This window comes from Rana temporaria, chromosome 7 (genome assembly GCF_905171775.1).
Source record: "Rana temporaria chromosome 7, aRanTem1.1, whole genome shotgun sequence".
NCBI lineage: Eukaryota > Metazoa > Chordata > Amphibia > Anura > Ranidae > Rana > Rana temporaria.
In genome coordinates, this window is record NC_053495.1 from 108,940,529 (window position 1) to 109,012,617 (window position 72,089).

Consider the following 72,089-nt stretch of genomic DNA (forward strand, 5'->3'; position numbering starts at 1 on the left):
AATTTTGGGGTAACATATTATTTAATGAAAAGTGTCTTTCGTGCTGGTGCTCACTGTCCTGTTGAAATCTGAAATCCTCTACCAACCCCTCCTTATACCCCCCCAGCCAGATCGATCTACATCTTGGAACATTGTTTATTATTTTTTACTGTCTTAATTAAATTTGTAGACATTTTTGCAGAATCTCCGAATAACCAAAACCAAAACAAATTGCACATGTCTAAAAAAGAAAATTTAACCCTTGCAACGAAGGGAAGCCCCACTGCAATGGTAGATTTGAATTTTTCCTGGAGTTAAAAAAATTACTTTGGATTCAATGATCACTTTCAGTCCAGTGCTATGTCCCACAGAAAGACCTTTATTACCAGTATTCCAGGTTGAATCATGGCCAGCAACATTTTATCCACTTTCTGTGAGGAAAGGGAAGAAAACATGACTTGGTAGGACAAGCAAGAAGACCACTAGAAAAAAGGTATGTATAGTTTGTTTTTTCTTTAAGTGCAGGAGGGCTCAGAGTGCAGATTTTCCTGAAAGGTCAAACCATACAGCATCTAATGTTCCATACAATTTACATCAGTATAATATGCCCTCCTACCTAATAGCAAAACAGTACTTCTCTAGTGATTCTTACTAGTATACCGGACAAACTTTATGGTTACATATTTTTCAGACTGAGTCGACATTCCTATGCTTAGTTGACCTGTTTGAATTAGTGGAATAAGTTATCATATTTAGCACTCTAAAGAGGGTGTAAACCAGATAGAAAAAAAACCTGTGAGGCCCCGTACACACGACCGAACATGTCTGCTGAAACTGGTCCGCAGACCAGTTTCAGCGGACATGTTCGGTCGTCTGTACGTCCGACCGGACAATTTTCCGGCGGATCGAACAGGTTTCCAGCGGACAAATGTTTCTTAGCATGCTAAGAGACATGTCCGCTGGAAGCCTGTCTGTCGGACATGTCCGGTCGTCTGTACAGACTCACCGTACATGTCCGCTCGGCCGAAAGCTTTCGCATGCGTCAAAGTGATTTGACGTATGCGTGGAAGCATTGACCTTCCAGGGCCGCGCACGTCGCCGCGTCATCGTCGCTGCGACGGCCCGGCCACGTCACCGCGTATCGTGTCCACGCAGATTTCTGTCTGATGGTGTGTACAACCATCAGACAGAAATCTCTGAGCGGACATGTCTGCTGAAAACGGTCCGGCGGACCGTTTTGAGCGGACAGTCCGTCCGTGTGTACGAGGCCTTAGACAAAGACATAATGAGCTAGTGTGCATCGCATACTAGCTCATTATGAAATATATACCCTAGAACGAAGCCCCCGCAAGTGGCGCCCGCACACATCTAAGATGGCTGACATCTTTCACTGTATTTCTTCAGGGTTTCCGGGCTCCGGCACTGTGATTAGCTGGATGCGAGGACGCATGCACGTATCCACGGCACAGGCAGCCGTTCCTTCAGAGCGCGTGCGCCAATGACATTGGCGGTGGAGTATATGGTAAATATCCCCTAAACAGTGCAAGTTTAGGAGGTATTTACAGTACCTACAGGTAAGCTTTATTATAGGCTTACCTGTAGGTACAATTAAAAAGAAAGGGCCAGATTTACAAAGAGATACGACGGTGTATCTACAGATACACCATCGTATCTCTGACGTAAACTGGTCCTATCTATGCGCCTGATTCATAGAATCAGTTACGCATAGATAGGGCTAGATCCGACAGTGTTACAATGTGTTACACTGTCGGATCTTTTTTTCAATTTAAAAATGCCGCCGGGGGCGTTCCCGCTGATTTACGATAAATAATATGTAAATCAGCGAGATACGCAAATTCACGAACGTACGTGGACCCGTCGCAGTGTTCTTACATCGTTTCTGTAGCGGTTTTCCGTCGTATACTTACCCCTTCTTTTATCAGGCGCAGCCAATGTTAAGTATAGCCGGCGTTCCCGCGTCAAATTTGAATTTTCCTACGTCGTTTGCGTACGCCGATTCACGAACACGCGCGTCGCAAGTCCCGCTCACGTCGCAACCACTGACGTCCTAGTGACGTCAGTAGGAGCAATGCACACCGGGAAATTCCCCGGACGACGCATGCGCATTTAAATCGGCGCGGGAACACGCCTGATTTAAATATGGCACTCCCCTAGCCGCGGAATTTGAATTCCGCTGGGGGATTTAGGATCCGCCGTCGCAAGTTTGGAGGTAAGTGGTTTGTGAATTAGCCACTTGCCTCCTAAACTTGCGGGAGCAGATCTTAATTCACGTAGAACGAGCGGATCTATAGATCCACTGCGCTACGTGAATCTGGCCCGAAGACTTTACTTTCTCTTTAACTTACAGTAAGATAGTGATCTAAACAATTAGTAGGGATGAGCCCATATACTGAACTTTATAATAGCAATATTTCTGCCACTACTATAAATGACAGCTATCTGCCAATGGTTGCTAAAAAAATCTCAGGAGCCAGCACCCTCCACCTGCTTAGAAACCAATAACTTTACCTCATTAATTTGCTGGCTGGGAACCCCTGACCATTTAAACAAAGATGTGGGGATAGTGTGATTGGCCAAATATTTCTGTACATTTATTTATGGGAGTTCTTAACAAGAACATTAGGGATATTAGGTTAACATATGAATACACATATATGTTGTAATTGTCAAGTGAATAATTTTTTGGTCTGTATATTAGTTAGAGATGGTAATATTGTCCCTTGTCACTAAAACATTTTTTATAAGCACTGACAGAAATTGATGTTTTCCATCTAGTAGTTCCTAAGGGACAATTTGCTTGCATTAGATGTAATTGCATTGATGTGAAGTACTATCAAGAACAGGCAGACGTGCTCAAAGATTTCTTGAAAAGGGTTATGGGAGCAGGATTTGACAAAAAGGATTGACAATGTGCAGTCTTAAGCCTCGTACACACGATCAGTCCATCCGATGAGAACGGTTTGATGGACCGTTGTCGTCGGTTAACCGATGAAGCTGAATGATGGTCCGTCACGCCTACACACCATCGGTTAAATAACCGATCGTGTCAGAACGCGATCACGTAAACCATGTACGACGGCACTATAAAGGAGAAGGTCATATCCAATGGCGCGCGCCACCCTTGGGGCTGCTCTTGCTGATTCCGTGTTACCGCGTGTTTGTAAAAGTTTGGTTCGAGCCGGTTCGCGCTTTTCAGTCTCCGTGCTTTGCAGATCGTTTTCTCGGGTTCAGTTTGTGCTTGTGGATTCGTATCTGTTTTTCAGTGCTTGCAGTCAGGTCGTATCTGTTTTGCAGTGCGTTCCTGTCTGCTCGATTTCTGTTTTTCAGTTCGTTCTTTTCAGGCCTTGCTGTACTTGTTTGCTTTCTGCTTTAAGTGTTCTTCCATCATACAAGTGATACAGAAGGTCTATATTAAGGTAAGTTGTCACCTTTCATATCACAATCTATATATGTCTTAAATGTATGCTAATGTCTTGTATTTCTTGCATCATTTCCTAATTACCATGATTGTAATATGCTGTGAATGTCCCCTTTGTCCCCATGCATGTTATAAGTTTTGAATGCTCCTTTTTTGGCCTACATGCATATTTCCATTCACTAACCTGTCCAGCATGCTATCCTAGGCCCAAACACACGTAGCCTAGTGTGTTCCCTACTTTTTTTTGTCTGCTCCATTGTAGTTCTGCCCCCACCCCCCCTTAAAATGTGTCCCAATGTTTTTTTTTCCTCTTTCCATTTTGGCAGAGTGCTAGAGGGTTTATTTTTCTGGGCCCAAACTCAGCTAGAAACACCCCCCATTAAAATGTTTAATGACCCATCAGAGGAGTGAGGAGTTTGATAAGTGGACCTATTTTAGTTCTGGCATGAAATTAGCACTCCACTAATAAATGGTATACTGATGTTGGACAATGATGTCTTTTGTATTGTGATTGCATTGTTTTTGTGCCAAAGTAATAATTTTTATTTTTGTTTGACTCCACAGTTTCCTTCCACGCCACAGGAATGGCAGACTGTGGCTTCCCAATTGGCCCAGTGCTAGGACTTCTCTAACTGTGGAGAGGCAATAGATGGCAAACACGTCCGCATAGTGCCGCCACCCCGTCGGGTCATACTATTTCAACTACAAAGGTTTTCATAGTATTGTGTTGATGGTTTCGGCACAGTGCGATTTTTTGTATGTGGACGTGGGGAAGAACGTCCGGATGTCCGACGGTGGAGTCTTTGCGCAGATGGAGTTTGCCCACCGTCTCCAGACTGGTGGCCTGGCCCTGCCACGGGATGAAGACAATGTGGAGGCACTCCCTTTTGTGTTTTTTGTCATGGATGTAGCTTTCGGGCTAGGACCACACCTCATGATGCCGTTTCCCCAGAGTACTCTCACCCCGGAGAGGAGGGTTTTGAATTACCGGCTGGCCAGAGCCCGGAGGGTTGTCAAGAATGCCTTCGGGATAATGGCCAGACTATTCCGCCTGTTCCAGACAGCCATCCACATGGAGGACTATAAACTGAACACTGTCATTTTTCCTGCTGCATTTTTCATACTTTTTTGCGCAGGCATTCAGTGACCTACCTTTCAAACATTTGGCCTGAGGCCAGACAATCATCCGAGAACCTGACTGGCCTGGACACTGGCCTTACTGGATTGGCCCCCCGAACTGCTCGAGATGCCCGTGATCTATGCTTGGAGTACTTCACTGGTAGGGGGGCCATTGCTATGCCAGACCATATTTAGTTGTAAACAAACCCAAAAAAAGACCAAGGCGCATGTCCCAGCTGGAGGAAGAGTCTCTGCAGGTCAATAGGGAGGCAGCTTCCATCATGAGGGCCCCCTTAACCCTGTTGAGGGCTACAGCACCTACCTTGCTGGCCAGCTGCAAAAAATGGATGAGCGACAACGGGCCCTGGCAGAGGATTTTTTACCCCGAGAATATGATGCGATTCATCAACAAATATTGAACTTTTAAGAACCAGTGAGAAAGCAGAAATCCATCCTATTCTAACAAGAATGTTCAAAGGGCAACAATTGACCACTTATATGCAGACCTGGATACAAGAGCTAACTTCCACCATGATAAGCAATAAAATCCATAACATGAGGAATGCTTACAAGAAGCGTTTGATATAGGTCCGTGCTTCTCGGAGGTCAGGAGCATCAGCAGATGAAGTACAGGAGCCCAAGCTGTGGTACTATAAACACCTCCATTTTCTGGACGATCAGATCGAGGACAGATAATCACCTTCCAGTCTTCCTTCCACCCTTCCCTCCACCGCTCCCTCCAGTGTTCCTTCCACTGTTCCTCCCACCCCTGCAGAGATTGTCGCGGAGCTGGCTGAGATTGAGTAGCCAGATCTGTACATCTTCAGTCAGGTATAGTAGTTTACAACATATTTCTTGGCCTCAAAAAACATTTTTGGTTAACGAGATGTTTTTTGAACCAAAATGAAAGCTTGAAAACCCAAACAAAAGTCATGGGCAGAAAATATAGTGACAGGGATGCCAACTGCAGGGGTAAGAATGAGAGTCTGTTCAATTTACCAAGAAAAAAAATGCAACAGTCATGAGCTATGAAATGTGTGTGCTTGATGAAGCCAAAAAAAAACATGTCCTTTTTTTAGACACAGGAAGAGATCAGCCAAGAGGAGGAGGAGGCTCTGGAATGTGTCAGCCAGGAGGAGGAAGGGGTGAGTGGCAGCCAGGAGGAGGCTGGGCCGAGTGGCAGTCAGCAGGTGCCCAGGCCCAGTGGCAGCACTGTATCACAGGTGCCTCCCCATGACCCAGCTGGAGAAGGAGTCACTGCGGGTCATAAAGGAGGCAGCAGAAATCATGAGGGCCCCCTTTAACCCTGTTGAGAGCTTCGGCTCATACATTTCACACGAACTGCAAGAAATGGAGCAGCAACAACGCAGCCCGGCCCAGTCTCCTCCTCCTGCTGCCACATTTTCACCACCTGCAAGGGGCCGTGGAGGGAAGGCTGTAAGGAAGACCAGAAAGTGATTCCCTGGCTTAAAGCTGATTTGGCATAAAACTGAGGTTGTTGTAGTACCACAGCTTGGGGTCATGTATGACATCTGCTGCTGCTTCTGATTTCTGGGATTTGGGGAGCACATTGTGACCCAAATTAGAGGGACTCCTGATGTTATTGATTTTGTTGTTGATTATGGTGGAATGTGCCTTTGGGGGTAGATTCACGTAGATCTGCGTAACTTTGCGGCGGCGTAACGTATCCGATTTACGTTACGCCTCCGCAACTTAGACGGGCAAGTGCTATATTCTCAAAGCACTTGCTCCGTAAGTTGCGGCGGCGTAGCGTAAATCGGCCGGCGTAAGCCCGCCTAATTCAAATGTGGAACAGGGGGGCGTGTTTTATGTCAATGTTCTGTGACCCGACGTGATTGACGTTTTTCCCGAACGGCCATGGAATTTCCCAGTGTGCATTACTCCTAATACGCCGCAAAGACGTCATTGGTTTCGACGTGAACGTAAATGACGTCCAGCCCCATTCACGGACGACTTACACAAACGACGTAACTTTTTAAAATTTCGACGCGGGGGAACGACGGCCATACTTAACATTGGTACGCCGCACTTGCGCCACCATATAGCAGGGGTAACTATATGCCGGGAAAAGCCTAACGTAAACAGCATAAATGTTTTGCGTCGGCCGGGCGTACATTTGTGAATTTGCGTATCTAGCTGATTTACATTTTTCGCCGCGTAAATCAGCGTACACGCCCCTAGCGGCCAGCGTAAATATGCAGTTACGATCCGACGGCGTAAGAGACTTATGCCTGTCGGATCTAAGGGAAATCTATGCGTAACTGATTCTATGAATCAGGCGCATAGATACGACGGCGCAACTCAGAGATACGACGGCGTATCTTGAGATATGCCGTCGTATCTCCACTGAGAATCTGGCCCTTGGTGTCCAAAGTCTGCATATATTTGGCTAATTGTGCAATTGTTGCCCTTCATGTTTTTTTTTTATCCAGAATAAATGGGGATTTAATTTAAGTTAAATACTTGTCTATTGTGTTTTTCTGGTGAATAGCCATCAAACATTTCCGAAATACAATGTGTAATTAACAAAGGACACAACCTCCTTGAGGGGGGAGGGGGGGGGGTTAAAAAAAACTTGATAACTTGAGAAAAAAATAAAATAAATACATTTCTCCACAAAAAAAAAAAATTATGTGGAGTACAAAAAATTATTTTGGAGATCTGGCTTTATAAAAACCAAAACCAAAGAAAATGAGATCACAGGCAAAAAATAAAATAAGTCTGTATGGGAGAACTCTGTCTAAATAGCATCAGCAAAACAATGTGTTTATTCTAGCAATAGAACGAAGAAAAAAATGCGCTGCAATAAACGAGGCACTAGTTTTAAAAATGTAGAATGTGCCATCTCCAAAACGAACGCAAGTTTTACAAGAATGAGCGCTCCCGTCCACTAATTTAGTCTGAGCATGCATGGATTTTTTACCGATGGTTCGTGCCTACTAACGATCGGTTTGGACCTATCGGTTAGGAATCCATCGGTTAAAGTTTAAAGCAAGTTGGCTTTTTTTTAACCGACGGTTAAATAACCTATGGGGCCCACACACGATAGGTTTTGACCGATGAAAACGGTCTAACAGCCCGTTGTCCTCTGGTTAACCGATCGTGTGTACGAGGCCTAATGCCGCGTACACACGGTCGTTTTTTGTGATGAAATAAAACAACATTTTAAATCATGAAATAAAACAACGTTTTTGAAACTTCATTTTAAAAAACGACGTTGCCTACACACCATCGTTTTTTCAAAATGCTCTAGCAAAGCGTGGTTACGTTCAGCACTCTTTTCCGTTGAAGCTCGCTTCATAACTTGCTTCTGAGCATGCGCGGGTTTAAAAACGTCATTTTAAACGTCGTTTTAGCTACACACAGTGATTTTTTATGACACAAAAAACGACTTTTTTTGGCATCCAGCCCCATTCACGGACGACTTACGCAAACGACGTAACTTTTCAAATTTCGACACGGGAACGACGGCCATACTTAACATTGGTTGCGCCTCATACACCCAGGGGCAACTTTACGCCTGGAAAAGCCTAACGTAAACGTTGTAACTTTACTGCGTCGGCCGTGCGTACGTTCGGAAATTCGCGTATCTAGCTAATTTGCATACTCGACGGGGAAATCAACGGAAGCGCCACCTAGCGGGCCAAAAAAAAATTGCAGTTAAGATCCGACGGCATAAGAGACTTATGCCATGTACGCCGTCGTAAGTCCTAATCTGGCTCGTCGTATCTATGCGACTGATTCTTAGAATCAGTTACGCATAGATATCCTTTGGATCCAACAGGCATAAGTCTCTTACGCCGTCAGATCTAAACTGCAATTTTTTTTCCCCGCTAGGTGGCGCTTCCGTCGATTTCCGCTTCGAGTATGCAAATTAGCTAGATACGTGAATTCCCAAACGTACGCGCGGCCGACGCAGTAAAGTTACGACGTTTACGTTAGGCTTTTCCCGGCGTATAGTTGCCCCTGCCATATGAGGTGCAGCCAATGTTAAGTATGGCCGTCGTTGCCGCGTCAAAATTTTTAAAAGTTACGTAGTTTGCATAAGTTGTTCGTGAATGGGGCTGGACGTCATTTACGTTCACGTCGAAACCAATGACGTCCTTGCGACGTCATTTGGAGCAATGCACACTGGGATATTTTAGGAGCGGCGCATGTGCAGTTCGTTCGGTGCGGGGATGCGCTTCATTTAAATGATACACGCCCCCTACCCGCCGAATTTGAATTCCACCGGGTGATTTACGCTACGCCGCCGCAACTTTACAGGCAAGTGCTTTGTGAATAAAGCACTTGCCTGAAAAACTTGCGGCGGCGTAACGTAAATCGGATACGTTACGCCGCCGCAGAGATACGCCAAAGGTACCTGAATCTGGCCCATAATGTTCTCATTGTTGACACCTATTTTTTTATTGTACTCCTTTCTATATTAAAACAGATATACAATAGGTATAGCTAGAATACTGTATGTAGCCCTATGACAATTTAATAATATTTTAATGTTGTACAGTAGGAGGTTGTAGGTTTGTTGTTGTGCTCCTGCAGCTCAGTGGTGGCTAGTGGGCATGGTTTCCAAAATGTGTCTTTGTTCAGTCTGACCATGTGTTTGTGAGCCTCAGGGTAGACCTAGTTACTTATAAATCTCACATATACAATTGCTAATGTTAATTTTGTTTATATAATGTTTTAGATGAATAGAGTTCAGTATCGTGTTAACAAGCAGGCCGGAGCTGCCTAAAAACGTATAACAGGAGCAACAGTTGCAGGCCTGAGAAGCAAAAGCATCTCAGGGGTTCCCAACTGCAGTTAGAGGACAATAGGTGGAGCAAGGCAGTCTCCAGTATGGGTGAGGCAATGTGCCCCACCAAGCCGCTCCATCTTTGGCTTTAGCAAGCTTTAGCAAGCAAGGGTCTCCCTATAAACCTTCTATGAGTTATCTAGAAACAAAACCAAACAGTTCAAGGCATCTCATTGGGAGAAAACATAAAAGAAACAGAGATCAAAAATCAAACCCGTGTAAGGAGTGACAGGGGGTAGGAACCCCAAGAGAAGAATCATGAAGAACGTCTCACAGGTGGTTAGGTTGGTAGCCGAGAGCATTGGGGGCGTTGTGGCGTGGAGTAGGCTTTCGCTCCTCTTCCTCTCACCGGGGTCCAGATCCGAGAAGGGGCCATGGGGGCCCGGTATGTGGTGGGAATTTGTTGACCATCTTCCACTGCTAGGCAGGCCCAAATTCTTAAACAGAGAGTACCCTTCTTCCAGGTCTCGGAGGATGTGTTGAACTTCATCTTTCATGATGGAGAGATGAAACGGGAAGCCCTAGTAGTAAGAAATGTTGTGTTGTTGGAGATAGGAAGTAATAGCCCGTAAAGAGCATCTTTTTGCCAGAGTGATCGGGGAGAGGTTGCTAAAGATTTGGATACTGTCCCCCTTGTAATCAATGTGGGATTTGTTGTGGGCTGCCAGGGTGAGAGCTTCTTTACTTTCATAATAGTGGAATCTCACCACGATATCACGCGGTCTAGCACCCGCTGGGGGTTTTGGGGCCAGGGATCTGTGGGCATGATCCGTACACCAGTCGATGTCAGCAATGTCTGGAACAAGACAATTGAACAGGCCCAAGAGGAATGATCTGATATTGTTATCAGACACTTATTCTGACACTCTACGTATCATGAGATTTAGGCATCTCTCTGTTTTCCAGATCTTCCTGCTGGAGTTGTAGTTGAGAAACAGTGCTTAAGGGATGCATTTCCCTCTTCTAAAGCTTAAAGATCATGAATAGTCTCATCAAATTCTGACTCAAGTGTGGCTGTACGCTCACCAAGCTGATCTATTTCTCCCCTCAGTTCCCTGGAGATCTTCCCCACTTCCTGAGCTATGCCCCTAATGAGTTGTTGTGCAAGGACCTGGAGCTTGATGTCCAGCAAATCAGGAGTTAATAAAATGTGGGTGGGTGATGTTTGCTGCAAGGGAGGTGCTGACTGTGGGGGAGCCAGCTGTGAGTCATCCTCTGCCATTAGGGTGTGGACGTAATCTTCCAGGTCCCCTTGTGTAGTTTAGACCCGGGATTGAGGCCTAGTGAGGTAGTGGTCCATAGTGACTTAGACCGCACCGCTGGAAAGGACCGGAATTGTTCCCTCTTGTTTCCCTGTATTTGACCATGAGGTGCCTGGAGGTCGAAAGTAGCTGATGTGGCTTACCCCTGTGGCAATTGGTGGCAAATGAAGCTATGCAAGGGCAATGGAGTGTGGCGCGGGTCCGGAGCTCAGAGGTTACATGTCCGCTATCACAGAGAGCCGCGCATGTGCTGGAACTCTGCTTTAAAGCGGAGGTCCGCCCACCGCTGCAAAAATTAAATGCCAGCAGCTCCACCTACTGCAGCTGTTGACTTTTAATAATTGGACACTTACCTGTCCTGGAGTCCAGCGATATCGGCACCGCAGCTGATGTTTCCATCAGCTGTCGGGTGCATGTCCCATTCATTGCGAGTAAGGGAACCCGGCAGTAAAGTTATGTGTGAAGATAGAGGGCGCTAGATACTAAACACAATTTAACAATTAGTACAAAGTGTCAAACCCAATAATCAGTTACCTGATTCAAGAATGAATAGTAATTATATCAACATATGTAAAAAATTTGGAAATAAAATTAACTAAAAATATAAATTAAAGTCCCAAAATATTGCAGACAGCGCTGCACATTTGTGATAAATGTGATTCAATGTGATCAGATATAGAGAGTCTTTGTGGTCCCAATAATATAAAGAAAGAAAATTATCCAAAACTCTTCAATTAAAGTGATCTTCTTAGAAGGAAAAAGTGCCACCACCACACTTATAATCTTCAATTCCACCCAAGGTGCTTTGTATATATAATGCTCTTACCAGAGCTTGTTTACCACTTTAGTGAAAAAGATGGTCATACAAGCTTATGCAGGATTGTGCCTGCGCACATGAGGATATGGAGAAAACCGATAGTAGATCCAGGTGCTCCAAATGGGATATATATGTAAAAAAAGGGAGAACCAGGGAGATGCCAATAGCGTGATAACGTTTATTTTAAAAATTCATTAAAAACATGGAAAACAGCCAAATGGCCTCTTACTTCAAAGGGTGCCCACCCGGCACTGAGGCTGCAGACTTGCTACCGCCAATCTGCGGTTCAAATTACGGGCTCGAGGGGAGGAAGCTGCCGCCGTCACACCACCGTAGGAACCTCGCTGTCGACACCACAGAGCGGGGGGACGTCACGTGACCAGGACCGCCTCCGATGTACGTTTCGTTGTGAGAACATCTTCAGGGGGGCGTGCCTGGTCACTGATGCATCATGGTATTTGTAGTAGGTAAGGGCCGCTAATTGGTCGAATGGGAAATCTAGTGCGGATTCAGCCTCGGTGCTAGGACGACACTCACAGGTTAAATTCCACATACATAGCACAATACCAATACTCTTAACTCAATAATCATTTGATTGGATACATATAAGTGTGTATATAAAAAGTAAACTTTAAAAAAAGGAAGGAAGGAAACCAATTTTTTTAAAATTCGCACCTCTCGCATCCCTCCGGACGTGCAATACCATTAACATTGGATACATCTCACAAGCAAACAATGACATAAAACATGATAGTCTACCCCAGTTGAAATAGATGGGGCTTCCATACCAAGAGGTGAAAAATATTTTATATATGGGGTGAACTGCAAAAGCAAATATATTAAAAAAATATATATATTAAAAAAACTATATATATTAAAAAAACGAAGTACAAGTAAAAGGGAAAAAGGGGAGCGCCTCCCCTGACTCCCTATAGATGTGCATACCCAAAAAAGGCTAAATACTCCCAACACAATAATGTGAGGTTACATATGATAGGCAATCTTAGATCAAGGAAGCCTAAATCATTAGATTGTGGAAAGGACCCCAAAGAGGGAACATTACAATATCCACATGTTCAAAATAAACTGTGGATAGGCTCAATGATAAAAATTTAAAAAATATATATATAGATAATAATATTTAAGAAAAAAAGAGAGAAGAAAGAAGATCGACTTGGTATAACAATAGTAGGATCAGTCATCAGTTAAGAAACAATTGAGATTTAGCTCAATGTTCAAACCTGTTGGTTGCATCGTGCGCAATTTATGAACCCATTTCATTTCATTTTGCGAAACACTGCGTAGCATATGTGTACCTCGCCAGTGTTTATTGATTTTATCAATACCGTAAAAGGTACAAAGGCTAGGATCACTCCCATGATGGCTACCAAAGTGCCTAGACACGCTATGATTAGGGAAACTCTTTTTTATGTTCGCCAAGTGTTCATTAATTCGAATCTTTAACTGACGGGTGGTTCTCCCGTGGTGGTGGCACTTTTTCCTTCTAAGAAGATCACTTTAATTGAAGAGTTTTGGATAATTTTCTTTCTTTATATTATTGGGACCACAAAGACTCTCTATATCTGATCACATTGAATCACATTTATCACAAATGTGCAGCGCTGTCTGCAATATTTTGGGACTTTAATTTATATTTTTAGTTAATTTTATTTCCACATTTTTTACATATGTTGATATAATTACTATTCATTCTTGAATCAGGTAACTAATTATTGGGTTTGACACTTTGTACTAATTGTTAAATTGTGTTTAGTATCTAGCGCCCTCTATCTTCACACATAACGTTCACAATCCAGCATTGTCTATGAGGAGCAGCTCTTTATATATTTTATATTTTTATGTATATTATTTAGGTAACTAGGCGCGGATTTTTTTGCTATTTTACAACCCGGCAGTAAAGCCTTATGGCTTCATGTTGGAAACCCTACTGCGCATGCGCAAAGCTCCACTCCTCTCTCCTACTGGTCCGGTGGCCGGGGTAGGAGGAAGAGGGAGTCTGGGCAGTGACATCAATACCCGCGGCTGAGGCTCCCCCCCAAATGTATCAAATGTGGAACCGGAGGAGGGGTACAACGAGTAGAAGCTCCACATTTGGGTGGAACTCCGCTTTAAGTAGCAATTTGCAAATATATTTTTAAAAGGGCGCATATTTATTCCGCCGGGCCAGCTTCTGACCGGAAATGCATCACCACGAAAAGGGAAAGAACATGCACATGCCCTCAGGAAGTGTACTGCTGCTCAGGATATAAGACAATGACCAGCTCGCTCTTATCTCATTGTCTCATGTCTCGTTCCCTGGGTTTGGGGGGATGTGCTAGTTAGGTTTTTTTTTTGGGGGGGGGGACTGTTGTGTGTATGTCAGGTCACCTGATTTTAATAATGCTTAAAGTGAAACAATAAAAGTGAAATATTCCTTTAAATTTCGTACCTGGGGGGTGTCTATAGTATGTCTGTAAAGTAGTGCATGTTTCCTGTATTTATAACAGTTCCTGCACAAAATGACATTTCTAAAGGAAAAAAAGTAATTTAAAACTAACTCACGGCTATAATGAATTGTCGGTTCCCGGCAATACAGATAAAAGTCATTGAAAAAATTACATGGGTTTCCCCCCCCCCCCAGTCCATTACCAGGCCCTTTGGGTCTGGTATGAATATTAGGGGGAACCCAGAACCAAAAAAAATGTGTGGGGGTCCCCCCAAATTCAATTACCAGGCCCTTCTGGTCTGGTAGGGATTTTAAGGGGAACGCTGCGCCAAAATTAAAAAAAAATGGTGTGGGGTTCCCCCCAAAAATCCATATCAGACCCTTATCTGAGCACGCAACCTGGCAGGCCGCAGAAAAAAAAGGGGGGCAAGAGAGCGGCCCCCCTCTTGAACCGTACCAGGCCACATGCCCTCAACATTGGGAGAATGTCCCCATGTTGATGGGGACAAGGGCCTCATCCCCACAACCATTGCCCGGTGGTTGTGGTGGTCTGCTGGCGGGGGCTTATCGGAATCTAGAAGCCCCCTTTAACAAAGGGGACCTCCAGATCCCAGCCCCCCATGTGAATTGGTGTACATTTTACCCCTACCATTTCACCCAAAAAAGTGAGAAAAAAGGGAAAAAAACACACACACAAAGTTGGGACAAGTCCTTTAATAAAAAAAATGTAAAATTCCAGCGCCATAATCCTTCTACGAGTCCGGCCCGCCGATACGAACGATACCACCTCCATGGGAGCTTCCTGGCCGAATGACGCTCGACGTGTCTGACAGTTCTTTTATAACCGAGGGCAAGGCCACTCGTGACGTGGACGGGTGACCCTGCCCCCCTCTGACGCAACTGGGGTTTCCGGCGGTTTCCCAGTGGTGTCACGGGTGACCCGCCACCTCTGATGCATCACTGGAAACCCAAACTGGAAGGATTACCGTGCTGTAATTTTTTTTTTTATTAAATCATCCCAACTTTGTTTGTGTTTTATTTTCCCTTTTCCCCCACTTTTTTGGGTGAAATGGTAGGGGTACAACGTACCTCGTTACCAATTCACATAGGGGGACGGGATCTGGAGGTCCCCTTTGTTGAAGGGGGCTTCCAGATTCCGATAAGCTCCTCGCCCGTGGACCACCACAACCACCGGGCAAGGGTTGTGGGGATGAGGCCCTTGTCCCCATCAACATGGTGACATCCTCCTGCGACTTTTCCTGCAGCATGCCAGGTTGCGTGCTCGGATAAGGATTTGGTATGGATTTTTGGGGGAACCCCACGCCATTTTTTTTATTTGGTACAGGTTTCCCCTTAATTCCCCTTGGAATTTGGAGGACCCCCACATTTTTTTTGGGTTCGGGGTTCCCCTTAATAATTATACCAGACCCAAAGGGCCTGGTAATGGACTGGGGCGGAGGGGGGCATGTGTTTTTTTTTTCAATGACTTTTATCTGTATTGCCGTGACCCGGCAATTCATTATAGCCGTGAGTAGTTTTAAATGACTTTTTTTCTTTAGACATGTCATTTTGTGCAGGGACTGTTATAAACACGGGAAACGTGCGCTACTTTACAGGCATACTATAGACACCCCAGGTACAAAATTGAAAGGAATATTTCACTTTTATTGTTTCAATTTAAGCATTATTAAAATCATTGCTCCCGAAAAAAATGCAGTCTTTAAAACTTTTTTTTGCATTGATACATGTCCCCTGGGGCAGGACCCAGGTCCCCAAACACTTTTTTTGACAATAACTTGCATATTAGCCTTTAAAATTAGCACTTTTGATTTTTCATGTTCGTGTCCCATAGACTTTAACGGTGTTCGTGTGTTTTAACAAATATTTTGCCTGTTCGCATGTTCTGCTGCGAACCAAACCGGGGGGGTGTTCGGCTCATCCCTAGTCACCACCTCTTTCTATGCACATTAGACTTCCTGCATTTGTACATGTTCCTGTAAATATAGTATCTACTGTATATATGGTCAAATCTAATTTTTTAAAGAAGCATTTGTTCCAGAGCGCACATGAATAAAAACACTTTTATTAACTACGTAAGTAGGGAAAAAAAAGAAAAAGAATGCAGGACTTTAAATAAAGCCTCTCTGTTATTACGGATAAATATATGAATGATTTGATCATAACTATAAAGGATTTATTAACCCAATCCCCGGCGGACAATCCATAATATAATTCATTAATAATTGTATAATTAAAAAAAAAAGATAAATGAGAATAATATATAGTGCATCATATAAAAATACATAATGCTTAGGGTTTACAAAGAAAATATATAAAGAATACAAACAATACATGACATGAGGATAAAAATATACAAAATATACAAATATTGAGAAATCCATGATGGTAAGTAAGCTATAACTTGGCACCCTTGAGTGTGGACTCGTTTCATGGTGTTTAAAACCAATCATCATTTATGTGATGAAAAAAAAACGACGTTTTTAAAAACGTCACTTTAAATGACCGTGTGTGGGGGAAAACTTAGTTTTATGTCTTGTAAAAAACGACAAAAAAAATTGAAGCATGTTTCAATTTTATGTGTCAATTTTATGTGTCGTTTTTCAAAACGTCGTTTTTTACTTCACAATAATTGACCGTGTGTAGCAAAAAACAACGTTTCTACACCCGCGCATGCCCAGAAGCTAGTTATAAAGCGAGCTTCAATGGAAAAACGTGGTGAACGTAACCTCGCTTTGCTAGAGCATTGTGAAAAAACGATGGTGTGTAGGCAACTTCGTCTTTGAAAATTGAAGTTTCAAAAACGTTGTTTTTTACTTCACAGAAAATGTTTGTTTTTTTTCATCACATAAAGTGATGGTGTGTATGCGGCATAAGGGCTCCTAGGATGGAATGGAGATGGTTTGGAATTCATTCTCTCGTCCGGGGTTGAGGCGGGAGACCCCCTCCCACTGGCTCCAGCTCCACAGTCCTCCCAGAGGGATAGGATGGACCAGATCGGAGACCGTAGGGCCCAACAGCCGGGAATAGAACTATATATAAATATGTTATTATTTTAAGCATGGTTTTCTAATAATGACTGAGTTTACATACAGTATACTTTAAATAGACTTCAGTACATTAAACTTCACCAGGTCATCGGTCTTTGCTGTTTGTCTGGCCACACTGCTCTTGGATTGATTTTGGTTACAACACAGATTACTCACAAATTTGGATTCTGCCTTCAACCTGCACAAACCTACAAATCATGTTTGCATCCAGCCTGCCCTAAAATGATTACAAAACAGAAAATCGAACGTTAAAAGAGAAAAGTACACCTTCTCAGAACTTACATTTGTATTTAGCCATTGCTTTAGTCAAGCAGGGATCTCCAAACTATGGCCCTCCAGCTGTTTAGGAACTACACATCCCATGAGGCATTTTAAAACTCTGACATTTACAGACACGATTAGGCATGATGGGAATTGTAGTTCCTAAACAACTGGAGGGCCATAGTTTGAAGACCCACTGGTTTAGTAGATTGCTATGGATGAGCTGAAGGTTTGGTCCAGTTTACCTGTTCAACAGGAGCCAAACGTCTTGTACAATAGCAGTACTATGTCTGTTATTATATATGACAGCTTCCAGCTGTCAATGGTTGTTAAGGAAACCAGTGGGTGCAGGCACCTCCGAGTCCTTGTAAAACTGTGATGTCACTGTCCCCACTCAGTTAAATGGGAATGAATCTCTGGCTTGTCTTTATGATGATGAAAACAAGGGCCTCCTTCCACAGCCCTGGACCGGTGGTTGTGGGGGTTTGCAGGTGGGGGGGGCTTATTGGAATCCAGAAGCCCCCTTTAACAATAGGGGAGCTCTAAGATACCACTGCCCCTGGGAATGCTTAAAGGGTGAAAAGTCAGTAAAAATGTTTGCTGAACCGTGCTCGAAGGGAACCCAGGCATGTTTGTTTCATCACTACTGATAACCTCCTCTTGTGATGAATGAGAGGAACTCCAGGCCATTCCCATTGCAGGCTTCCTACTGTTTTTCACATACTGAGAGCCTGATGCAAAATAATTCAGTCACCCATCAAGTTTAAGCCTAGTTCATAATTTTGCAAATAGATGACGTTATGTTTTACAAAAATACCCCGCTTAGGCTTTATTGGTACTAATACTGAATAAAGTTACATTAAACATGCTTCAGAAATCACACTCTTTCTAACTGGGATGTGTGATGGAAATCAGTTGAGGTGGGGGGATTGTGGAACCCAGCGAAGTGTGGCTGTATATCCCATTGTTCTATTGTTTGTGTCTGCCTTGGGAGCAACCTGTTATGGGATGTATAATTAAAAATTATAAATGTGGATAAGCTGTGAAAGGAGAAGGGGGATTTCTCCTGCAGCCCCTCCCAAAGACAGTCTACTGATGAAAAGTTTGAATACACCTTTGTCATGCTACTGGTGGAGGTAAAGTCTACCCCGTCCTGTTTCATTATGCAAAGGAGGGGGGGATTGTCCCCTGAGTGTTTATCTCTGTGTGTCTTTGTTCAAAAAAAGTGTTCATATTCCAGTTCAGCAGCCCAAACAAGTCCTGCTTAGTTTTTGGTTGCAAGCACATGTAATATTTAATATCTATAGGGAAACATGGATGATTTCCTAGTAGAGTAACCAAAAATCAGACATTCAAGGCAGGGAAACAATAGAGATAGCGAAAAATAATAATAGTACATTTTAATGAAAAAGAGCATATAATATTGACATGATGTTCAAGAATTAAAACCATACAGTACAAGATGATACATTGTATACATTCAGTCCCTTGTACGTCTACACGTTTCACCGTGAGGCTTCTACAGGACGGACAAATTAATAAGAACGGGGAAGTCTCACTATCTGCAAGTAGATGTGAACCGTATGCCCCAAGAGACAGCCTAACGCTGTGCACAGCATACGGTTCACATCCTCTGAGACCTATTGTCTCTCTACGGGTCTACATATTAGGCTGGCTACACTCTATTTCACCAGCACCCGATGAATCTAGTGCATTTTTGGATTCCAATTGCACCTGTTGTGAACTATATAAGCCCTATGCTGTGGATATAGGTCCCATTAAGCAACAGCCTTTCTATTCAACAAATTAAGAGTGGGCTGCTCATCAATCTTTAGTCTGCGGTGCTTTTACCACTGTGGATACTTTCCCATATAGGGAGTCTCTGCCCCGTACTTTTCTATCCGACTTATGAGCAGAACCCACAACATTTCCGGTACCTTCTTTGTTTACTATTTCTTGAACATATCCCCTGATATCCGGATGTCTTTACATTAGATCTTGTCCAGTCTAAGGTACTTGCAGATAGTGAGACTTGTTTCTCTGTTCTTGTTACTTTGTCCGTCCTGAAGAAGCCTCACGGCGAAAAACATAGATGTACAAGGGACTGAATGTATACAATGTATCATCTTGTATGGTTTTAATTCTTGAACATCATGTCAATATTATATGCTCTTTTTCATTAAAATTGACTATTATTATTTTTCGCTATCTCTATTGTTTCCTTGCCTTGAAAGTCAGATTTTTGGTTACTCTACTGAGTAATCGTCCATGTTTCCCTCTAGACTATACGGATGTGGCTTTGTGAGTGCTTTTTCCTTTTCTTATTTTCCATTTAATATCTATATTCACAATTGGAGGAAGTGGTATATGGCCGAAGCACCCAAGCGGAGTGGGGGAAGCGATTCCATTACAAGGTGTTATCTGGGTCAAGAAAAAAAATGTACATTAAAACCTTGGTTTGCAAGCATAATTTGTTCCAGAAACATGCTTGTAATCCAAAGCACTTGTATATCAAAGCATTTTTTTACAGGGTATTAAAGAGAAGAGAGGCGCCTCTAAGTGTAGCAATAAGTTGCTAAATGTTGTACCGTTATTAAATGTAACCATATTGTTACACCTAGAGGCTGCTCTCTTTTTTTTTTTTTGTATACTCAGTTGTGACATAACGCTACTCTTATATCAAGACATCGCTTGTATATCAAGGCAAAAGTTATTAAAACATTTGCTTGTCCTGCAAAACGCACCCAGTGGACTCCGCTTTGCTCAGCGGGGATCATTCCGCTAATCCCCACTGAGCAGGCGGATGACAGGCCTGTCTCCGCTCACTTTGCAGAGACGGACCTTTCAAAGCCCCACTCTCCTCTATTGGGAGATTAGATTAAATAGGACCGCATGTCCGTTTTCATTCGATCCCATCTGATACGATTCACCAGACGGATCGAAAATAGGGTCACCCTCCACCTGGATTTCATGGACAGGATCAAATCACATAGCAGCGGGTGTCAGCAGAGCTGATATCCACCGCTACATAGGAGTGAATAGAGCATCCGATCAGGCCTGCTGGAAAAACTGACAGGCAGACCTGATCGGAAAGCCTGTGTGAAAGAGGTCTTAAGATGTGGTGGCTTCATTGGTTTCTCTTTTTCATGGCTTTTTCCCCCCTTTATAATCACATGGTCACCCTCTCAGTAAAACATTAAAAAACATAAGATACACATCCTAGTGCATTACCCTTATTTTCCCAAAAATAATTCATACACATCCACTACCTAATATCCCTGTGATCTATTTTCCATTAAATCATTGTGTTTCCTCCGTGAGCTCTTGAACCTCTGCTTTTCCTCCTCACTTTTGTTTGCTTGGAACAAGCAGCGCCTGTCAGCCTGGATGGAGCAGATGTAGTCCATTACTCATGGCAGGCGGAAGACTACATCTACTCAATCCAATCTGTTATAGACACATGTACATCTGATGTCTGTGAGTGGAAAAACGTTGCTTTTAATCATTTGTAGCGGTACCCCCATGGGGGCTGAGGATGGACTCTATACCCCACTGACCACCCCGACTCTGCAAACCCTCTCTTACAGTAGGTGACCGCGATATTGTGTCAATCTCTCTCCCTTTCTCGGTGAGATTGACCACCTACGAGCCCCGTCGCGGAAGCCAGCGCCGAGCCATCTCGCCGCGATAGGAAAAAGCCGTCATAGAAGCGACGGGGATCCGACTTGGATTCCAGCTAATTCTAGCCGCGGCGTTTGGTATGAATCATGAGGGGGAAACTCCACGCCAAATTTTAAATAGATAAACGGCATGGGTTCCCCCCAGGGGCATACCAGGCCCTTAGGTCTGGTATGGATTGTAGGGAGAACCCCCTACGCCGAAAAAACGGCATGGGGTTCCCCCACATTCCATACCAGACCCGTATCCAAGCACGCCGCCCGGCCGGTCAGGAAAGGATTGGGGACGAGCGAGCACCCCCCCTGCCGCCTTCTTTTCTTATGTTGACGCATCGCTTCCTCCCGCTGTAATGCCGGGTATGCGGCTCGCACCGATTTATATAGGCCGAACCCGAACTTAAAAAAAAAAGTTCGGGTTCGGGAACCCGAACCCGAACCCGAACTCCGAACCCCATTGTAGTCAATGGGACACAGACTTTTAGAAAAAAAAATGCGCGGAGGTCCCCGCAAATTTAATAACCAGACCCTTTAGGTCTGGTATGGATATTAAGGGGAACCCCGCCGTCAATTTAAAAAAAAAATTACGTGCGGTTCCCCCTAAATATCCATAACCAGACCCTTCAGGTCTGGTATGGATATTAAGGGGAACCCCGCCGTCAATTTAAAACAAAAATTACGTGCGGTTCCCCCTAAATATCCATAACCAGACCCGTTATCCGAGCATGTTGACCTGGCCGGCCGCAAAAAAGAGGGGGGGACAGAGTGCGCCCCCCCTCTCCTGAACCGCACCAGGCCACATGCCCTTAACATGGGGAGGATGTCCCCATGTTGATGGGGACAAGGGTCTCATCCCCACAACCATTGCCCGGTGGTTGTGGGGGTATGCGGGCGGGAGGCTTATCAGAATATGGAAGACCCCTTTAACAAAGGGGACCCCCAGATCCTGACCCCCCCCTGTGTGAAATGGTAATGGGGTACACTGTACCCCTACCATTTCACGAACGAAGTGTAAAGTCTTGTAAAAAAAAACACACACACACACACCGTAGAATAAAGTCCTTTATTAATAAAAAAAAAAGAAAAAAACTCCAGCGGTGATAATCCACTCGTTCCTGGCTTCCTGCTTCAACGTTGTCCTGATCCAGCGACGGGTGCGGGTGATCTCCTGCGATGAGACGATCCTGCGACGGCCGGGTGATCTCCGCTCCATCGATGAGAAGATCCATCCAGAGCGCAGCATCCCCGAACTCCTGTCACCGCTGGACACAGCCCAGCGAATGAGCGGCTGGAGCTGTGACATTATTTATATAGAGGAGGCAGGGCCACCCGTCACGTGACCCCGCACCCTCTGATGTACCCTCTGCTACGTCACTGGGGACGCCCATAGTTCCCCTTAATATCCATACCAGACCTAAAGGGTCTGGTTATTGAATTTGCGGGGACCTCCGCAAATTTTTTTTTCCCGAACTCCGATCCCGGACCCAAACTTTTTGCAATTATTCGGGTTCGGGTCCGGGTTCGGGAAAAACCCAAAGTCCGTACCGAACCCGAACTTTACAATTCGGGTTCGCTCAACCCTACTCTTATGATGTCACAGTCCCATCATGCTCCGGGACACACGGAGCATGATGGGACCGTGACGTCATAAGAGACCTATATAAATCGGTGCGAGCCGCGTACCCGGCATTACAGCGGGAAGAAGCGTTGCGTCAACATCGGAAGAAAATAATAAGGCAGAAGACGGCAAAAAAGAACGGGCTGCGCCACCGCTAGTAAGAGAGCTAAAAAGAAGATATCGGCGGCCAGCCCCGAAGAAGGCACCGGAGAGCGAGCGGGAGAAGAACCGGGGAGCGCCGAGGCGATAGCGGGGAGCGGAAAAGATGGAAGAAGACCCCCCGGAGAGTGGAGAAGACCCCCCCGGAGAGCGGAGAAGACCCCCGGAGCTGACTAATAAATTATTTTATTTATTGGGCCACAGGGCGCCCCCCTGCCCCAGAGCCTCCAACCCCCCCCATGTTGAGGGCATGTGGCCTGGTACGGCTCAGGAGGGGGGGCGTTCGCTCGTCCCCACTCCTCTCCTGCCTGGCCGGGCGGTGTGCTTGGATACGGGTCTTGTATGGATTGTGGGGGAACCCCCATGACGTTTTTTCAGCGTAGGGGGTTCTCCTTACAATCCATACCAGACCTAAGGGCCTGGTATGCCCCTGGGGGGAACCCATGCCGTTTTTTTTATTTAAAATTTGGCGTAGAGTTCCCCCTCATGGTTCATACCAAACGACGTGGCTAGAATTAGCGGGAATTCAAGTCGGATCTCCGTCGCTTCTATGACTGCTTCTTCCCATCGCGGCGAGCCGGCTCGGCGCTGGCTCCCGCGACGGGGCTCGTAGGTGGTCAATCTCGCCTAGAAAGAGAGCGAGATTGACACAATATCGCATTCACCTACTGTAAGAGAGGATTTGCAGAGTTGGGGTGGTCAGTGGGGTATAGAGTCTATCCTCAGCCCCCACGGGGGTACCGCTAGAAATGATTAAAAGCAATGTTTTCTGACCGGCTGGGGCGGTGTGGATTGTGGGGGAACCCCCACGCCGTTTTTTCGGCGTAGGGGGTTCTCCTTACAATTCATACCAGACCTAAGGGCCTGGTATGCCCCTGGGGGGGAAACCCATGCCGTTTTTTTATTTATTCCCCTTCATGATTCATACCAAACGCCGCGGCTAGAATTGGCGGGAATCCAAGTCGGATCCCCGTCGCTTCTATGACGCTCCCGCTGGAATGTGCTTTTCCTTATCCAGTGAGTGCGAGATGTCGGCACCATGTCGCCGAGAATCAGGGCGATGCCGTCGTGCTGGAAACACATTCTCGGTGACAGGTACTGTACCTCTGACACCTTGGGTTCCATTCTGAAATGTTGCGTTAGTAAGGAGAGACTCACACAGTATCACTGAACTACTCAGAAATGTTTACTGAGATAAGGAATGAACACAAGAAAAGATATGAGCGACCACAAATTATGTTTGACAGAAAATATCACTTGACACTGATATACAAGGGTGTGTACCTTATGACCTGGGAAAGGTCTATGAGAACAGGTACACAGAGAGACAAATATTCAACACATTTAACACATGTATTGGATACCTTTCCTCTGAGACCTCAGCACACAGCATATACATACAGTAAACACATTGGGCCATATTCTGAGTATAGTTACGATGGAGTATCTCAGGATACTCCATCGTATCTCTCTTTTTTGGGCCGCGTATCTATGCGAGTGATTCTTAGAATCATTTTCGCATAGATACGCTTAAGATCCGACATGTGTAAGTCACTTACACTGTCGGATCTTAAATGTAATTACTCCGCCGGCCGCTAGGTGGCGTTTACGTTCAGGTCTCATTTGTTTATGCAAATGAGCCTGATACGCCGATTCAAGTACGAAATCGTGTCGCGTAACCGTCGCTAACGTCGTTTGCGTAGGCGTAAGGTTACCCCTGCTATATGAGGGGTAACCTTACGCCAGTCCCACATAGGCCATGTTAAGTATGGCGTCGGGTCCGCGTCGTGTCTTCCCGTCGGGTACGTCGTTTTACTAAGTCGTCCGCGAATACGACTTTACGTCAATGACGCACACGTCGGCGTCATTGACGTTTTACACCGAGAACTGGAGCATGCGCACTGGGCTATTTTAAGCCTGGTGCATGCGCAGTTCGTTAGAATCGGGGGCGCGCTTAATTTAAATACAAGCCGTCCCTTTGGATATACGCGGGGATACACTAGGCCAATTACACTACGCCGCCCCAAACTACGGAGCAAGTGTTTGGGGAATACAGCACTTGCTCCTGTAGGTTGGGGCGGCGGAGTGTAAATGGCTTACGCGCCGCCCGCCTACTTTCTACCAGAATATGGCCCATTATCTAATTCACAATTTTGTGAATTAGTTAATGTCCCACAAAATTGCTCCCCCTAGGTTTTAATACAATGATTAGCATTAAATGGAGAGCAGTAAAGCATTATAAAGAGGAGAATGATGAATGTTCCTTCAATTCCGGATATCTTCAGCTAGCCTGTTGTTTATACTGCCATGTAATTTGTAATTTTGTAATCCAGGTAAGTAAAAGAAAGAGGGACTTAATGAAAGGTCTCAAGCTCCTGCTGTATAAGACCTGTGAAGGAGTAGATTCACATCTGTGGAACTACAAGTCTCACCAGCCAGTCTGTAGGAAAAATTCACTCAGTAATACTGTAATCTCTATCTGGACGGTCAATGGACCCCAATAGATGAAGGGCTCCAGGTGGAATTCCTCCTGGTGTCTCCGTCCGGTGAAATGGCGCTGCCACACCGTGCTGCAACTTCCGGTGGACTGGAGTGCAGGTGTTCCCAGATGTTCTGGAGCGCAGGCCGGTCCGCTTGCTGGAATAGCGGTGCTGTCTTCCGAGGTCCCTCTGAGTTGGGCGATCCAGCTCTCCGCTGTATAGGCCACAGACTCTCACTCCCTGTCACACAGACCTCGTGCTGGCAGGTTCAGAATGGCATCCAGAGAGGCTGAAAACAGGCTGCACCTATCTTTTTATTTCGTCTCCCAGCAGGCTGTTCTGCGTGCATTATGTGTCCTGTAGTCCCGGCCAACAGGGTCACCTCCTCACCTAGACTACATGTCCCATAATGCGTTGCTCTATTCACTCTCAATGAGGAAAGAAGACCCTGACAGAGTTCAGCAGGCACTAGGGGGGGGGGACCCATACATGAGAAAACAATGAACCATTCGACAATAATAACTGTAGTAGCAACCCCTGGCTACACATTAAATGGATGATTCTGTATAAAGCACAAGGCTGTGCACCCTGATTTTATTTTTTATTTAGTTGTGGCTATTCCCTGTCATCTACAGTATATTGTATATGTTAGGCTTGTAAGGTGTGGTCCATATTGGTTAGCTGTTGGTGCCATGTTGATACTGGACCAGCCCTGCTTCTTCTTGCATTGGACAGTCATTAACCTGTTGTTTAAGAGAGACTCCGTCAAATTGGGGTTGTTTTACCAAAACTGGAGCGTGCAAAATTTGGTGTAGCTCTGCATAGCAACCATTCAGGTTCCATTTTTTTTGTCAAAGCAGTTCAACAAGCTGAAGTTAGAAGCTGATTGGTTACCATGCACAGCTGCATCAGATTTTGTACTCTCCAGTTATAGTAAATTAACCCCATTGTATCACAATTCTCCTGGCCTGAAGCCCGCTACACACATTTTTGCCTGAAGCCTGTTAACTGGAATAAACAAATGTCCAGACGAGATGCATTTCAGCTGCTTTAGGCTTGGTTCACATTGGTGCAGTGCAGGATACCCGCAAATCCACTGCTGGTTCCTACATCACACCTGACTCACAGGCAGTTCACACTGCTCTATGCAAACCGCTGGGAATGTCAATACAAAGTTATTGGAAAAAATCAAGAGATGGTGTTGCGCTCTAATAGCATAGAATGGTGTAAATGGTAACATTTATAAATAACCAAAACAGTATAATTAATAAATGAATGTGCAAATATGTAAATAGTCATGACTAGTGTAGTTTCAATGTGCCACTCTCCCTTATTCCCCCCCCCATTATATACCTCCCCTTATACCACCCCCCATTTACCCCCCATGACCACTTAACCCAGTAACGAGACCGACACAGTAAATTGGAGTAAAATTGGCCACAACAGACATTTTATTTTATAACCAAATAAATATTTAACCAAATTTTAATGATAGGAATTTCCAACAATTCCAACTTTAACTATTAACAATTTTTACCAAACACTTTATTAATATTTAACACCAGTCCCAATTGGTCTTTGACAGTAACCCCCATTAACCTTTCCACCACCACACTGCGGTACCAACAGTGGCGGCTGGTGCTCAAAATTTTTGGGGGGGCGCAAACAAACGAAAAAACAAAACAAAAAAACAATTGCAGCCACTGTGCCCATCAAATGCAGCCACTGTGCCATGCCATCAATTGTCGCCACTGTGCCATGCCATCAATTGTCGCCACTGTGCCATCAATTGTCGCCACTGTGCCATGCTTTCAAATGCAGCCACTGTTCCATGCAACGCAGCCACTGTGCCATCATTTATCACCACTGTGCCCATCAATTGTCACCACTCTGCCATGCCATCAAACGCAGCCACTGTGCCATCAATTGTCGCCACTGTGCTATGCCAAACGCAGCCACTGTGCCATCAAACGCAGCCACTGTGCCATCAATTGTCACCACTGTGCCCATCAATTGTCACCACTGTGCCATAAAACGCAGCCACTGTGCCATGCCATCAATTGTTACCACTGTGCCCACATCAATTGTTACCACTGTGCGAACATCAATTGTCACCACTGTGTCCTTTAATTGTTGCCACTTTGCCCTTTAATTGTTGCCACTTTGCCCTTTAATTGTTGCCACTGTGCCCTTTAATTGTTGCCACTGTGCCCTTTAATTGTTGCCACGGTGCCCATTCATTTGTCCCCATTGTCCCCACTGTGCCCTTCGACACCGCTGTGCCCCCCCCCCCCGCCCGGCACTTACCTTTACTGGAGTTAGCCATCCACGTCCTTGACCCTCGCCTCGATGTCTTCTCCCGCCCTCGATGATGCTTCAGCCAATCAGGTTACCGGTAGTCAGAACCGGCCAACCTGATTGGCTGAGACGCCTGTCAGTCTTATCCAAGGAACGCACACCATGTGCGTTCCGAGGATAAGCTTCCGGGGACTCGAGGGCTGTACTCGGAAAACGCCTATCAGAGCCGCACTTCCATACAGCCAACCAGCTGACGTTATTCAGATGGTCGGCGCCTCATGTCCGGCCATCTGAATAGAACAGCGCAGCGGTGACAATAACATAGATTCGTGCAATGCATGAATCTATGTTATTAGACTCAGTGGCGGTGAGAGCCAGAGGGGGCAGCGCCCTCTATGGACGAACCACCACTGCACTCTTTGCAATAGTAATAAAAGTGACCCAATTATTTATTTATTTTTAAAGGACAATGTCAAAATAAAAAGTAAAATAAGACATTTTTTTACAGAGCCAGTATCCTGGGTTCACCTTGATCCATTTTTAACTATCGACAAGCAGCTGGTGCTTTACATATTCCCAGTCCCTGGACAATCTATCCAAGCAGATGTCTTGTGTATTCATTTTATGGCAAGATCTTTATTTTTAATATAATAGATGTTTATCCAATGATGTATGCAGGTCACTTGTGTAGCTAGCTGTCACATTTATCACAAGGTTCTAGTTCACAATCACAATAGACATTTAATTATTAACTAATATTACACATTTGAATTCACATATGTATTCAATATTTAATAAGGTATTATTTGATTGGTATATTGAGAATAGATTATCACTTGAAATTACAGCGGAGTGTCTCTTGTTCCCATTGTTTTTTTATTAGTGTAATGCAAAAGACTGCTAGGAAGCGATGATGCCTTGACTGGCCGTTTAAATAAAACGCTTTAATTAAAGCCTTATGCGCGTAAACACAATCATTTTTCGGCATGTAAAAAACTACATTTTTCAGCATGTAGAAAAAACAATGTTTTTTCCAACGTCATCATTAAAACGACGTTGCCCACAAACGATCATTTAAAAAAAATGCTCTAGCAATGTGCGGTGACGTACATCGAGTACGACGGCACTATAAAGGGGAAGTTCCATTCGGATGACCATACCCTTTAGCTGATTTTGTGTTAGTAAAAGACGATTCGCGCTTTTCTGTCTGTTAAAGCGTGATGAATGTGCTTACTCCATTACGAACGGTAGTTTTACCAGAACAAGCTCTCCCGTCTCATAACTTGCTTTTGAGCATGCACAGGTTTTTAACGTCGTTTTAGCCCACACACGATCATTTTTTACAACCCGAAAAATGACATTGTTTAAAACGTTGTTAAAAAATGCAGCATGTTCAATTTTTTTTTTTTTTGTCATTTTTCAGAACCCGAAAAATGATGTGAAGCCCACACACGATCGTTTTAAATTACATTTTTTAAAAACGTTGTTTTTTACATGCCGAAAAATTATCGTGTGTACGCGGCATAACTTTAATGTCCATTTCGGTTTGTTTGTTTATGCCGTTAATGGACTATTTACTGCACTCACAGGTGCGCTTGCTGGGCGTTCTGTATTAATTGTATGTACCCTCAGCTACATACAGTATACAGTGCAAGCTCTTAAAATCCCCCCTAAAAACATTTGAAGGCCTCCAATCTCCATATACACGCATATACGTACATAAATGCATGTGCCATGTTACACACAAAAACTTTGATTGTGCTACACGTTACATCACTACAGGCAATAAATCTAGCACCACAGGTCTTGGAAAACTCTAAACTGATGACCTGTAGGGGCTTTTAAAGTGTAGCCTATTGAAAATATAGGGTACATCTTTTATAGTTTTGCAAAAAAAAGTATTAATGTATTGCTTTGTGTTCCCTAAAATTAATGTTAGTGTATTTTTAGTGACATTTTGTGTTTCCTAAACAGTTGTGCTAATATTGTGTAACATAAAAAATATATTTGGGGGGGTTATGTAATCTTCAGGTTGAAAATAATTTTTGTAAACATGTGCAAAAAATGCAAAAACAACGCTTTGGCAGTAAAAGGGTGGAATTAGGCATTGATTGTTTCTTTACAATGTATTGTTTTTTGTTCCGCTTTTCTTAATTTAAAATTTTGATAAGAAAAATATGGAATATTATTTAAAACTTTAGGGAAATAAATTATAATCGTAACATAGCATTCAGCAAAGTGTATGCAAAGTGACAAAAGGTAAGTATGTTGGCTTTGTTCTGACACAATGATGCTTGCATAAAAAATAAATACACTGGGTAGTAATTACTGTATTTTTTTAAGCAATGACAGTAACAAAAAAAGAGAAGAAAATTGTAATTAATGTCACTTTCTGCTTCACAGGGTTGTTAAAATTCAGACAGCCGCTTTCCCTTAAAGTGTATCAAGACCCAAGAAAAAACATTTAGCTAGATTCATAAAGACTTACGACGGCGTATCAGTAGATACGCCGTCGTAAGTCCGAATCCGCGCTGTCGTATCTTTAAGCGGTATGCTCAAATTGAGATACGCTTCTCTGTTGCTAAGATACGACCGGCGTAAGTCTCCTACGCCGTCGTATCTTAGCTGCATATTTACACTGGCCGCTAGGGGCGTGTACGTCGATTTACGCAGAGAATATGCAAATGATCAAGATACGCCTATTCATGAACGTACGCACGGCCGTCGCATGTAAGATACACCGTTTACGTAAGATGTTTTCAGGCGTAAAGATAAACCACCAAAAAGATGGCGCAGCCAATGTTAAGTATGGACGTCGGACAGCCGTCAAATTTCACGTCGTTTACGTTGTTTGCGTAAGCCGATTCAGAATGGGGCTGGGCGTAGGTTACGTTCACGTCGAAAGCAAGGAGTATTTGCGACGTGATACTGAGCATGCGCGCATGCGCCGTTCGATCGGCGCTTCATTTACATGTATGGTAATGAATTGTGAATTCATTACTATACAACACGCCCCCTACCTGCCTATTTTGAATTAGGCGGGGTTACGCCAGGCCATTTGCGCTACGCCGACGTAACTTAGGAGGCAAGTGCTTTGTGAATACAGTACTTGTCTCACTATGTTATGTCGGCGTAGTGCAAATGGGATGCGCTACGCCGACCTGAAGATAGGCGGCTGTACCTAAATCTAGCTAATTATCTGTTCTTAGATATGGTGGCTGCATTTATCCTTTTTTTCAGTTTTTATTCCTTTTTTTTCACCTGGTCATCTTTCTAGTAATACATGTCCTAACCTAAGGTGACAACCTTCACTAATTGTATTGTTTCTATTGGGGATCTATACTATCACCCTCAGAAAGGTGTCTAGGTGTTAGGTCTATAGAACACCTAATTTCCCTAACATAAGCAGGAGGTATTCTGTAGTACACACAACAGAACTGGATAGAGCTTATCGCAATGCTTGAGAAAAGACTGAAGAGTATACAGGACACAGAGGAGCACTGCTTTCTGGTCAACGAGTATTATTTTGTACTTATCAAACAGATATAAATATTTTCAATGGTATATTAAACAGACCAAAAGGGAACAAATAAAAGAAGTTCGGGCCAGATTCACAAAAGAGATACAACGGAGTATCTCAGATACTCTGTTGTATCTCTCAGAGTATCTATGCGACTGATTCATAGAATCAGTTACGCATAGATAGCCCCTAGATCCGACAGGTGTAATTGTTTTACACTGTCGGATCTTAGGATGCAATACCGCGGCCGCCGCTGGGGGGAGTTCGCGTCGTAAACCAGCGTCGGGTATGCAAATTAGTAGTTACGGCGATCCACAACGGATTTTCACGTTCGCTACGTCGCTGCTAGTCTAGTTTCCCATTGCAAAGTTAGTCGTCGTTTGACCTGCCTTAACTTTACTCAGCAAACGTATTGCTGTTTAAAGTATGGCCGTCGTTCCCGCGTCGAAATTTAAAAATTAACGTCGTTTGCGTAACACGTCCGGGAATACTGAAGTACGCTACGCACGTCGCCGTTCGAAAAAATGACGTCACTTCTCGCAAAGCACGGCGGGAATTTCAAAACGGAGCATGCGCAGTAGGTCCGGAGCGGGAGTGTGCCTAATTTAAATGGCACACGCCCATTTGAATTGGCCCATCTTGCGCCGGATGGATTTACGATACACCACCGCAAGTTTCCAGGTAAGTGCTTTGTGGATCGGGCACTAAAACTGAAAACTTAAACGGGTTACGTTACACGGCCGCAAATGTATGTGAATCTGGCCCTTCATTCCTAGGATTTACATACACTTTAATCTTATATTTCAGCCTATTTTAATGTTTTTCTCACACTAGCTCTTAACAAATAAGAGTATGAGCAAATGGGCCTGGGTATGGTTCTTGAGGCATTCACCAAACTCATTCTGGAAATGGAAAAGCAATTACCGTATTTTTGTAAAACTAAACAGCTAAATACCTTTTCTCATCAGCAGTATATAGCAGTCTTATGACTTCTTTCAGTGTCCGGCCGAACACTGGTTAAAGCTTGTAGGAGGAGTTTTCATTCTCCTTTGACTGTCCCATGAGGCTGCATGACTCTTGACATTATGGGCCAGATCCACGAAGCGCAGCGCTTCTTTACGGCCGGCGTAGTGTATCTCAGATACACTACGCCACCGTAACTTACTGCGTATTTCCCGTATTCTCAAAGAATTTAAGGCGGCGTAGTGTAACTGTGTCGGCGTAAGGGCGCACAATTCAAATGGATGAGATAGGGGCGTGTTTTATGGCAATACGTCTTGACCCGACGTAAATGACGTTTTTTCTGAACAGCGCATGCGCTGTCCGTGGGGGTATCCCAGTGCGCATGCTCGAAATTAACCCGCAACAAGCCAATGCTTGCGATGTGAACGTCATTCTACGCAAAGCCTATTCGCGAACGACTTATGCAAACAACGTAAAATGTTCAAAATTCGACGCGGCAACGACATCCATACTTAACATAGGATACGCCTCATATAGCAGGGGTAACTTTGCGCCGAAAAAAGCCTTACGGAAACAACGTAAAAAAATGCGCCGGCCGGACGTACGTTCGTGGATCGCCGTATCTAGCTAATTTGCATACTCGACGTGGAAAACTACGGAAACGCCACCTAGCGGCCAGCGTAAATATGCACCTTAGATCCGATGGCGTACTAAGACGTACGCCAGTCGGATCTAGCCCAGCTTCAGGGGTATCTTGTTTTGTGGATACAAAACAAAGATACGCCGGAGCAAACTAGAAGTTACGCTGCGTATCAATAGATACGCCAGCGTAAACGTTTCGTGGATCTGGCCCTATGTCTGGACAGTTCTTATTGGCCCTGTGTTGATCACATGCCCCCCCCACAAAAAAATCTCTAGCAATACACACCAAACTGAGCATGTGCAGAGTGCATCCAAGGCTCTGTGCTATCAGCATATGGATTGGGGACAGTAAAATAAGGGGAGCATCAGAGAAGACAGGATCAAACAGCCGTTTCACAGTGAGTATAACAAGCATGCTTTACTGCATATACATAATGGGCCAGATTCGGGTACAAAAGCGGCGGCGTAACGTATCACATTTACGTTACACCGCCGCAAGTTTTACGGGCAAGTGCTTGATTCACAAAGCACTTGCCTGTAAAGTTGCGGCGGCATAGCGTAAATCCCTCCGGCGCAAGCCCGCCTAATTCAAATGATCCGGGTAGGGGGCGTGGATCATTTAAATTAGGCATGTTCCCGCGCCGAACGTACTGCGCATGCTCCGTTTTGAAATTTCCCACCGCGCTTTGCGCGAAATTACGTCACACCGACGTGATTTTTTGAACGTCGACGTGAGTTACATCCTTTCCTATTCACGGACGACTTACGCAAAAAAAAAAAAAATTAATTCGACGCGGGAACGACGGCCATACTTTAACATACTTTAAGTTTATTTTATTTTTTGCCTAAAAAAAAAATTATATTTCAGACACAATAGTCCCGCATATGCAACAGAGCCTAGAGAGTATGCGAGCAGCTTGATTGGGCTGCAATGTAAAAGGGAGAGGTGAGGACGTTTATACTTTGAAATAAAACATCTGAGTGTATTATTTAAGAGACAGCATTTAGAAATATTGTACAGACTTCAGAGACAGAATTTAAAAAAATTGTATTAGACTTCATTTTTAAATGGAAACACCTTATACAGCTTTTTTTAAATCCACAATAAATGTTAAATATTTCGCAGAAAACATGATGGAATATTGGACACACTCTATGAGCTGTATTTAAACACCTTGCCAGAGAGGATGCATTTTCTAAATAGCACGCCGGATGCAGCTTTTCTACCCAGAAATTCACAATTGTATAAGTGTATATGTTTCACAGATTGAAACACAACATTGTACACTTCGTAATCAGCATTTCAGCACTTTGTTGTATGTCACATTTCAAAAATTTGACACGTTATGCAGCTTTTCAACCCCAAAAATCCACAATAAACTGTGTATATTGCTGTTATTGAGACCCTGAGCATAGGGTGATTGCGTGGAATGTTTTTCTTTGGCTCCTGAAGCTAAAGAGGAGAAACTTGCCTGGTTAAGGATGTAGCTGGAAATGGCAGGGTGAGGTATATCATTTTAAAAAGGTTCAAGCCAATATGGAGATTCTTGTAGAGGGGGAACAGATGTAAAGGAAGAGTGCTACTTTTGGCCAGTATCAGTCATGTGTTTTTGCCTTGGAGCTTTGCGGTGATTAAGGCTCTTCCCACATTTATTATCAAATTCATAGTTCTGTTTCCTACCTGATTGTATTGCCCTTTTCGCTTTGTACATAAGTAGTTCCGTAACTTGTCTTCACGCAGTCTTGTCTTCTTGTCTTCTACCACTAGACTAAGACTCTGTTTATGTATGGATTCTAACCACGCGATCTCAGCCAGAAGACTTGTTAACTTTAATTCCCTTTCTCTCTTTATCCTTGCCCCATGTTTCATCAAGAGACCCCTACATTCTGACGTATCATTAGTCTGAAAATACCATCTTACTTCCTTCTGTACGTCTTCCAACACTACCTCGTCCTGTAGGAGACTCTCGTTCAGACTCCAGGACTCCAACCCCTGTGGACGGGAGTCCCCCAAGGTGTATTTCAAAAAAATTGGTGCATGGTCTGACCATGTGATTTTCCCAATCCCAACTTCTTTAACTACATGTAACTGGTTATGTGGGATAAAAAAGTAATCTATATGAGTGTATATCTTATGGGGAATAGAATAGAAAGAATAATCCCGCTCTCCTGGGTGCATTAAACGCCATATGTCTATTAATATTGCTTTCTGTATCCGTCGTAGTACTCGTTTCCGAATCCCCGCCACAAGTGTTGAGCCCCCAGATGAGGTGTCCATCCTTGGATCAAGTGGGGTATTTAAATCCCCCCCTAGAATTAACTGTCCCTCCTGGAATCCTACCAGTTTATCTAGAAACTTCCCCAGGAAAACATCCTGTTGTGTATTAGGCGCATAAAAGGAGGCCAGAGTTAACACGACTCCCCCTATCTTCCCTTTCAACAATAGGTGCTGACCCCCCTTTTCTACTAGTGAGTCTATAGGTGACCATGGGACCTTGTTTGATATTAGGATTGACACCCCCCCCCTTCTTTGCCACCGGATTTGTGGCATGGTGTACTATTGGGAACGCTCTATTTCTTAGAAAAGGGAGAGCTCCTGTTCTAAAATGTGTCTCTTGTACAAATGCTACATCTCTCCCTCCTCTCTTCAATTCCTGTAACAATACCCGCCTCTTCTCGGGAATGTTTAATCCCTTCGCATTAGTTGATGCTATTGAGAGGACTTCCATTTCTGCTATATCGCCACTATAATGCAATCTCAGAGGACCGGGAGGCAGGAGTAACCTACTTGAGGATATTCGGAAAGAGAGAGCGGTGCAAACCCCCCCTACCCTAACCTTTTATCGGTGGGGTAAGAGAAGGGGTATGAATCCCTCTCCTCCTCCCCAAAGACAAACAAAGCTATCTGCTTTAACACTCAACTACCCTAATCCCCCTGAGTGTATGCCTATTAAGGGGGAAGTTGTTTGCGCAAGCCCCTGCAAGAGTCGTCCCCCCGCTCTCCCCTTAATTATTCTGATCAAGACATTATGGTTTATACCTTCATCCCCTATATCTCTCATTACCCTCGCAGGCACTCTACCACCTGGCCGTCTGTCTACACGCTACAAGTAGGAGAGAAAAAGGGGCAAATCCTTTCCATACCCATACCCTAACCCCCCCACCTCCCCCCAATCACCACCTACCCCAAGTACCCCACCCTACCCTAAAAAAAAAAAAAAAACACATCCAAACCAACCAAACTCAAGACCAAAACCATCCCCCAACCCCCCAAAACCCCCCCCCCCAATCATCCATCTTGCCGCATTACCCCCACCCATGCCCAATTCCCTTACACCCCCCCACCCCCGCTCCACCAAAAAAAAAGGGGGGATATATAAAAAAGACACACCCCTCATGACACCTAAAAAAAAAAAATCACCGCCATATGTCCATATGTCCATCGTTTGACTGGAAGGAAAAAATAAATAAAAGAATAAAACAGGTACTTTTTACAGTCTAGGCATTTTTGGGTTCAGCTGCAACCAGTCCAGCACCTCGAATGGTCCAGTCCCCAGAAAATCGTAAAGTTCTGGTAAGTCCGCTCTGGAGCGTAGCCGAAAAGAGCCCGAACCCTTTTTTATCAAAACTGAGATTGGAAATCTCCATCTATATGTCCCCCCCAGGTCCCTCACCCAGGTACAGTCGGCCACCTTGTCATTCACACCTTTCTCATCACTGGAACCCACTTAGCAGTAAGCTGCAGCTGCAGGAATGTTACTGCTACTCCCTGCCTTTTGTCCCATGCCTCTATGGTCCTGTCTTCCTTAACCCCTAGTTTTCAGCGCTGTTGCACTTTGAATGACAATTGCGTAGTCATGCAAATCTGTACCCAAACTAAATCTTTATCTTTTCCCCCCCACAAATAGAGGTTTCGTTTGGTGGTATTTGATCATCTCTGCGGTTTTTATTTTTTGCGCTATAAACAAAAGAAGAGCGACAATTTAAAAAAAACACAATATTTTTTACTTTTTTATTTAATAAATATCACAATTTAAAAAAAAAAAAACATTTTTTTTCCCTCAGTTTAGGCCGATACGTATTCTTCTACATATTTTTGGTAAAAAAAAAAAAATCGCAATAATCGTATATTGATTGGTTTGCGCAAAAGTTATAGCGTCTACAAAATAGGTGATAGATTTATGGCATTTTTTTTTTTTTTTTTTTTTTTTTTACTAGTATTGGCGGCGATTTGCAATTTTTTACTGTGACCGTGACATTGTGGCAAACACATCGGACACTTTTGACAAGTTTTTGGGACCATTCACATTTATACAGCGATTAATGCTATAAATATGCATTGATTACTGTGTAAATGTGACTGGCAGGGAAGGGGTTAACCACTAGGAGGCGCTGAAGCGGTTAATATGTTCCCTAAGGTGTGTTCTAACTGTAGGGGGAGGGGACTCTCAAGGGGAGGAGACCAATGTGTGTTTCTCTGTACTGGGAACACACATTGGTCTCCTCACCGCTGACAGGAGGTGGATCTGTGTGTTTACACACACAGATCCACACTCCTGCCGTGATTACCGGCAATCGCAGGTGCCCGGCGGCAATCGTGGCCGCCGGGCACCCGCACTGCCGCGGGCGCGCGCGCCCTAGTTCGCCGGGAACACAGGACGTCCTATGACGTCCACCCGGATCGGCGAGGGGTTCCTGCCACCGTCATTTCCCTATGGCGCGGTATGGAAGGGGTTAATATCATATTACAAGAATTCCTGAGCACCCTCCTGTATCCCCCTGCAAGTGAGAATACTGCAGCTAGCACAATCACCTGCCTGCCAGTAAATTCGGAAGAGCTGATCTAGCTAAACTATACAGTGTATAAATATATATACAACACCTGGGATGCATATATATCCTCTACACACTGTAACTTTAACTGACTAGCCTGCCTGCCTGCTCTATCTACCTGCAAAAAATGACACTCTCTCTGTCTCTCTCTGTTCTCTCCTAACCACCGCAACACACTACACAAGGCCGACCTGCAGGCAGCCTTTTATAGTGTGGGGCGTGTACTAAACCCCCTGAGCCATAATTGGCCAAAGCCACCCTGGCTTTGGCCAATTATGGCTCTCCGTTTTTTGCAAGTTGTGATTGGCCAAGCATGCGGATCATAGTGCATGCTTGGCCAATCATCAGCCAGCAATGCACTGCGATGCCGCAGTGAATTATGGGCTGTGAAACGTAACTCGAATTTGGTGCGAATGGCCCAAAACGTTCGTAATTCGACGAACGAACATAGAATGCTCGACTCGAATACGAAGCTCATCTCTAGTGTTCATATATTTGCAATTGGAAAACTGTGCACTTATCCATAGTGTCCTAAGGTACCTTGGTATATAGATTATTCCACGCTAGTAGTGTAGCATCTATCGAGGGGAAGGGCTAATGCCGCGTACACACGATAATTTTTCGGCATCAAACTTCATCATTTAAAACGAAGTTGCCCACACACCATCGTTTTAAAAAAATGATGAACAAAGCGCAGTGACGTACAACACGGCAGTCTAAAGGGAAAGTTCTATTCGCCTTTGGGCTGCTTTAGCTGATTCCGTGTTCGTAAAAGACGATTCACGCTTTTCTGTCTGTTACAGCGTGATGAATGTGCTTACTCCATTATGAACGTTAGTTTTACCAGAAGGAGCGCTCCCGTCTCATAACTTGCTTCTGAGCATGCGCGGGTTTAAAACGTCGTTTTAGCCCACACACGATCATTTTTTTACAAACCGAAAAACAACATTTTTTAAAACGACGTTAAAAAATGCAGCATGTTCAGGGGCGTGGCCGGGATGTGAAGGAGAGCAGACGTGTGCTAGCTGAGCTCTGCTCCTACCTTCATTCTGGCTTGATTTCCAGCGCAGATTCCTCCTTCCAGCAACTGCCTGTCTGACACCCTGGGGCGGAAGAAGGCACCTGGCACCCCGAGGCCCGCTCCGCTGTCTCCGGGTAAGCTCCGTTCGTCCTCGGTGCCCAGAGCCCGGTCCGAGGCGGCCATCTTGCCCACGAGGCTCCCCACACAGGAGATGTCGGCTGGCTCCCCAGCCTCCCCTAATCCATCGGCATCCCATGCCGCCTCACATGCGGAGCTCCTGGCGGCCATTAAGGAGGGTCGGGATTCAGTGATGGTCAAGATAGACCATCTCGTGGCGGATGTCAGCCTAATCCGGCATGACATGGACAAATTTAGGGCCCGTGTTACAGAGGCAGAGGGTCGGATCTCGCACCTGGAGGACTCCAGAGACCTACGTGCCTTACAGCTCCAGGTTAAAGCCCTGCAAGTCTATAGACACAGAGAATAGTCTCAGGAGGAACAACATCAGGGTCCTGGGCCTCCCTGAAAAGGCGGAGGGCCTCAGAATTTACAGAAGCCTTCCTGGTCTCCCTCCTGGACCTGCCTGCCATGCCGCCTACATTTGTAGTGGAAAGGGCGCACAGGGTCCCCCCCAAGCCTCCAATTCCAGGAGCCCCTCCTCTGCCTTTCCTGCTTTGCCTGCTTAACTACAGGGATAGGGATCGGATCCTGGCGGCTGCCAGGGAGAGACGGGACCTGCTTTATAATGGGGCCAAAATCATGCTGTTTCCTGACTACTCCCGGAGGTACAACATTGACGTTGATCCTTTACTGAGGTGCGGAGGCGCCTGAGAGACCAAGGCCTCAAGTTCAGTCTGCTCTATCCCAGCAAGCTGCGGGTGATCGATGGATCTTCTTCATGGACCCGGAGGCGGCTATGTCGTGGCTGGATGGTCGCTAATGGACTTCACCTCGCGGCAAGTATCTTTGTTTGATGTACCGATCACCACCCCTAAGTTGTTTCTGCCACTTGTACCCTCCTGACATCCCTAACGTGGCCCATCTGCTGCAGTGGTCCGTCCCTGGATGCTCTTTTTCTTTTTTCCTTTAAAAAAAAAAAATTCTCGTTTATTTTTTGACAACTTTTGTCAACCTTATCAATATGGCTGATGTTGCTTTCACCCTCCCTCCCTGTTACTGACTGGTGTGAGGTGGCTGACACGTCTTCGGGGAGTCATCTCTGGCCTAGAGACTGAGATCCGATTAACCCCCTTCTTTAACCCCCTTTTTTTACCTCCGCCACTTTGATTTGCTCCTGCTGCTCAGTGCACTATCCAAGAAGCCCACTATTGTAAACTTTGCGCAGGATGGGCTTTCCCCTACTTTTTATCAAGTGGCTCTAGGTGATATACAAGGTCCCCACTTCCTGGGTGCGCCTGGGTGGTGGACTATCCGTCCCCTTCAGGCTCTAGACAGGGTTACCCTCTTTCTCCGGCCCTATTTGCCCTTGCCATTGAACCGGTGGCGGAGGCTCTCCGCACCTCACTGCATATTAAGGGTCTCCGGGTGAGCTTGCTGTAGGAGAGGGTGGCCCTGTATGCAGACGACATGCTACTCTTCCTCAACGACGCGGGTCCCTCGCTGCGGGGTGCATTGATTGTTCTTGACACGTTTGCCTCGGTCACTGGACTCAAGGTGAATTGGTCTAAGTCTCTGCTCTTTCCGATTGACCAATCGGCCAGGTCCACCTCCCCGCCTGACAGCCCCCTTTGCTGGGTCAGCTCTTTTAAATATTTGGGAGTGCAGGTCTCTGCCTCAGCTTCTGATTTTATTTTGCTGAATCTGTCCCCGGTGCTGCTAGAGGTCCAATCCAAGCTTAAGGTATGGAATAATCTCCCTCTGTCTGTTTGGGGAAGGGTGAATCTTATTAAGATGGAGATCGTCCCTAAGCTTACTTACCTCTTCCGCCATTCCCCGCAGTGGGTGCCCAAGTCCTTCTTTCGAAAGCTGAACCAAATTTTTTCCTCTTTCATATGGGGCCCCTCCCCGCCCAGGTACCGACTAACGACACTAATGAGGCTGCGGACGCAGGGTGGCATGGCATTTCCGGACTGCTATAAATACTACCTGGCCACACAATTGGTGACTGCGGCTTGGTGGTTGCAGCCGGACGGGACGAAGGAATCCACTGCGCTGGAGGCTTTGGTGGTCGGCTCGCTGGAGGCTCTCCTGCTCTTGCTTTTCTGGGGCCCCCGCGCTCCATACCCCCTCCATGCTTACCACCCTGCGGGCGTGGCGAACTGGGCTGGCCATTGAAAAATGTAAACCCTCTGAAATTTCCCCCAATGCCCCAATTTGGCTCAATCCTAGCCTTTCCCACTTCTATAAACTATTGGATCCCTTCGCATGGTCGAAGTATGGCATCAAACTTGTCTCGCACATTGTTTCACAGAACACATTGATACCCTTTGGGAGCTATCTTCCACATTTAACTTGCCCCACCATTATCACTTCAGATACCACCAGCTGTCACATGCTTTCGCAGCACAGTTCCCGCTGTCGTCTTGCATTGTGGCCCAGTCGGAGTTGGAGAGAACACTTAGGTTTGATTGTGAAGTAAAACCCACCTCGCATTTGTACTCATACCTTCTCTTTGTGTCTCTTCCCCCTCTTGACGGGCTGCGATCCAGATGGCAGGGTGACATCCCTGCATTAGACGCGGACGACTGGGATGATGTCTGGGATCTCCCTTTTCACTCACTTGTCTCCATTCGAAACAGGTTGGTACAATATAAGATAGTTCACAGGGCATACTTTACCCCACACAGGCTTCACAAGATGAACCCTGCACATTCCCCGGAGTGTTGGAGGTGTGGCGCCTCCCCTGGCGACTTCTCCCACATTTTCTGGCGGTGCCCTGAGGTGACACAGTACTGGGAGTCGGTGCTGAATACGATTAAAAAAGTTGCAGTGATCCAGCTGCCACTGGCGAAGGAGGTGTGCCTTTTGGGAATAATTGAGAACATTGTCCCGAATTCCGCAAAACGCACTTTGATCAGCTTGTTGCTTTTTTATGCACGCAAAAATATTGCTATGCACTGGAAGAAACCCACACCCCCCTCTCTGGTGCAGTGGAGGCGCCTGGTAAACACCAGCCTTCCCCTGTACAGAGACATATGTCAACCGTGGCTGCCCACTGAAGTACGACAAGGTTTGGCGTGCTTGGCTGGCGGAGTCAGAGACTGCGGGCTGAAATGGAATGTTTAGAGAGGCTGTCATATGAACTGGTCCCTGTGAGCGGTATTGGCTGGGCTGCTGTATGAGCCCATTTGGGTTATAGCTAGAATGAGATTAGATGCACCCTCACCCCGACCTACTGTCTGTCATTATTACATGTTGCAATAGTTTACTATACCTGATATTTCGCTGTGTGTACTGTGTGCAATTGAGCTATATGTGCTTTGTTTTATATGTGCCTTGTTTTATTCGTTTTGGTTTTTGTATTATGAGAAATACCTTAATAAAAACAACTTTAATGTTCGAATTTTTTTTTTTGTCGTTTTTCAGAAGCCGAAAAATTATGTGTAGCCCACACACAATCATTTTAAATTACGTTTTTAAAAACGTTGTTTTTTTCATGCCGAAAAAAGATTGTGTGTACATTATAGTTTGGTTTCATATGAGTAATGCCGCATACAGACGGTCATTTTTTGTGATGAAAAAAAATGACGTTTTTGAAAACGTCATTTAAAATGATAGTGTGTGGGGAAAACGTCGTTTTATGTCTTCAGAAAAACGACAAAAAAAAATTCGAACATGCTCGAATTTTTTGTGTCATTTTTCAAAATGTCGTTTTTTGTGTCAATTAAAATGATAGTGTGTGGGCAAAATGACGTTGAAAACGACGTTTTTAAACCCGCACATGCTCAGAAGCAAGTTATGAAGCGAGCTTCAATGGAACAGAGTGCCGTCATACGTGCTGAACGTAACATCGCTTTGCTAGAGCATTTTGAAAAACGATGGTGTGTTAGCTACATCGTTTTTGAAAATGAAGTTTCAAAAATGTCGTTTTTTTTCATCACTTCAAACGTCATTTTTTTTTCATCACAAAAAATGACCGTCTGTACGCGGCATAAGACTTGACAAAAATAGGGCAGGCAAGTGTTTGTTGCGCACCATGTACTGCTCAACCTGGACCCACAGTTTGTTAGAGTTAGGATCAAGCCATGACCTGGTCTGATCCAGGCAGGCTGCAAAATAGTAGTTTTTAAGGTTAGGAAAATTTACTCCACCATTTAATTTATGTTGTTTTATTTTCACCATTCAACTCAATAGTTTGTAGTCCAGCCCTTCAGCATGTTTAGCATAATCATGTGGAGACCGGTCTTGTTCCTGAGCCAATAACATGGCGCAGCTGAGGCACGTTAGGACAGATTCAGCTCCTATTTTTACCCCTTCCAAGATGCTGGATTAAGGAGCACGCATGCTCCGAATACACGCACCTCCCACTCCACCCCTGACCCGGATGTGTAGTCAGTGCACAGCACTGTGTGTACCCGAGTGCCCAGGAAGTGCTGGATGCCACCAGGGCCACCAAAACCAATTTCTGCCCACACCAGCACTGCACCACATCCATGCTAAGCGGATTAACTGTTACTAAACCACTTGCACTGATGCATCTGCAACACTATGAGTTGCTTCATTTACCTTTTTAATAAACGTCTCTGTTGTACTCTACTTAGATGGCACTGCTCTCCCTTCTTCCTCTTAAAGGGTTTGGCAGTCACCAGATGTCACAAAGGTGGGAGTTGTGTAAAGACTTTTTGAATCGTTTGTCAGCGGCATGTGAGAGAGAGGACTTATCAGCCAATTAATCTGAAGCTGGATCTAGCACCATGTTCAAATCATCTGCCCCTGTGAGGCTTTCAGCAGCAGTCTGACAATCCAAAGAACACTTGGCCCTTGTTGGAAAAATACAAATGATGTATACAAACCCAACGTGGGAGTTGGCACTATCTATCCACTGGGTATAATATTTTTTGGGGAAATTAGGAAGGTCCAGACCTTTAAAATGGATTTCTTGCAAAAGCATAATCTCCACGTGCGGTTTGTAAACTTGGTATAATATCTTTGAGCGATCCTCTGGGGTATTGAACCGCTTTACATTGAAGGAACATATCCTAAGCCATGTCTGAAAAAAAAAGAGAAATCAATATGTAGATAAAATAATGATTATTGTAAGGTGTAGCTACGAAAATGGGGAATAATAAGGCTCTGGCACAGGTCAATAAGGAAGGGATATGGGTAGGGCCAAGAGGGAGTGGTTCCCTTGACCAGTTCTGCCCCAGGGTCCCCAGATCAGGGTGATCTTCTGGAGGCACAGAGGATAGGAAAACCACTCAGTTCCCGGTAATAAACTGGATTCCAAAGGATCAGCTAAAACTAATAATACATCTAGGCACAACTGGAAAAGGTAATACAAAATTACAGCTTGAATACCAGTTAAGAAAGTAGTAAAACACAACATATAAGCAAAGTAAGTTGCAATATTACGTTATTAACACATTTTGAAAAGTAATGGAGTCCAATAATGTGGACAAAAGAGACTTAACCAACAGGAAGTCGACCTAGGTACATGACCAAAATCAGAAGACCTGGTCACAGCAGCTTGGAAGGGCTAGAACAAGTGTGGCAGGTTGACAACACTTGAATTTGAGTGAGGGCTAATTTAATCACAGTCAGGTAGGTCCTGCCCTGTCTCCCGAGCCTGAATGGTAGATAAAGGCAAACAAGGCACTGATTCCACCTGACGAGGACTGAGGAAGGGTGCTGACCACCTCTGCTACTTTCTTCATCCCCATCGCACCAATCTGGGAGATGTGGTGATTAGAGATGAGCCCGATGTTTGAGTCGAATGTAAGTTCGACTCAAACATTGGGTGTTTGCCTGTTTGCCAAACATCAATCATTATATGTGTTCGCAGCAAATTTGAAAGCTGTGGAACACTGTCAAAGTCTTTGGGACACTAACATGAAAAACCGAAAGTGCAAATTTTAATGGCTTATATGCAAGTTTTTTCCCCCTAATTTGGTGCAGGATTCCTCTTAATATTCATACCAAACCCAAGGGCCTGGTAATGGACTGGGGGGGGACCCATGCCGTTTTTTTTCAATGATTTTTATCTGTATTGCCGGGATCCAACAATTCATTACAGCTGGAAGCAGTTTTTAATTACTTTTTTTCCTTTAGAAATGTCATTTTGCTGTGGTATTGTTCTTAACACGGGAAACATGTGCTACTTTACAGACATACTAAGGGGACCCCCTAGGCACAATATTTAAAGGCACATTTTATTTTTATTGTTTCACTTTAAACATTATTTAAAGCACTGCTCCTGAAAAAGCTGCAGTTTTTAAAACTTTATTTTGCATTGATACATGTCCCCAGGGGCAGGACCCGGGTCCCCATACACTTTTTATGGCAATAACTTGTGCATATAAGCCTTTAAAATTAGCACTTGTGGATTTTCATGTTCAAGTTCCATAGACTTTAATGTTGTGTGAATTTTTGGACTGTTCGCATGTTCTGGAGCGAATTGCTTGTGAGTTAGTGAGAAACTTATATAGCGCAACACATGCAAACTGAATCACCTCTGGGCGCTTGGTATCCATTCCCTGGGCCCTCAGAAGAGATGGGTCTTGATCTTTCTCCTGAAGGCCAAGTGGTTTACCTCCAATCGGATGGTGGTTGGTAGAGCGTTCCATAGTCTGTGTCCTTGGACCACAAATCTTCGTTCTCCTTTGGACTTGTATCTGGCTTTGGGTATCTGGAGTAAATTTTGGTTGGTGGATCGCAGAATGCGATTGGTGTTGTGAGCTTTTAGTTTCTCGCATAGATATTGGGGGGCATTTCCCAAAATACACTTATGTGTTAGACAGAGTGCTTTGAAAGTGATTCTGTCTTTTACAAGCAACCAATGAAGGGATCTCAACGAAGGTGAGATTGATTCCCATGGTTTTTTCCCAGTCACAAGTCGAGCGGCCGTATTTTGAACGACTTTCAGATGAGTGATTTGGTATTTTGGGAGTCCAAGATAGAGGGCATTTGCATAGTCAAGTCTGGAGTTGATAAGTGTCCCCACCACGACTGCTATGTCTTTTTTGGGATAAAGGGAGTGAGTCTGCGTAGAAGGCGCAGCAGATGGTGCGATAAGCTGACTACTGACCGTATTTGTGCATCCATTGTCATGTAGGTGTCGAAGATGACTCCGAGACTTTTGACTTTGGTGCTGGGGGTGATGGATTGACCCAGAATGGGCGGGGGCGTCCCTGTTGTTACGAGATGAATCTTCCGATTGGCCTGAAACAGGAGAAGTTCTGTTTTGGAGCCATTGAGTTTAAGGTAACTCTTTGTCCTCCACTTTTCTATTAAAGTAAGGCATTTCTCTAGTCCGAGATAATGATACTTTTTGTTGCAGATGCAAAAATATAGTTGTGTGTCATCTGCATAAGAGTGGTAAAGTAACTTCTGGTTGCTGATGATTTCAAAAAGAGGGCGGAGATAGATATTGAAAAAAACAGGTGACAGAGGGGATCCCTGGGGGACTCCGCATGACACTGTGCGTTTTTCAGAAGTGAAAGGGCCCAGTTTCAATTTGTGATCGGTTTTCCAAGAAGGAGGAGAACCACGATAAATCACATTTCGCAACTCCGGCTACTTCGACTAGCCGTGTCAGCAATAATTTGTGGTCAACCGTATCAAAAGCTGCGCTTAGGTCCAGCAGTACTAGAAGACAAGATTCTCCTTCTTCTGCGGCCTCTTGAGCGTCATCCCATATTTTGAGCAGTGCTGTTTCTGTCCCGTGATCCGGACGGAAACCGGACTGGAATGGGTCAAGTAATTTATGGGTGTCTAAGTGATGTTGTAGCTGTTGTACAACTTCTTTCTCCATTACCTTGGAGAAGACGTTTAGGCCTGTTATGGGTCGGCGGTGATTAGGGTCTTTGGGGTCGAGGGTGTTTTTTTTTTAGAATTGGTTTGATTATACCTTGTTTCAGCAAGCGTGACACCACGCCTCCTTGAATGACTGGTTTATGAGCTGCATGATAGCTGGAGCCAAAATATCGGCACATTCTTTCAGCAGTTTAGTGGGGATGATATCATTAGGCACTGTGCTATTTCGCAGAGTCCTGATGATATTTTTAGTGGCATCGATGGAAATGGGTTTTAGAGTGAAGTTAGGTGATTGTGGAGGAATTATGTGGGTATTAGGTTTGTGATTTAGGGGGAGGTAGATGGAGGTTGTATTTTGCTGAATACTTTCACGGATTCTTTCAATTTTGTTGATGAAATAATCCGATAATTCGTTGTAAAATTCTTGTGAATCAGAATTAGGGGCTTCTAGACAGACTGGGTTAATGGTCTTGGTTCATGGTCTTGGTAACTAGATTGAAGAGTTCACGGGGGCGGTTTAGTGCATTGGTGATAATATTGGAAAAATTATTTTTTTTGGCAATAAAGATTTCTTTATGGTATTTTTTGTTTTTTGTTTTTTTGGCTTGTGGTGAGCCCTATAAGGCCCCATACACACGATAGAATTTATCCGCGAATACGGTCCAGCGGACCGTTTCCGCGGATAAATCCTCTCGTGGATTTCGGCGGATTTTCATGCGATGGTGTGTACACACCATCGCATTGAAATCCGCGCCGAAATCCTCTTGCGATGACGTGTCGCGCCGTCGCCGCGATTATGACGCGGCGACGTGTGCGACGCTGTCATATAAGGAATTCCACGCATGCGTCAAATCATTACGACGCATGCGGGGGATCCCTTCGGACGGATGGATTCGGTGAGTCTGTACAGACCAGCGGATCCATCCGTTGGGGTGGATTCCAGCAGATGGATTTGTTCTGCATGTCAGCAAATATCCGATCTGCTGGAATCCATCCCAGGGGAGATATATCCGCGGAAAAAGATCCGCTGGCGTGTACACACCATAGGATCTATCCGCTGAAACCCATTTGCTGGGATTTATCTGCGGATGGATTCTATGGTGTGTACGGGGCCTAAGAGTCTGAGAGAGCCAGGTACATGATGAACTGCCTAGTCCCCCATTGGCAAGCCATGACCCCCCCAAAATCAACATTTTAACATGTTTAACATCATGTTTCACTGTATATATTTTTCTATAGCAAATAGCAGCATTGTCAGCTTGTCCTGCACCCTCCTTCAAGTGGCCATTGGGCTGCTGAAATGTAATCTCACCATGCCGACTTCTCAAATACTCATAATATAAAAAAAAAAAAAACAGAATATTTATTAGAATGTTATCTACAAGGAAGAATAACATAATAGCAGTAATTAAAGTGGATTTAAACCTAAAAAAAAATATTTGCTGTCACAATGTAGAGTATAAGATTCCCTATCATCTGTGCCCAGTCTTGCCACACAGAGTTAATCCAGCTCTGAGCAATCCTCTTTTATTAGAGAAAAACCTTTGTCCGTTCCACCCTCTTGCTGTGAGTGACAGGTTATTTACATATCTCATGCACTAGCCTGGAGATTTTTTAACTACTTGCTTACTGGGCACATAAACCCCCTTCATGCCCAGGCGAAATTTCAGCTTCAGGCACTGTGTCGCTTTAACTGACATTTGCGTGGTCATGCGACATGGCTCCCAAACAAAATTGACGTCCTTTTTTCCCCACAAATAGAGCTTTATTTTGGTGGTATTTGATCACCTCAGCGGTTTTTATTTTTTGCGCTATAAACAAAAAAAGAGCGACAATTTAAAAAAAAGATATATAGTTTTTACTTGTTGCTATAATAAATATCCCATTTTTAAAAAAAAAAAACTATTTTTTTTCTCAGTTAAGGCCGATACGTATTTTTCTACGTATTTTTGTAAAAAAAAAAATCGCAATAAGCGACTGGTTTGCGCAAAAGTTATAGCGCCTACAAAATAGGGGACAGAATTATGATTTTTTTTTTATGATTTTTTTTAACTAGTAATGGCAGCGATCTGCGATTTTTATTGGGACTACGATATTGCGGCGGACATATCGCACACTTTTGACACAAATTTGGGACCATTCACATTTATACAGCGATCGGTGCTATAAAAATGCACTAATTACTGTATAAATGTGACTGGCAGGGAAGGGGTTAACACTAGGGGGTGAGGAAGGGGTTAAATGTATTCCCTGGGTGTGTTCTAACTGTGTGGGGGGAGGGGGCTGACTGGGGGAGGTGACCGATGCTGTGTCCCTATGTACAAGGGACACAGGTCGGTACCCTCTCCTCTGACAGCACGTGGAGCTCTGTGTTTACACACAGAGCTCCACGTCCCTGCTGTCACCTGCTGTGTCACCGCCGATCGCGTGTACCCGGCGGACATCGCGGCCGCCAGGTACACGCATCGGCTCTTCAGCGATGCGCTGGGACAGTGTTTACCCGCTGCGCGCCACCCAATGGCGCGCGCGGGTAATGCTTTTAAAAAGACGTCCAGAGACATCCCCTTGGCACTTGAGAGCCGCGCTGTTGACGTCTTTTGTCAATAGCGCGGGTCTGAAGTGGTTAATTCCCACCCCCACTCCTTTTCTGAAGTCATGTGGTTACTTTTCTGGATTTTAACTGGATGTTAGTGATCATAGCAGAATTTAGTGTAAGGGGAGTGTAGAGGTGGGCGGGGAGTCTACTGACATCACGACTCCACCCACAGAGCTCCAGACAACAGATCCACCCACAGAATCTGCAGTTTTTCAGTTCTTATAACACAGAGAGAGGGGAGACATTTGACAGGTAAGGATACATGCAGGAGGCATGTATATCCTTATAGATCAGCACTATGGCAGTAGTTTAGAAAGGATGAGAGTGGGTTTACATCCACTTTAAGGATGCTGCCATTTTTTTAACATTGAGTACGAGTATCGATACTTTTTTTTAAGTACTCGCCAATACCATTTACCGATACCTATCCCCTATGAAGAATAGGTAGATGGGTGGTTTAGGAGGTGGAGAGGGGGAGTTAGGGAAATGGGTAAGGCTGGTGTGACGATAGGGTAGGGATGGGGGTAGGGGGTAAGTGATAACAGGATGGGGGTGTAGAAGGGTTAGGGAGGGCAGGGTGGACACCACACATATGTACCCACAGACACGTCACCCAACTACCCACAGACACTGAACACATGTACCCACAGACACAACAGACACTGCATCCACAGGCACTTCACCTGACTACCCACAGACACCACACACATGTACCCATAGACATTGCACCCACACTCTACAATGTGTCACAATAGCAGATAGTAGCGAAGGACAACATAAGTCACAGCTGAAACTTAGGCAATGTACACGACCGGATCTATCCGCTGAAACTGGTCCGACGGACCAGTTCCAGCGGACAGATCCGGTCGTATGTAGGCCCGAGCGGACAATTGTCTGGCGGATCGGACAGTTTCCAGCGGATAAAAATTTCTTAGCATGCTAAGAAATATGTCCGCTGGAAACCTGTCCGTCGGACAAATCCGGTCGTCTGTACAGACTCACCGGACTTGTCCGACCGACCGCTATCCCTCGCATGCGTCGAAGTGATTCGACGCATGCGTGGAAGTATTTACCTTCCAGGGTCGCGCACGTCGCCGTGTCATTGTCGCGGCGACGGCGCGAGCCACGTCGCGACACGCCGCCGCGTATGTTTTCTGAGGGGATTTTGGTCTGATGGTGTGTACAACCATCAGACCAAAATCCGGCAGCGGATATGTCCGATGGAAATGGTCCGGCGGACCGTTTTCATCGGGTAATCCGCTCGTGTGTACAAGGCCTCAGAAAAGGAGTGCCGCGCTAAGCCCCAATCCTCTAAAGCACACACCCTTTTAGGAACTTTCAGGTGCTAGCTCTATAATGAACTAGGAAGGAAGAAAAAATCCTGGATGGCCGCACACAGTTGAAGGCTATGATTAAGCACTTTCATATGGTGTGAAATGTGTCAGCAGCTTTTCTTGTTTTCCATAACATGAATTGATTGTATTTGGATTTCATCTGCTAAATAAGATATCAATAAAGATGCCTTCAACGGTGTGCGGCCGTCCAGGACTTTTTCGAAGAGTCTCCCTGCCTTTTTCCGGCAAGAGGATGCTATGACACGCACTCAGGAATATGGCACTACTCAGGGTACACAGCAACAGGTGGAGGAGTATTTAGAAAATGGCACGTCGGAAACCTGGAGGAAGTGCACAGCCTGCCACCCATAGCAACGGTCCTCCACCTGCCTCTTCCAGCGAATTGAGCACACCCTCAATCACAAACTCTAATTGTGTGAGTGGCTGGACAGGTGGGGGGGGGGGGAACACTACCACTCCACCCACCTTCTGTGAAATCTAGAACTTGAAGTAAGACTTAGGTTATTTATCTGTCATTGGTCTGAGCAATGCCTGTTCAGTCTAATGTGCTGCCGAGTGAGTCAGTGGAGCGGTACCTGTCAGTACACCCAGCGCTGCACAGGACATGTGGCCCAGTGGCCCTGGCCCACTGGGCAAATGCCTAGTATGCCCTATGGCCAGTTCGGGCCTGGTGACAGCTAGCAGGAGGGGAGGAGGAGGCAGGGAGGGGAATCCCATGGACAGCTGAAATGTCATTGGTTGTTAAGGATGCGGCGGCGCCAATCTTTAATAATCCATAATTGCCAGCATTCCTTTATTTACATTTCAGCTGTTAGTGGGAAAATTCTGCTGACAGCTGAAAAAACCGAGCCAGAAGGTATCGGTTTCTGGTACTGGTTCATTTACACAAGTACTGATACCTGTGCAAATGCATAATATCAGTACCGATACCAGTATCGATATTGGAGCAACCCTAGCAGTAATGATTTTGTGAAAGCTGCTCCTACAGATAAATTAAAGAGTTGTGTTTTACTACCACTTGATGTTTTACTACCACTTGTGTTAATCCACATTAGAAAATTGGTGTGGTTGTTGTAAAACGTGTATATGGGTATAGTTAGTATACTATATATACTACTTCAATACAAGTAAACTAGTCCCTCTACATGTGTTGTATTTTACCATTTAAAAAGAACCCACAAAATTAAAATTATCATGTGGGTTGTATGATACTCGATTGCCTGCTACCCACATCCCAAACTATTGAATTAGAAATACCACACTTATTGTTAAGCTTGTCTTTAGTACCAAATCAGTCAAGGAAATGTGTACTGTTAAAATTACTATTTATTCCTCTATTTTGTTAATAGTGATAAAATAAGGACAAATGTATGGTTGTTAAACATCCTTTACAATTATCCCTCCTAAAAGAAACACAAATCTGAAAAAAATCAAGGCCATACAATAACAGTGATAATCCAAAATGAAATCTTATATTAAACAGGTATATCAATGTATAAACAGGCAATACATAAAGGATAGAAGAGACTCCATTTTGTAGACCACTTCCTCAGGATAGTACTGTATGTGGAAGAATAGTCTGCAATATACATATCCAATTACATGGGACTGTAGGTTGCACCTATTTTATCACTCTTAGTAAAGAAAACACAAAACAACCAAATTGGTGTTTTAACCACTTGCTTACTGGGCACTTAAACCCCCCTCATGCCCAGACCAATTTTTAGCTTTCAGCGTTGACGCACTTTGGATGACAATTGTGTGGTCATACAACACTGTACCCAAATGAAATTTTTATAATTTTTTCCCACAAATAGAGCTTTTTTTGGGTGGTATTTGATCACCTTTTTTTTTTTTTGTTAAAAAAAAATACTGTTATTTTTTTATATTTTGTTATAAAATTTTGCAAACGGGTAATTTTTCTCCTTCATTAATGTACGCTGATGAGGCTGCACTGATGGGCACTGATGGGCTGAACTGGTGTGCACCAATAAGGCGGCACTGGTGGGCACTGATAAGGTGGCACTGGTGGGCACCGAAAGGGGGCACTGGTGGCACTGATAGGCAGCACTGGTGGGCACATGGGTGGAACTGAAGGGCATTGATAGGTGGCACTGGTGGGCACTGAGAAGTGGCACTAAAAGGCAGCATTGATAGGTGGCACTGATGGGTGGCAGTGATGGGCACTGATGGGCGGCACTGCTAGGTGGCACTGAGGAGGCATTGATGGGTGGCACTGAGAAGGCATTGATAGGTGGCACTGGTGGACATTGATAGGTGGCACTCTTGGGCATTGATAGGTGGCACTGGTGGGCACTGTGGGAAATTGCAGGTGGCACTAGCAGGGGGTACTGGCAGGGGTTACTGGCGGCACACAAGGCAGATGTGCCTCCTCCCTGTTGTGACCGATGTCCCTTTCACATAAGCCGGTGACCGGCTTTTTTTCTCTCCTCACGCTGTCAGCGGCTGTCACCGACTTTTGTTTACATCGCGTGATCAGCTGTCATTGGACCAGACCCTTACTCGGATCGGTGATCACCCGAGTCTCCGTGACTCGGGTGATCACAGCGCGGGATGACAGCGTGCGCAGGGAGCGTGCGAAGGGGAGGACGGCATTTGGGGTCCACGCTGTAGCCGTCATTCGGCTATGGCGCGGGCGCCAAGTGGTTAATGGCCGCGGCACCTTTATTGGTATAATAAATAAATAACTTCAGTATAAATCAAAAAGTGAATAAATAAACTATTTAAAATTATATAATTCTTATTCTAAAAATTCCAGTCATATAACTCGAGCTATAAATGAATCAAATCATAAAACCAAAGTTCCCACCAGCCGAGTTCATTGCAAACGTGGCTACCCCAGCACCGCGACCTGCTCAATGCAAGTTTGAAGACCTAAATTAAAAATGTCTAAACTGATATCAGAAAGATGAACACACCATCTTGTCTATATAAACCTGGAAAACATCCTTCCAAATCAACGTGACGGAAAGAGAACCCCCCCCCCCCCCCCCAAGTAACGGCAATAATTTTTCAATAAAGTGAAAAATTCTTCATTTCCAGAGGTCTACCGCCTGTCAACTCTAACCAAAGTAAACGAGAAACCTTTTCAGGGAGAAAACAATACATGTGTATGGAAAGAAAAGTTTCAAACAATGCAAATCTTGTTTTATTAAAAACATCAAATCCAAAGTTTTCAAATTCCCAACATCATTACCTCCAAGGTGCAGAATTAGAATAGATGGAGAAGGCCAGCAATGAAACAAGGTAGATAGATGAAAGAAGAGATCAGTCCACTGTAGACCTTGAATGCCCTTCCAGAAAACGTGAAACTTATAGATACAGTTGCAAGAAAAAGTATGTGAACCCTGTTGGAATGATATGGATTTCTGCACAAATTGGTCATAAAATGTGATCTGATCTTCATCTAAGTCACAACAATAGACAATCAAAGTCTTCTTAAACTAATAACACACAAAGAATGAAATATTACCATGTTTTTATTGAACACACCATGTAAACATTCACAGTGCAGGTGGAAAAAGTATGTGAACCCTTGGATTTAATAACTGGTTGAACCTCCTTTGGCAGCAATAACTTCAACTAAATGTTTCCTGTAGTTTCAGATCAGACGTGCACAACGGTCAGAAGTAATTCTTGACCATTCCTCTTTACAGAACTGTTTCAGTTCAGCAATATTCTTGGGATGTCTGGTGTGAATCTCTTTCTTGAGGTCATAATGTAAATGTTAAATCTGCAAGACTCCCATCTACCCAATCTCATAATAACCTCATCACTTAAACCCAATCTAGCAGCTTCTGTAGTGGCTCCAATCATAAATGAATGGGAAGAAAATTTGAAAGGAGAAAGACCTACAGTGGGGATCGAAAGTTTGGGCACCCAAGGTAAAAATGTGTATTATTGTGCATAACGAAGCCAAGGAAAGATGGAAAAATCTCCAAAAGGCATCAAATTACAGATTAGACATTCTTATATGTCAAAAAAAGTTAGATTTTATTTCCATCATTTACACTTTCAAAATGACAGAAAACAAAAAAATGGCGTCTGCAAAAGTTTGGGCACCCTGCAGAATTTATAGCATGCACTGCCCCCTTTGCAAAGATGAGACCTGCCAGTGTCATGGATTTTTCTCAATCATCGGCTGGGAAGACCAGGTGATGTCAATCTCAAAGGTTTTAAATGCCCAGACTCATCTGACCTTGCCCCAAAAATCAGCACCATGAGTTAATCTAAGCAGTTGTCTAGAAAACTGAAACTGAAAATAGTTGACGCTCACAAAGCTGAAGAAGGCTTTAAGAAGATAGCAAAGCGTTTTCACATGTCAATATCCTCTGTTCGGAATGTAATTAAGAAATGGCAGTCACCAGGAACAGTGGAAGTTAAAGCAAAATCTGGAAGACCAAAAAAAATATCAGACAGAACAGCTCACAGGATTGTGAGAAAAGCAATTCAAAACCCACGTTCCCTCCAGAAAGATCTGGCAGACACTGGAGTTGTGGTACACTATTCCACTATAAAGAGATACTTGTACAAACATGGTCTTCATGGACGAGTCATCAGAAGAAAACCTCTTCTACATCCTCACCACAAAAATCAGCATTTGAACTTTGCAAATGAACATATAGACAAGCCTGATGCATTTTGGAAACAAGTTCTGTGGACCAATGAGGTTAAAATAGAACTTTTTGGCCGGAATGAGCAAAGGTAAGTTTTGAGAAGAAAGGGCATAGAATTTAATGAAAAGAACCTCTGTCCAACTGTTAAGCATGGGGGTGGATCAATCATGCTTTGGGGTTGTATTGCAGCCAGTGGCACAGGAAACATTTCACGAGTAGAAAGAAAAAATGGATTCAATAAAATTTCAGCAAATTTTGGATGGTAACTTAAAGCCATCTGTGAAAAAGCTGAAGTTAAAGAGAGGATGGCTTCTACAAATGGATAATAATACTAAACACACCTCAAAATCCACGGGGGATTACATCAAGAGGCATAAACTGAAGGTTTTGCCATGGCCTTCACAATCTCATGACCTCGTCAGAATTGAAAATCTATGGATAGACCTTAAAAGAGCAGTTTGTTCCTCTGGGTGGTGGCACTAAATTGGAAGTCCCCTGTGGTTCCCTTCCCTCAGGTCCTTTCAAGGATGGATCAGATTATGCTGGCAGAACAAATTTTTCATAAACTGCATGACTCCGTACCCATTTATGATGCGAAGTGGAACCCTTGGTGGTTACTGCGTATCCAATCATAAAATTGGTATCATCTATTTCAATTTAATGAGGCTATGCTAAATTTTTCTTGTTTATTTTTCTTCTGATTCTTCCCATTCTTCATACATTGACTTTGCTTCTTCTCTTTCTATTTTTTATTTCTTCTCTTTCTCTCTTCCTTTTACACACTCCTTTCGACTCTTACTTCTCCTTTGGTTTACATTCACATTGCAACTTTTGACTGGTACACGGGGCTTATGTAAAATACTGGTTTTTATACTGTCCATGTCTGTTGTTATTGACGGTGTTGAACCTATGCTTTGTGTGTATTGCATGTATTGATCCTTACATGGTCTCTCCGATTCTACTGGTCATGTTTGCCCTTTTTGATTCTTATGTGTATGGTCAAACTGTTATATTTACATTGCAATGTCTTTGGCTGTTTATTCCTATTTTGCCAATAAAAACTTTGAAAGTAAAAAAAAAAAAAAAAAAAGAGCAGTGCGTGACAGACAGCCCAGAAATCTCAAAGAACTGGAAGACTTTTGTAAGGAAGAATGGGAAAAGATACCTCAAACAATGGGCAAAAAATGGGCAAAGACTCTTGGCTGGCTACAAAAAGCGTTTACAAGCTGTGATACTTGCCAAAGGGGGCAGTACAAGATATTAACTCTGCAGGGTGCCCAAACTTTTGCAGACGCCATTTTTTTGTTTTCTGTAATTTTGAAAGTGTAAATGATGGAAATAAAATCTAATGCCCTGTACACACGATAGGTTAGTCTGACGAAAACGGTCTGATGGATTTTTCCATCAGTTATCCGATGAAGCTGACTGATGATCAGTCGTACCTACACACCGTCAGTTAAAAAAACGATTGTGTTAGAACGCGGTGACGTAAAACACAACGACGTGCTGACAAAAATGAAGTTCAATGCTTCCAAGCATGCGTCGACTTGATTCTGAGCATGCATGGATTTTTAACCGATGGACGTACCCACAGACGATCGATTTTTTTCTATAGGTTTTTTATCCATCAGATAATTTTAAAACAAATTCCTATTTTTTTTAACCTATGGATAAATAACCGATGGGGCCCACACACGATCGGTTTGGCCTGATGAAAACGGTCCATCAGACTGTTTTCATCAGACTAACCTATCGTTTGTACGCAGCATAACTTTTTTTTACATATTATAAGAATGTCTAATCTGCAATTTGATGCCTTTTGGAGATTTTTCCATCTTTCCTTGGCTTCGTTATGCACATTAATACAAATTTTTACCTTGGGTGCCCACATTTTCGATCCCTACTGTAAGTGGTGAAAACAACGCTTTAGGACTGCTGAAAATTGAAATTTCATCATAGGAAAAGAATCTAAATGGACTAAACAGGTCTAGCAGAAAAATATTTTTGGAGGATTAAAACAGGACAGAGGATGGAGTCGCCACAAGAAAATTAATTAAGCCATCTGCCTTTACCAGCTTGATCCGTTTTTGATTTTTTGACAAAAACGGGAACTTTATTGTCTAACATAGAAACTTCCTATGATAATGAACCATCCAAATTGTGCTTGTTACTTGGTAACATTTCTGAGATTCATAAAGCAGCAAAAAACATTAAGACAAATGCTGCATGAAATAATAAAGCCTCGTAATCAGAAATGCAGACAATTGGAGTAACCAAACACAGCTTGGATAGAATTTCTAGAGTAATTGGACTACGCATATCCGGGACCAATGCGCTATATAAATCCTGTAGTTTGAGGAAGAAAAAAAACCCTGCTAAAATATTAATATGACTAAACAAAAAAGTTTAACTGCATCAATGAGCAAAGAAATGCTAAAATTGAACCTTCTGTAGGCGGTAATCCAGAAAAACCTAACTCCGCATTAAAAGACAGCCATTTCCCCCATGCAACTGAGTAGTTATGTTTTTGGAGCACTCGAATGTTTAATAGCTAAAAATACTGGATTTAGATCAGATCCAAAAGACGACTTGGGCAGCGGTAACCAACCATATCCGCATTGGGCAACAGCTGTCTGAAACGTGCCATCTGGAATCGAGATAAGGCATCAGCTATGAGATTGAGCTTACCTGGCACATATTTTGCTTTAAAACCAAATATTTAATTTTAGGCATAAGAGAACTAAATAACGTGAAAGTTTAATAACTGACAAGGATTTTAAAGAAAGGCAGTTCAAGGCAAACATAACGCCCTTATTATCTGTATTGATAATTATTTGTTTATTTGCAAACTGCCTTCCCCAAATTTCTAAAGCCACGACGACTGGAAATAGTTCCAACAAAACTATGGGCCAGATCCTCATAGCGAGTACGCCGGCGTATCTACTGATACGCCGGCGTACTTTCAAATCACCCGCATCGTATCTTTAGTTTGAATCCTCAAACCAACATACGACGGCATCTGGGTTCGATCCGACAGGCGTACGGCTTCGTATGCCTTCGGATCGTAGATGCAATACTTCGGTGTTTGCTGGGTGGAGTTTGCGTCGTTTTCCGCGTCGGGTATGCAAATTAGCTTTTTCCGACGATCCACAAACGTACGCGTGGCCTTCACATTCTCTTACGTCGTCTCTAGTTGGCTTTTTCCGGCATATAGTTAAAGCTGCTATTTTGCGGCGTATAGATAGACTTGCCATGTTAAGTATGGCCGTCGTTCCCGCGTCAAAATTGTAATTTTTTTTTGCGTAAGTTGTCCGTGAATAGGGATGGACGTAATTCACGTCTAAGTTAAAAAAATGACGTTGTTGCGACGTCATTTCGCGCAATGCACGGTGGGAAATTTAGAAACGGAGCAAACGCAGTTTATTCGGCGCGGGGACGCGCTTCATTTAAATGAATCACGCCCCCTACCCCCCGATTTGAATTACGCGCCGAGAGATACACTACGCCGCCGTAACTTACGGCGCAAATTCTTTGTGGATTCAAAGAATTCAAGAGTAAGTTACAGCGACGTAGAATATCTCTGATACGCTGCGCCTATCTAAATGTACGTGGATCTGGCCCCATGTTTTTAGAAATCTTGTTGGAAATCCAAAAGGGGGGCCATGAACATGAAAACCAATGAGAGTGGAAAATGGCCGGCAAACACCAAGAACCAGCTGCATCCGTGAACAGCTCTATATCCTCCGCAAATACAAAATCATCCTGAAAAAGAGATCTACCATTATAATCCTGCAAAAATTTAGACCATATCAACAAATCATCCATCATGTCACGATTTAACAATTTTTTGTGAGAAAAAGGAGATTGAGGCCGGACATAGCCAAAGACAACCTTCTGGAAAAAATTCTGCCCATAGGCATAATGCGAGTAGCAAAAGCCAAAAGACCTAAAAAAAGATTAAAGTTCTTTCAATAAAAAAAAAATTTGATGCAGGAAAAACGGAATTTGAGATTGAAGCTTACCAATATTAACCGCAGGAATTTTAAACTGAAATAATAAAGTATTAATGTCTATGCCCAAGAATTCAATAATTGGGGATGGAAAATAATTTTTTTCAAGTGCTAGGGGGATTTCAAATTATTCAGATATGAGAAAAAATAACCAGAGAATTATAAAACAAACTGAAGAATTAGAAGGGCCAATAAAAAGGAATCTAGATAATGAGTTATCCCAGAATGACCAGATCCGAACATCACTACCCACTGCAGAAAAGAGGCAAAAATTTCAAAATAATAACATGACAATGAACAACCCATTGGGAGGCATTTGTCATAAAATAAATGGAATGATCTCTGCTTGATTGTTGGTCGTTCTTTTAAAACACTTTGAAACCGGGAGGGTACCAAAGCAAAAGGAACATTCATGTCGATAACGACATGAATTAGCCCATTTGCATTGGGTTTCATTATAGGCATAACATGTTCCCTTCTTATAAGCTTAAGTTGGACCATTAGCATTCAATGTTGGCTGTGGTTGTGGTCTTGTGAAAACAGGCTTCTGAGCAATAATAAGGTTCAACCACAATCCAACATCTTTATTGCCCCATTTAAGTTTAGGGTAAATTGCAATTTTTGGGCGAAAGGATTCATCATAGTTGATGAAGCTGGACTCGGCTCTGTATGGCGCCTGCGCGTGCCGTGTAGAGCTGGCTGCGCAGGCGCCGTACAGAGCCGATTCCAGCTCGGATATTTTCGGAAAGTGTGACGCGCCAGAACAGCACATCAATCATCAATCATCTACACCGCTACCTAGGAACGCCTATTCCCCCGCAGCAGAGAGAACCCGGAAGTCGGATGTAAAATAACTTTTAAACGGTATGTGCCCCGGAAAAAAAAAAAGTCCAGCATACTTCACATATCCGAAGTATGCTGGATGTAATTGTATATAATTCTTTTAGGGTGAACCCCCGCTTTAACATTGGCTAGACCACCTAGGGGGTATGTTTATCTTTACGCCGCGTAGCTCTACAGAAACGGCGTACATTTACTGCGACGGGCAAAGCGTACGTTCGTGAATCGGCGTAACTAGTCATTTGCATATTCTACGCCGACCGCAATGGAATCGCCACCTAGCGGCCGGCCTAGAATTGCAGCCTAAGATCCGACGGTGTAAGTCACTTACACCTGTCGGATCTTAGGGCTATCTATGCGTAACCTGATTCTATGAATCAGGTGCATAGATACGACCTTCGTATCTCAGAGATACGACGGCGTATCAGGAGATACGCCGTCGTATCTCTTTTATGAATCTGGCCCCGTGGTTTTTTTGGGAGAGATATTGAAATACAATTCAGTTCATCTACCAATCAAACATGTACTGACAAGATACATCACTGCCCCTTACTCCTTAAATGTCTCCTTTGTATTTTTTTTTTTGTTTGTTCTAAATCTCTTTTTAAGACTTTTTGAACTGCAATCTGTTTGTTAGATTATTGACGGTCCTTGCTTTCTTTTTGTCACAGTTATTTGAATACCGTAGCCCTGGGGGATACTAAAGTGCCTTTGGAATTCTATGCAAATAAGTTACCAAACAGTTGTAATTATACGCATTCCAAACATAAGTTGATTGTACACAGATCTGAAAGCTTAACACAAGGATAAGGATCTTTATTTCCACATGACTATCAATTCTCTTGTACGATTTTCCCTTAGATGTATCAAAACCATATAATGTGTGTATGGGTCAAACCTAAACACTTTCAATTTGTATGCAATCAGGCACACCCTTGCATTACATAGTTGAAGGTAAATCTAAAGGAAATTGATTAAGAAAATTGTATAATTTATGGCCAGCCTAATTTTCAAATAGTTCATATATTTCATTAAAAGAAAAAATGGTTATTTTGAAAAAGAAAGATCTCTGAATTTTTTATTTTTTTCTGTAAAAATATACATTTTATTTATATATAAATGTAGTCCAAATTGTATTGGCCTATTGCCTTTAAAAGGGTGTTTGACAAGTACTCCCTAATAATGTAGTCTTCCATGGCTGGTCACATATCAGCATGTACATCGGTCAGCCATAACATTTCGATGACCCACTTAACATTGAGTACATCTCCCTTTTGTTGCTAAAACAACTCTGACCTGTTGTGGCATGGATTAAACTAGACCTCTGAAGATATACTGTGGTATCTGGCACCAAGCCATCAATATCAGAACCTTTAAGTCCTGTAAGTTGGGAGGTGGGATCTCCATGGCTCTGACTTGTTTTTCCAGCACATTCCACGAATGCTTGATGGGTTGGGATCTAAAGAATTTGGAGGTCAAGTCAACACCTCTAACTCGTGTTCCTCAAAAACGGTAAGGCTACAATGATGGGCACAGTGAGGCAGCAATGATGGGCATGGAAAGGCAGCACTGATGGGCACAGGAAGGTGGCAATGATAGGTACAGTAAGGCTGCAATGTTGGGCACCGTGAGGCTGCAATGATGGGCACGGTGAGGCGGCAATGATGGGCACGGTGAGGCGGCAATGATGGGCACGGTGAGGCTGCAATGATGGATACAGTGAGGCTGCATGGATGGGCACAGTGAGGCTGCATGGATTGGCACAGGGAGGCTGCATTTGATGGGCACTAGTGAGTCTGCATTGATCTCTTGTATCATGTCTGCAGTCTCTGATCATCTCCTGTATCATATCTACATTCTCTTACCATCTGCAGTATCATGCCCTCAGTCTCTAATCATCTCCTGTACCATGCTCACAGCCTCTGACATCTTGACATCTCCTGTACCATGCCCACAGCCTCTGACCATCTCCTGTACTATGCCCATAGCCTATAAGCATCTCTTGTATCATGCCCGCAACCTCTGACCATCTCTTGTCTTATATCATGTCTGCAGTCTCTGAGGGAGTCTGGAGAGGAGTCAAGAGTGGGAGCGCTGCCGGGATGGGGGTCATGGGAGAAGTCACATGTGTGTGGACTGTGGAAAGGAGACTATAGGAAAACCAGAGCCACCAAGCTGGAGCCCACTGACTGATCCCTGCATAGTGCACCTGAGAGGAGGTCAGTGACAGCACCGCCAGGTCAGTCTGAGGGGGGTTACTGATGTAAGGGGGGAGTGAATACAATAATGTAAGGGGGCACTGATATAAAGGTTTCCCCCCTATATCAGTAACCCACCCCCCCTTACCTTAGTGTATTCTTTCTGTGGAAGGTGGTCTCTGGTCACTAGAGCCCCCACACACACACACAATTATTTCCAGGGCTGTTTTTTTTCCAGTCCGGCCCTGTATCCTGGTGCCAACTTTTCCACAGGTAAGTATCACACTCACCCGATCATCCACCTGATGTAAAAGAGAACGAGATTCATTGGAACAGGCCATCTTCTTGCATTGCTTCGTGGTGTAGTTCTGATACACATGTGCCTATTGTAGTTGCTTTTGGCTGTGGACACGGGTCAGCATGGCACCCTGACCAGTCTGTATCAACCCTATTTTTTCTACTTTCAACACATCAACTTTATGGACAACATGTTTACTTGCTGCCTACTATATCCCACCAGCTTTCAGATGCTATTGTAATGGGATAAATAATGTTATGTATGTAATTTAGATCAATGAGTGGACGAAAATCTACAAATTCTAAAAATACATTGCTTAAAGCGGAGCTCCACCCAAAAGGGGAATTTTTGCTTGTTTGCACCCTCCACTGCTACATTTGACACTTTTTGGGGGAGTGGGTACCTGGTTTTGACAAGTCCCCCTTTCCACTTCCTGGTAAGATCGCAGCACCTGTGTATGTCCCAGAAGATGGTGGGATCATTCAGAAAGCGCAGCACGACTAGCGCCTGAAGGCTTCTGTGCCGGTTTCCCTTACTTGCAATTCAGACGCCCGTATCCAAAGCCAATGGACAAATCGGCTTGGGACGCCGACATCACAGGATCCCTGGACAGGTAAGTGTCCAGGGATATTAAAACTTAGCAGCTACAGTATTTACAGACTGGAACTCTGCTTTAACCAATACTTGCATAATGGTGACCACTGCACATGATCAATGTTTTTAATTCTTTCTTGTTTTACGGATAATGAATATAAATACGAATATGGAAATTTGGCCCCTTTTCACACATATATTTTCCAAAAGTGAGAAGATTTTAAGGGGTGATAATGGCAGCCTCTGACAGTTGGAGATACTGGTTATTATCCCATATGCAAATATGAGCAACACTTAAATGATGAAAATACTACTTGCAATATAGTTGCTCTTGCTCACAGAGCAGCACCGACTTGCACAGCTTTTACTATACCTCCATACAGCTTTATGATCAACAGAGGATACTGCAGCGCATGCAGAAAATCAGCACAGGTCTTCAAGTCAACAGGGCAGGCTAAAATGGAAAGGTATATAAAGGAATTGATTCAGTGCCAATTTTATAACTATCTAAAATGAATTTTAAGCTAATCCTCTGAAAATAAAGTGTGAAACTTAATTACAATTGTGAAGATATATGGAGGGCGCTCAACTACAGTGCAATATCTCGTGGATATTAGTCTGCAATTATTGAAAATAACAAATTAACAAGTGTAAGTTGTATTAGATATACATTGAAGTGTTTGTGCCAAGTCCATTGTCATAGTGAATCGCCAATCATTGAACTGGAATAAAAATAAAATAAAATATGCACAAAACTATATAGTCCCAATAATATATGTTGTAATGAATCCAACAACCGGTTCTCTTGACAACTGTGAAATAAATCTTGCTTAGGGTGATAAAGATCCTTCACCAAATATTGATAGCTGCCGTCACCCAAAGAGCACAGATAATGAATGCGCTTCCCAGAAGTACCTGACCTCTTTGGTGGGAAAGAGAGTCAGATAAAGCTTTTGCAGTATTGTGCCTGCACACATGCCGCTATGACAGGAAATGTGATCGATTGCCTCTCCCTCTGAGTTACAGGTTAGATATGTAAAAAGGAATAGGAGAATCCCATCGCATAATACTGTTTTATTAAAATGAATTAATGTATAAAAAAATGCCAAATGGCCTCTTACATTAAAATGTGCCTACCCGGCACTGTTGCTGCAAACTTGTCTGAGTACCGCTGGATTTTCGCTCCACTCCCACCTCCGTGGCAGCGTGCGTTCCACCGGACTTCAATAGCACCCAACAGCACCGGAGATGGCGTCAGGCAAACACGTCAGTATTATGCGATGAGTTTCTCCTATTCCTTTTTACATATGTAACCTGTAACTCCGAGGGAGAGGCTATCGATCAAATTTCCTGTCATAGCGGCATGTGTGCAGGCACAATCCTGCAAACGCTTTATCTGACTCTCTTTCCCACCAAAGAGGTCAGGTACTTCTGGGAAGCGCATTCATTATCTGTGCACTTTGGGTGACGGCAGCTATCAATGTTTGGTGAAGGATCTTTATCACCTTAAGCAAGATTTTTTTCACAGTTGTCTAGAAAACCGGCTGTTGGGTTCATTGCAACATGTATTATTGGGACTATATCGTTTTGTGCATATTTTATTTTATTTTTATTCCAGTTCAATGAGTGGTGATTCACTATGACAATGGACTTGGCACAAACAATTCAATGTATATCTAATACAACTTACACTTGTTAATTTGTTATTTTCAATAATTGCAGACTAATATCCACTAGATATTGCACTGTAGTTAAGCGCCCTCCATATATCTTCATAAAATGGAAAGGTGTCTATGGACAACTTTAATGGATACATTTCATACTGGGAATGCTTTTTGCAGCCACTTCCTGTCTACATGCATATCAGTCAAGTGATGGCTGCAAGCCAAAGATGGGTTTCTTTATTTTGACAATAGTGGACTATAGCTGTGCAAAATATATTGAAAGGGCCACTTACAGTCTCCATTGGAAGCTTGTGTCTGATAATGCAGAAGTACAGTTTGTAGACTTGTCACCCTATAAAAGAAAGTGCTATTAGATGGGACGTTATGGTAGGATCACCTACCAGCTTTTTAATGAAAGCTGCAGATTTAAAAATATTTAAAATTACTTTTAAAATGACATTCTAATGTTTTGCATGCCAAACTTGGAGACATTCCTCTTACAAATTATTAGACATTAGCAAAAAGGCAAATCATAATAAACATGGGATTGTGCAGAAAAATGATTAATAAGATGCAAAAGAAAACAAAAAAAACCCTAATAACATATGGTAGGAAAAGCTATGAAAAGTGGAGCAGACAAAATCTAGAGTTGTATACGGTAACCAACCAGCTTCTATCTTCAGCTTGTTCTGTTAGGCCCCTTATACACCAGCAGACCGATCAGGACTGCCTGTCCATTTTTCAGGCAGACTCGATTGGACAACCCATTGTTCTCTATGGAACAGCGGATGTCAGTGGACATGTGTCCACTGACACCCGCCGGCATCCAATCCAGTCTGCTAAAAACTGACAGATGGGGATCCATTCCCCATCCGTCCGACAGATCAGATCGGATGACAGTCCTCTCCATCTGAAAGGGGCCTTAAAACGGTTGTATACACAATTTAGGCTTACCTGTAGTTTTTACTTACAGGTAAGCCTAAAATAATGCCTAAAAGAAGGCTTACCTGTAGGTAAAATGAATATTTCCCAAACGCACACCGTTTAGCAGCTGCGGACGTCAGCGGTGCATGCGCTCTGAAGGCCCGGCGTATTGTGCCGGAAGTTCAGAGCTTCTTGCCGGAACCAAGGGCTCCCGCGTGCATGCACAGGAGTGACATCATCATTGCGGCTCTGGCTACTCACAGTGCCGGAGTCCGCAAACCCAGAAGAGAAGCTGGGGGAAACATGTTAGCCCCTTCAGCGGTGACAACCGCCACTGCACGGGCTTTATTCTAAGGTAAGTATTTTATAATATGCTAGTATGTGATGCATACTATGCCATTGTCTTACAGTTTTTTTCTTTTTTTTGGGGGGGGGGGGGGAGTTTAGCGGTTTACTATCACTTTAAGCATGGAAAAATAAAGATTGAAGTTAATTGGTTACCATGTACAGCTGCTCCAGATTCTGTCTGCTCCAGTTTTAACCACTTAAGCCCCGGACCAAAATGCAGCTAAAGGACCAGGCCCCTTTTTGCAAATCGGCACTGCGTCGCTTTAACTGACAATTGCGCGGTCGTGCGACGTGGCTCCCAAACAAAATTGGCGTCTTTTTTTTCCCACAAATAGAGCTTTCTTTTGGTGGTATTTGATCACCTCTGCGGTTTTTATTTTTTGCGCTGTAAACAAAAATAGAGCGACAATTTTGAAAAAAATGCAATGTTTTTTACTTTTTGCTATAATAAATATCCCCCAAAAATATATAAAAAAAAATGTTTCCTCAGTTTAGGCCGATACATATTCTTCTACCTATTTTTGGTAAAAAAAATCGCAATAAGCGTTTATCGGTTGGTTTGCGCCAAATTTATAGCGTTTACAAAATAGGGGGATAGTTTTCATTGCATTTTTATAAAAAAAAAATGTTTTACTACTAATGGCGGCGATCAGCGATTTCTTTCGTGACTGCGACATTATGGCGGACACTTCGGCCAATTTTGACACATTTTTGGGACCATTGTCATTTTCACAGCAAAAAATTAATTTAAAATGCATTGTTTACTATGGAAATGACAGTTGCAGTTTGGGAGTTAACCACAGGGGGCGCTGAAGGGGTTTTGTGTGACCTAATGTGTGTTTACAACTGTAGGGGGGTGTGGCTGTAGGTGTGACGTCATCGATTGTGTTCCCCTATAAGAGGGATCACACGATCGATGACGCCGCCACAGTGAAGAACGGGGAAGCCGTGTTTACATACAGCTCTCCCCGTTCTTTAGCTCCGGGGACCGATCGCGGGACTCCAGCAGCGATCGGGTCCGCGGGTCCCGCGGTCACGGAGCTTCGGACCGGGTCCGCGGGAGCGCGCCACGGGCGTGTGCCCGCGACCATACGGCTGGGCTTAAAGGGCAGCGTACATATACGTTGATGTGCCCAGCCGTGCCATTCTGCCGACGTATATCGTCGTGCAGCGGTCCTTAAGTGGTTAGTCTGTATTAAACACTGTTATCTAAGACAGTAAGGCTCATTTACAACATATATGTGATTTAGTGGTTAACTTAGAGATAGTGGGGGTTATTTATGAAAGGCAAATACATTTTGCACTACAAATGCAAAGTGCACTTGAAATTGCACTGAAAGATCACTGCAGTCACTAGATCCGAGGGGGACATGCAAGGAAAATAAAAAACAGCAATTTAGCTTGCACATGATTGGGTGATAAAATCAGCAGAGCTTCCCCTCATTTCAGACTTACCCCTCAGATTTACAGCGACTGCACTTCCAAGTGCACTTTCAGTGCAATTTTAAGTGCACTTTGCACTTGTAGTTTACACTTGTAGTGCAAAGTGGATTTGCCTTTCGGAAATAACCCCCAGTGAGTGCTTAAAATAGTTTTTTGTCCTTTGCAGCAGCATACCAATACATTTTCAGAAATATTTAAAAACTTAGTGCTTTCACAGCAAGGAAGTATACAGTATTTGTTAATGGGCCAAGCTTCTGAGTTTATGGATCAAAATAGTTGTAATCTTGCATGGTGCAAGGCAGGGGGGGGGGGGATTAGATGGGACAACCTTTGGTTCTGCAGGGAGATCCAGCATATCCAATCTGATCGGTGTAATGCAGGTGTAAGCGGACAGTCGGTCTGTGTCCGTGTCCATGTATGAGCGGAGCAGACAGCGACCTGTCCTCTGCTTGCTCAGCGGGAATCAGAGGAGAGATCCCCTGCTGAGCATGCTGATTGCAGCCACAGTCTGCCCCGTGTGAAAGGGGCCTTACTGCCTCATTAGAAATCTAACTAAAACTACAGGGAGATTTACCTGATCAAAACTTTGTGGAGGTGCCTAGTAGTTTAGGCAGAGTTCCTTCAACCCACTGAGGCACTGGAATGTGCCATGTTATTTGAGATGGTAAAAGCAGATAATGCAGCGCTCAAAATCAGTGTCCTTTATTAGAGATTGAGCGGACTAGATGACCCTTCTTGCCAAAGGATGTAAATGTTTGACAGGTTTAAATCTAAAAGTAAATATTCACATAGAATAGAACCATTTTTAGGATTTTTTTTTTCCTGCTGTATAAAATAGATAAAGTAAAACCCCAAAAGCTCAGCACTAGTTAGTCAATAAGGACTGTCCTTAACATTTCATTCCATTATAAGAGGCACAAACAGATCTTAGAGCTTTCCAACCAGCACAAGTGTGCTGCCCCCAGCAGTTGTTGGCATTGGTGTTTATTTTCTATGTTTTCCTGTTTGTCAGGAACATTATGCCAGCCATCCGAAAGATTATATAATGTATTGTTCAAGTTATACACATATAATTTTACAACATTTTTATGCATTTTTTTTTTTTTAGGTCAATCTATCACCAATAATGTACCATTAATAATAGTGATGATGATTATTATTATTATTATTATTATTATTATTATTATTATTATATGATTGTACATTCAGATTGTATAATGTATGTCTTGTGGTCATTTGTATGGCTAATAAGGAAGCTTTTGCTAAACAAAAGACATAAGAAGCTGGACATGGCTAAATAAAAAAAAAAAACATGTTTCTGGTAAAGCTTAAATTTTCAATTGTGAATAGGAATATATGGTTGGAAATAACTTTAAAAACTAGACTATAACTATATAACACAAACACATACATTTGTGTGTGTTATAGGACAGATAGGAGAAAGATTATTGGTGGCCACAGTTTTATTAATATTGATACAGTATATGATTCAATCAAAAACATTAAGTATCTTTGTATCCTATTTACGTTACGCCTCCGCAACTTAGACGGGCAAGTGCAGAATTCTTAAAGCACTTGCTCAGTAAGTTGCGGCGGCGTAGCGTAAATAGGCCGGCGTAAGCCCGCCTAATTCAAATTTGGAAGATGTGGGCGTGTGTTATGTAAATGTTGTGTGACCCCACGTAAATTACGCTTTTTACGAACGGCGCATGCACCGTCCGTGGACATATCCCAGTGTGCATTGCTCCAAAGTACGCCGCAAGGACGTATTGGTTTAGACAAGAACGTAAATGACGTCCAGCCCCATTCACGGACGACTTATGCAAACGATGTAAAATTTTCAAAATTCGACACGGGAACGACGTCCATACTTAACATTGGTACGCCGCATGTACACCTCATATAGCAGGGGTAACTTTACGCCGGGAAAAGCCTAACGTAAACGGCATATCTGTACTGCGTCGGCCGGGCGTACGTTCGTGAATTCGCGTATCTAGCTGATTTACATATTTCTAGGCGTAAATCAGCGTACACACCCCTAGCGGCCAGCTTAAATATGCAGTTAAGATCCGACTGCGTAAGAGACTTATGCCAGTCGGATCTAATAGAAATCTATGCGTAACTGATTCTAAGAATCAGGCGCATAGATACGACCGATCAGACTCAGAGATACGACGGCGTATCTGGAGATACGCCGTCGTATCTCCTTTGAGAATCTGGGCCTAAATGTGCAAGCAATTGAATAGCCATGACTTCCCATCCAATCAGTTTAGACTCTAAACTGAGTTGATCAGCCAGGGTGGAAAATTATCAAGTGTTTGCATTGATCAGCAGCACTGAGATACTTTGTTCATAAATATGGTCATATTTCCATAGATCAGATTATGAGATTACATGGTGGGAATAGAGATGCGATCCAGTGGCGGGTGGTGCTTATTTTTTTTTGGAGGCAAAACAATCCACCGCAACTCCCCTCACACACACAGTTTGATCAGTCGATACCCCCATCCCCTGTCGATCAGTCGATCCTCCCAACCCCCCGTCGCTCGCCCGCCCACCAGTCCCACACTTACTCCATCTAGGTTGCAGGCAGCTTCGGCTCCTTCCTGCATTCCCTCCTCCTCAGCGGCTTACGGCAGCTTCCCCTGTGTCTCCTCCTCGGCCAATTTTTTTTTGGAAGCACACGATTAGAGCCTGAGGTTCTAATTGGCTTTAAAAAATGGTGGGCTTGGGGGTGAAGAGCACTGCACCCTAAGCCCACACAAATTTGCTATTGTCTTCCTGACTCTCCTTCTGGCCAATCAGGAAGTGGGTCTTAAGACCCGATTGGCCTGGAGAAGAAACAGAAAGACAATAGCTAATTTAAATTCCCTATTATCACACAACTGGGTGGGCTCAGGGAGCCCTAGCCTACCCTTTTTTTAAGCCAACTAGAGCCTCAAGCTCTAATCATGTGCTAAAAAAAAAAAAAAAAAAAAATCCACGGGAATCCATACGTCAGGCACCCTGGATGTAGATTAGGATCTGGACGCATTGATTAGGGGAGTGGAGTATGGACGGGCCGCCATGGATGTGATAATTTACGATACTATTGATTTAAATCCACTTCCTCATTGGTAACATATTGATCAAATGGACTGTCAACTATAGATTGAGTATTCCTATCACAAGAGATCGACTGGAAAAGAAAGAAGGATAGGGCAGCACAGTGGCTAAGTGGTTAGCACTTTCACCTTGCGTCACTGGGGTCATTGGTTCATAATCCCAACCTCTGTACTACCTGCCTGGAGTTTGCATGTTCTACCTGTGCCTGTGTGGGTTTTCTCCCACACTCAAAACACATGCTGTCCGTAAATTAGGTAAATTAGCCCTAAGCCTCGTACACATGTTGTCCGTGAAATTGGTATGCATAAACACGGCAGGATATTTTCAGCCAACAAACACGAACGTAGTGACATTTCAACGTACTTATGAGACTACAAAAATGGAAGTTCAATTCTCAGGCGTCACCCTTTGGGCTCATTCTGCTAATCTCGAGTTAGTAGAAGTTTGGTCAGTGTTGATTCTTTTTTTCAGTTTCGTGCTTTTTAGTTCATTCTGAACGGTCGTTCGTCAACCAGCCATGTTGCGAAATCCTACAAGAAAGCGTACTATTTATGGGCTTGGAGTTATTGCTTTGACTCTAGCCCGGTCCAGGAAAAGGAGGAGGAAGAGGAGTTGTTGGACCAAAAATTGGTTGCTTAACAACTTGGCGTCCGCGCTATAGCCGAATGAGGGCTACAGTACGGACCTGAATTGCCGGGAGGCCGTCAATAGACGGCGCATGCTGTGATCACTGAGTCACTGAGTGCCAATTCTCAGTGCCCGTCACTGTCACCTATCAATGCCCCTCAGTGCCACCCATCAGTGCCACCCATCAGTGTCACCTCTCAGTGCCCACCAGTGCCACCTATCAGTGCCCACCAGTGCCACCTATCAGTGCCCACCAATGCCGCCTTATCAGTGTCCACCAATGCCACCTTATCAGTGACCATCAGTGCAGCCCATCAATGGCCATCAGTGCAGCCCATCAATGGCCATCAGTGCAGCCAATCATTGCCCATCAGTGCAGCCCATCATTGCCCATCAGTGCAGCCTCATCAGCGTACATTTAAGAAGGAGAAAAATTCCCTGTTAGCTAAATTTAAATAACAAAATATAAAACATTTTTGTATTTTTTTTTTTTTATTCAGGCATTTTTTTTTAATAAAAAATAAAAACCACAGAGGTGATCAAATACCACCAGTGTTGTTTGACCGCGCAATTGTCATTCTAATGCCGCATACACACAATCAGAATTTCCGACAACAAATGTTCAATGTGAGCTTTTGATCGCATATTCCAACTGTGTGTAGGCTCCATCGGACATTTGCTGTTGGAATTTCCGACAACAAATGTTTGTTTCGCCAACAAAAGTTCTTGTTGGAAATTCCAATCGTGTGTATGCAATTCTGACGCACAAAAAAACATGCATGCTCTGAATCAAGTAGGAGACGGAAGCGCTCGGTCTGGTAAAACGATCGTTCGTAATGGAGATAGCACATTCGTCACGCTGTAATGGACTGAAAAGCACGAGGCTGAAAATCGTGAATCGTCTCTCATCAAACTTCTACTAACATGACTGGTATTGAACTTCCCTTTAATAGTGCCGTCGTACGAGTTGTACGTCACCGCGTTCTTGGTGATCGGAATTTCCGACAACATTTCTGTGACCGTAGCAAGTGAAGTTTGAGCAAACATTAGTCGGAAAAAAATCCACGTTTTTGTTGTCGGAATGTCCGATCGTGCGTACGCGG